Here is a 72,089-nt window from a genome sequence, read left to right as displayed (position 1 = left end):
AGCCAGTGATTATATTCTTCGGGGGAAAATCAACCTTTTTTTCACATTTTTAACATGGGAAAGTTGGTTCAAATAATAAAAATATGTATTTCTTTGCATTAATCTTAAGTGGCTCCATAATCCTAGCACTTACAGTATAATTGAACTCGCCCTCCTTATCTCAAAACCACCAGAGAGTTTGTTTTTGGAGATCAACTTAATCAAAATTAGCTGAGGATGTCAGTGAATTAAAACAGACTGAACTGTATGATGACGATGTAAACAGAGCACGACGACCCCCTGCATCTGCTGGAGTGGTTTGATGATAGTGGTGAGTGACATTTAGTTCTATGTACATCTCTGCTTAACTGTTTTAGTAGTTTTATTGCATGATAAATTTATCCTCATTGACGTGGGCTATTTTCATACAGTATGCATGCTGCAGCCTAAACAACATGATTTTGGTCTCTTACATTCGTACAAATGGCCACTTAAGGGTTGATGTATTTACTCTGTGTTCTTGATTGGACAAGTTTTGTCATATGCTCACAGACCACTTTATTAGAAACACCTGTACACCTATTAATTAATGCGATTATCGAATCAGCCAACCATGTGGAAGCAGTGTAATGCAATGCATAAAATCATGCAGATACGGGTCAGGAGCTTCAATTAATGTTCACATCAACCATCAGAATGGGGGGAAAAAAAATCATCTCAGTGATTCTGACCGTGGCATGATTTTTGGTGCCAGATGGGCTGGTTTGAGTACTTCTGTAACTGCTGATCTCCTGGGATTTTTATGCACAACAGTCTCTAGAATTTACTCAGAATGGTGCGAAAAACTAAAAAAAAAACTTCCATTGAGTTGCAGTTCTGCAGACGAAAACGCCTTGTTAATGAGAGAGGTCAGCAGAGCATGGACATATGAGTGCATTTTTATTTGATTATATCTGTTTATAGGTTGCAACTCTCTGGATCATGAGCAAAGTTAAAGGGGCATTGCTCATGAATATTAATTATTTTATGTTGACGTTGGTTAACCTGTGTAGTGCTCTAGATCACGTGACCTAAGTAATCTTCATGAGCTAGACCAGGGCCCCGGGGAGGCTAAACGTGGCCCTGGAGCTGTCGATTTAGTGTGTTAATTTTGTGCAGTTAATTACAGTATATGAAAAATAAAGCGTTAAAAAAAAAAATATGACCCCGACCCGTACATCAATTACGTAGTAAGGAATGTTCCTACCATCGGTGTAATTCAAGCTTGGTAACCTAGATTGATGTTTTTACGAACATGTGGCAGTAGGGGGCAGTCAGTGCAACACTAGCTGTACAGGCAACATGACTTGTTAAGCTACAGATGATGCGTTCTTGCGCTTCCAGACAGCTGAACGGAGCACAGAATTCAGGGATCTCGAGACGCGCTTTTTCAAACTTTGAAATTACCTTTAAATTGACACAACGTCCTAAATCACAGCACTTATGACTAAAAACCACTGAGGTGCAAAACAACCAAAATGAGACGCTCCAAAACGAGTATACAGACCAACAATTAAAAATAGTAGTAGGCCAATCAGAGAGATTTGTTCAATGATAAGGAAATAAAACTAAAAAATGTTGTAATGTAAAAATGCTTTACCTGTCTGCTGCCACAATATATGTATATGATGTAATTTAATTATATGCATTATACTACATAATATACTATATCTATAATTATTTGAAATTGTTGAATACTAAATTCTTTATTTGGGGGCCTTTCTCAGTTAATATTGATTTGCGATTAATTAATCGGAACATGTAATTAGTTTCAATCACTAATTTTAATGGATTGACAGCCCTTATATACTGTGTGTGTGTGTGTGTGTGAGACACAAAAGTCCTCTTACCTCTTACCAGAGTTTCCACATTGGAGAGAAAATACTGTTCAAAATGGCGGAGGCAATTGCGGTTTCTATAGTGAAAGACTATAGTGAACTTCCCTATTTATAGGGAAAGAATACCCCTGCTTGGACAGCTATTTTTCCACTTAGAAAATAGGATGAATTTCACCAAAATGACATTATCTTCAGAAAGCTGACTAACAGACTACAGCATCATCAACAGGTGATCGCACACGTTCCATCTCTCTCTCTCTCCCACACACACACACACACATCCTTTTTTCTCCAATAACTTGTTTGAAACAGCCCAAGCCATGATACTAGTTCTAAAGTGACATTTCTGAATTACTAACAGAGGCTTGGATGCATCATTTGGTTTGAACCAGCAACGGCAGATTCTGATCCATCACCTAAGAAAGTAGTTCCATGCACAAATGTGTTTTTTATTCTAACCTTTTCGTTTTGTTCTTCTGTTTCAAAAGTGGCTTTTTCTTTGCAATTCTTCCATAAGGCCTGCACCCCTGAGTCTTCTCTTTACTGTTGTACATGAAACTGGTGTTGAGCGGGTAGAATTCAATGAAGCTGTCAGCTGAGGACATGTGAGGCATCTATTTCTCAAACTAGAGACTCTGATGTACTTATCCTCTTGTTTAGTTGTACATCTGGCCTTCCACATCTCTTTCTGTCCTTGTTAGAGCCAGTTGTCCTTTGTCTTTGAAGACTGTAGTGTACACCTTTGTATGAAATCTTCAGTTTGTTGGCAATTTCAAGCATTGTATAGCCTTCATTCCTCAAAACAATGATTGACTGATGAGTTTCTAGAGAAAGCAGTTTCTTTTTTGCCATTTTTGACCTAATATTGACCTTAAAATATGCCAGTTTAATGCAAACAAGAAATACAAAAGACAATGTTAAGCTTCATTTAATGAACCAAATAGCTTTCAGCTGTGTTTGATATAATGGCAAGTGATTCATTTTCTAGTACCAAATTAGCAATTTAGCATGATTACTCAAGGATAAGGTGTTGGAGTGATGGCTGCTGGACATGGGGCCTGTCTAGATTTGATCAAAAATGTTTTTTTCAAATAGTGACGGTGCTGTTTTTTACATCAGTAATGTCCTGACTATACTTTGTGATCAGTTGAATGCCACTTTGGTGAATTAAAGAACCAATTTCCTTCCGAAACAGCAAAATCTGTACATTATTCCAAACTTTTGGCTGCCAGTGTATATATAAAAGAAAAAAAAAGCACCAAAAAAGAGATCATAATATCATCATCATATATCATGAAGATATACGATAGCCTTGTGTGAGGAACAGGCCACTAGTCACTGATTATGTTCCCTTTTATTATTTTGAAAAACAAATGTGTATGCACAAATTCAAACTTGATAAGATGTAAACAATGGCTCTCAAGCATTTTATAACCGAATACAGTATAACATGCCTGAATACGTGCATGAATGCGATTTGAGAGCTAAGACAGAGGGCAAGATTCTCAGTGGAAAACTTGAAATTTCAGCATATTTTTATGGTAATTTTTCTGTCCTTTTGAAGCTTGACAAAGAAAAAAAAAGTGCCATAAACAACTTCAGAATTTCTTCTTTTGCATCCCTCAGAAGAAAGTAATATGGTTTGGAATGGCACAAGGGTAAGTAAATAAAATTTTTGGTGAATTCCTCTGTATTTTCCACTCACCAAGTACAGCCAAAATGTTGTTCCTTGGCATACTGTCTTCTTATTCCATGGCCACTTTTCTTTAATTTATCTTTTTTTTTTTTTTTTTTTTTTCTTCATAAAAGTGTTCCCTGCTTGTCACTGTCTTCACTCGCCACCACAGGGGACTGTCAATGAACTCCAAAGCATGGAATGGTAAGGAGCAGATGGTGCGAGCAATCTGACAGCTGATCACAAAAACCGAAAAAATATGTGGCCGGTGTGGAGCAGACTGCAGTTTAAAAATAAAAACTGTAGAGGCTGCATGTACTGAGAAGACCACAGCCTTCACACTGTCTCATTAAGAGTTCAGACCAGCTATTTCTAAAAACACATTTCTCAAAATGTTCACACTTTTCTTCCTTATTGAATCTCCATTTCACAGCAAGACTATTTCTTTTGTGTAGTATAAATCTGTTGACAGAGGGTGGAATTTAATGAGAGAAAGTGTTTAACGCTTGAGAGCGTGCAGTACTGCAGGTGGAAGATAATTGTGAAGGAAGTTTTCATGTAAATGTGGTCATACTGAAGAGGGACAATGGTAAACATCTGGTCTAAACCTGATCTTCTTTCAGGTACACAAAATGCAGGAGTGGCAAAAACAAAGCTGGAGACGATTTCAACACAAACACCCACACACATCCACACTGCAGACAGATATTATTCTCCCACTCAGATGCATACATATATATATATTAAAGCTGTCGATTTAACCCGTTAATCCAGTGTGATTAATTATATAAAATGGAATTAATCATGCCCCCTGATTCTGTAATAAAAAAAAAAGTTCCTGCCCACAGAGAAATTCATACTTGATTCAAGCTTGATGTACCACCTTTATGTTTTTTGTGACAAGGGATGTTGAAAACCACGTTTACACGGGACACGGTCACCGCACATTCCCTATTCATTTTCAATGAGAGAGAGGTGGCAGGCGGCTAAACAGAGGTGGCAGGCGGCTAAACAGAGGCAGCAGTCGAAGCATACTGCTTTCCAAGCTCGTTCACGAGAATCATGCCGCTTTGTTGTGCATGAATGCTTGCGGCGCACACCGCACAAGATAAAAATATTTTAGTTCTCCACGGCTGCCGCTTGTCATTGACCAATCAGAGCTGAATTTATTCACAACCAATCAAATGACATTTAGCTTTTGTATAGTCAAAAACAATACTTAGAAGAATAAACTCTATGTTTCTGAATTTCCTGACCCGTATAACGATTCTTTGAGCATTTATAGAGGCATATATAGGAAAAGAGCCTCATGAGATGCGTCGGTGTACCAGGTGAAAATAGACTACAGAAACATGTATAGCTTATGTTTGGAAGATAGATGACTGTGCGATGTATACAAATGGGCCATGGACCGTCTATATTAATACAAAAAATGGCTTATTACAATATTTATATTTATAAAAGATTTTATGAAAAAAAGTGGCATTTTATTTATGTGCAATCACTTATATGAAAACTAATACAACATTTATTCATATTTACAGTCAGTAACTGAGCTGAAGCAGTAGGGGGCATTATTGCACTTCTACTGGCACGTTTCGCACTGCTTCTTGTATGAATGATAAATGCCTGTACACACGAGAGCCAGCAAGAACGCAAGCGAAGCCTGCTACCCACCTCGTCCCGTGTAAAACCGCCTTTATGTTTAATGATATGGACATACTGTAAATGGTATTTGACAACATGCTGACCTGTACAGCCACCTTTTGCATTGTCTAATCAATTCACAATAATGTAATGTCTTTGCATTTTTATACAAGTTATATTATATTAAAGATCCACTCAGTATTTTTTTCTTCATTAAAAAAGTTTTACTCCTAAAGAAATTAATAGTAATTTTGAAACACGTATATGAAATCATGTACACTCACATTGAAATGAAGACTAGTCATATCAGTAACCTTATAAAAGCTGTTTTATTTTACATGGAGAGGGTCCCCACATGGGGTGGCCATGTTAGAAACACATGACCAGCCGAATACTACTCGTTTAATCTCAGTATCCATCCTGTTATTGGACACTTTCACCAATGGATTAAATGAAACATGGCTGACTGTAAATAGTGAGTTTCTACTATCGGTAACTGAAAACTATTGTGTTAGAATGATGCAGCATCCAAGCCACTAGATGTCAGTGTAAGTCCGAGACAACAAACAAAAAATTACTGAGTGTACCTTTAAGTATAATATACATATAATTCTTTTGATTATTATATATTGAATTATCTTTATTTAAAGGCCATTTTAAGCGAATATTGATATGTCCTAATAATACTATTGTTCAAACTTAAGGTTATAGATTTAAACAAAAAACACACTGAAGTATTAAACTTCAGTGTGTAACTTGTCCCGCACAGTTTGTGCTACGGACACAAATTATAACTCAAATCACGCAGCTTGTTAAAGAGAGGTGTACTGTTATACTTTTCTAAACAATCTGACTGACTTACAATCAAACTTTTGTTTGGCAGATGATAACATCTAAATCCCATAGACAAGGCCTGCCCTGATGAATGAAAGTGTGAACTACACCAGTATGCAGAGTTTGGTCAATCATAACAGAGATCATTTACATGTAGAAGACTTACCGTAAAAGGTACTGTAGCAAAACAGCCTGTTTATTTCAAAGGGACAAAGACGGCTTTGAAAGTAATAAAACAGAACTCAGTGAAGGAGGAGGAGATAATACTTAGAGGCACTAGATACAAACACAATCACACAGACACATTCACACTGACCACAGATTAATTAAAAGGCTTGTGTCTCTGATACTATGTCATGCACTGCAAAAAACTGTACATACCAAGAGCTGACACAAACGGTAAGATAAAAAAGGCTATGTACACACTGCATCTAAATGCGGTTGTCACTTCACCTTTCAGTGCATAATCCTATTCTGAACAGACACAGTTTAGTAATTTAATGGAGTAACAACCGTGATAAACTCCCGAAAAATTCTGGTAAGGACAAATGCATTTTCATTAATTCCACAGATTGTACAGAACTGAACTGAACAGCTAGTTGTTAACGACTTGATTACTAGAAGGGATGTGCACAAGTAATCGATTAATCGAGTACTCATTTTGCACCAGCTCGACTATTAACAACACTACTCGAATATAGCAAATTAATTTTCCTTTGCAAAACTGACTGAATTATAATGCTGAATTATACTGTATTTTCCCTCTGAATTTCGTAAACAAGTCTTGCAGTTACATTTGAGGCCACTGGGGGCCGCTGTGGATATGTGTCGCCAAGGTTTTGGACGAGAAACGGCAGCATTTGCTTTCACGTAAAGCCAGGTTATGTTTAGAAGGTCACACCGTGGCAGCTTAAGTCTCACTAGAGTCTCAGTCGATGTTTCTAAAGTTAGGTTAAGATATAGTGTTAGAGTAAAGCCCAAAGTATACTCCGGTCAGACGCAAATGCTAGCCATCTGCATACAGGACGCGTGATGCAAATTTCGTTATCAGCAGGGTGCTCTAGCACTGAAAGGCCCGATTTTTCTAACTGAACGTACTATGAATGCGCAGAATTATTTGTACTAATTAGAGTGTCCAAAGGGTGGCAACACTCTCAGTTGAGACGTTGCTGTCATGAGAAGCGCTAGAAGATGATGTAATCGCTGGTTAACAATAGGAGATGAAGGTGAAAAAAAAAAAAAAAAAGTGGATGCACATATCAATAGCGTGTATGTGAGAAGGTCCGGAGACACCTGCATTTGAATTACTCGAGTTTGAATGAATATAAAGCGATCTTTATATGTCTAAACTCCTGAATAGAAATAGTCCAGTATCTCAGAGCAGATGTAACGCATGTGCCAACCGCCTGTGTATGTGCTCAGTCAAATTAAGTATACTTTGAAAGGCTGTGCACTGGACTGTACGCAGATGCCAAGAGTACCCTTTGGGCTTTAAGTTAGGGTTAGTTTTAGGGGTAGGAGTAGTGTTTCTGTGGGACTCCAAATAAACATAATAAACACAGCATGTGAACAATGCATGCGGCTCTTGCGAGACTTTCTGTAATCAAGCTAGAGTGCTTGACTACAGAACTTCTCAATAATGCCCATCCCTAATTAATAGCGTGTGTGAGATATGATAATAATAGGTGATAGTATGTCTCTGCAGAGTAATACTTCTATGGTCAAAAACAGCGAACACCAAACAGGTTAAACGGCTACTACTCATGTTTTTTGTTGACAAGTGCGAGACACTGAGGCGTCGCTATGGTTATCTCTTGACAATCATCTCAATTTCTAGAAATAAATTCTGTGTTACACACACACAGAGAAAAAACTTATTTAGGGAATCACTACCACTTTTAAATGTGGTTGTCACTCCCAATAATTTGCAGCGTGCACGTGGCAAATAAGACCTCAATTATGCACACACACACACACACACACACAGCAGTTCATGAAATTTCTCTGACTCACACAAATGCTCATGAGAAAGCCCATGCACAGATTTACTGAAATCTGGGTAGGGACTTATGCACACAGAACACTTAAAACATAAACAACTATGGGGGAAAAAAATTGTAATTGATAATGTACAAACAACCGGTCATTATTGCAAAAGAAACCTCAACACAGGGCTTTATTTTTTGATAATGACCAGATGACTGCCCATTATTCAGCTCATTACATGACTACTATGTGAAATATTCATTTAAGTTGAAATTATTTTACTATGTGAGAACAAAGAGGGTGCTACAAAAAAAAAAAAAAAAAAAAAAAATGAAACTGGCTAAACATAGTTATTACAACTTACATCATCCCAGAAAATTGGGTTCTGTTCATAGCCTCCGACAGAGAGTGCATCACCTTGGAGACGGAGGTAGACAGATGCATCGTGGTCCCTGACGTTGGGCATGTTCTAGAGAAAAAAAGACATTTTTAAACATGGTTGATTTTTTTATAACAACATCACTTCAAAGGTTCGCAAAAGAAAAGCTCATAAATGTCAATAAAAAAAAATTAAAAGGGTGGATAAAATCTTTTGTACCAACCATATAGCATTACTAAACAACACTATTAGATTTCACTGCATGCTGATATAATCACAGTGTAGAGTGATATGTCTACTGTGTATTTTAATGCTTGTTTGTGGGCTTAATATTTGTTTTTCTCTGGTCAACATGATTTCACAATCTCTCAGGAGCAAATCACTCTATCAATTTTACCACCACATTGTGTGGTTGACAAATATTTCATCATTTCAGTTTAAAAGATGACACAACATGCATCAAACTAAACACAGAGTTGCATAATACATGCTGTGGCTTTGAGCTAAGTGGTTAATCCACAGCCACTGTTATGTTTTGCCACAGCAGGAAGAACACTCTGCTTTTACAGAATGCAGTAGGACTCACCATCGGGCAAAAAGACAGATTAAACCGAGAGCAGAGACAAAAGTTAGAAGAGATGGACAGACACAACACAGTGAATCTGGCTTAAGACACAACCGACTGTTTACTGTACATTAATGGCCTGCCAAGATGCATTAGGCTGTCAGTCAACACATTATAGCTTTGTAAGATAGGGGGCCTCAGTGGTAAAAGACGCTGGCTACCACCCCTGGAGTTCGCTAGTTCGAATCCCAAGGCGTGCTGAGTGACTCCAGCCAGGTCTCCTAAGCAACCAAATTGGCCCGGTTGCTAGGGAGGGTAGAGTCACATGGGGTAACCTCCTCATGGTCGCTATAATGTGGTTCGTTCTCGGTGGGGCGCGTGGTGAGTTGAGCGGTGGATGACGTGAAGCCTCCACACACGCTATGCCTCTGTGGCAACACACTCAACAAGCCACATGATAAGATGGGCGGGTTGGTGGTCTCAGACGTGGAGGCAGCTGGGATTCGTCCACCGCCACCCAGATTGAGGCGAATCACTACGCCACCATGAGGACTTAGAGTGCATTGTGAATTTGGCATTCCAAAAAATAAATAAATAAATAAATAAATAAATAAATAAATATATATATATATATATATATATATATATATATATATATATATATAGCTTTGTAAGTTAACTTTGTAGTAGTAGTCCTCACAAGTGTTTAACATAAACAGTGACTATTCCTGTATATGTGGTTATTCATAATAAAAGCACATGCTCATTTTTTCCTGCTTTTCTCATTGCTTTCTCGTTTAAAGGAATAGTTTAAACCCAAATTTGAAAAATCTATCATCATTTACTCACCTGCATGTTGTTCCAAACCTGTATGACTTTATGTGGAACATAAAAAGAAAATTTGTAATGAATATTCCGGTCTGTCTTTTCAACACAATGGCAGATTATAGGTACTCATTTTATGAGAGAAGCGAGTTCACGGTGGCACGTATGTTCACGTGAGAATTTGCATTGTTTTAGCGCTAAAGATTGCAAGTTCTTGCGTGAACACGCATGCCACTGTAGACTAGCTTCTCTCATAGTGCTCATGGATGTGCAGCAGGCCTCAAGATATTCATTGAAAAATGACTTACATTATGGGTTTGTTTCTCAACAAAACCTATTGTATGTCTTCTGAAGACTTGGAATATGACGCACAAGCACAAATTTCTCAGCTCTTCTGGTCCACACAATGTAAGCAAAAGGGTGCCAAAATTTTTATTTGGGGGGGGGGGGGGGGGCAATATATTGCGGCCCCCTTCAGCTTATCGTGGCCCCCTTTCACATATCACTGCCCCATTTCGAGACTGACCCACCGGGAAAAGTGGTTCTCCCGATGGCCAGTCTGCCTCTGCACACACCTTTCATATCACTTCTGAAAATATGGATTAAAACACTAGAGTCGTAAATATTACTTTTATGCTGCCTTTATGTGCTTTTTGGAGCTTCAAAATGTTGGCACCCACTCACTTGCATTGTATGGACCTACAGAGCTGAAATATTCTTTTAAAAATCATAATTTGTGTTCTGCAGAACAAAGAAAGTCATACACATCTGGGATGGCATGAGGTGCGTAAACAATGTGAGCATTTTCATTTTTGGGTGAAATATTACTTTAAGAACAGAAGTTGTTAGGTTGTTTCACACAATACTAAAATGGACAGCATGCAAATTTTACTAGCTGAGCTTTAAAAACTAGAAGGTTACCTGAATTCCCTCGATTCTCTCTGTGACGACATAAGCATGGTGCATGGCTATCAAAGGAACATTCACACCTGCCATTTTACCCAGCTTAGTGGCCCAGACACCTGATAAAAGTTTTATATAAGAATTATGTTGCATCATGTGATAAACTAATTATCGATTGGCTAAACAGCAAATTATATCATGATCTTTTGCAATGTCTGATTACCTTATGTTGTAAAGTTTAAAGGTCAGTGAGGCAAGAATAATTAAATAATGGCTATTAATTGTAAGAGTGAATTATATAATTAAATAAGAGGTGATATGTGACATCAGTCAATAAACAAAGTTTGCTTTTACAAGAGTATATGGTTGAGCTATCTTGAAGATGGCATTTCACTTTCATTGACTGCCCTCTGCTGGTGGAGACATGGCAAGTTTGTGTTATTCTGACCTGCACAGTTGACCACACAAGGTGTTTGGATTATCCCATGAGGAGTTTCAACTGCTTTCACTCTCTTCACTCCCAAATCATCAGCCTTCACCTGGATACCAGTCACTGGACAGTTCTCGATCACCTATAATCAAAAAAGGTTATTCACTGATTTTACTAATGTGCTTCATACATTCAGTCACAGCTTAAACCATACCACTGACCAACTGTACAGTAATTCACTCAGAGATATAAGCCTCAAACCATCCTGTTCCATCTCATCTCGATTCTAAAAATACATATAAAAAAAAACACTGTGCCCATTTTAAAGAATGTCACAATCATTTTCCATATGATAGCAGTTGATAGTTTAAATTTGATATGAGAGTAAAAGAAATGACATTAATTTTAGTCTGTTCATCATAAAATGTGATTGTATGCCGTCAGAAGACTTGGAATATGATGTACAAGTCGCAATGACTAGTTTTAGGACACTTTTGGGTGCTTTAAGCTTTCAAGTGAATCAGTATCAACTACCATTGCATGGAATTCAGCAATCAAGACATTCTTTAAAATATCTCCTTTGTGTTCCACAGAAGAAAGTCATATGGGTTTAGAACTACATGAGGGTAAGTAAATAATGACAGAATTTCCATTTTGGGGTGAACTATGCCTTAATCATGGCTCACAGTGAATAGGTTATTTCTGCAGTGGTGTCAGTAACTAAAAACGTTTGCTTTTGCGTGATGCTGCACCTCAACCCTTGTTGCTGCAAAAGCTACTGTATGTTTAACGCTATCTGACAAATGGAGCATGGAATCAAAGCACCGAAAGGTAATTACACTCCATGTACAAGATAAAAAAGGCCTACTCATATTTTTCAGTACTTAATGGATAACTTTATTCTGATAGAGAGGCAATGAGAGTTAGTGTTAAGAGTTATAATTAATTAAAAGAATTAACAATTAAAATAAACTCCATGTTTCTAATCTTAAAAACAATTCTTTGGTCATGATGCAATTTTTTTTTGTCCAGATCTATTAAATGATTCAAAAATACTCAAAAATGCAATTCACACAAAACAGTTACTCGAATACACCTCTTCGATGACAAACATATTTTCAATTACTGATTTCTAAGTAATTTTGATATTTTTTCTGGGGCTTAAAATAAAAAAATGTCATGTGGTGTAACCGTACAGAGACAAATAAAAATGAAAAGCTGAAACTCTTGAAAAAAGAAATGTTGGCATTACTAGTGTAGAATAATCTATTATAAATACTTTTAAAAAAAAGCAGTGTAACAAATACATTTAAAATATGATTAATATTTGAAAACTTTTGTCCATCAAATCAAAGTCATAAAGTGTAACAAACATGTAGGTAGCCATTCCATTGTTTAAGTTGACAAAAAACAAAGAACCCTTTAGACCTTCAAGACTGAGTGTGAATCAAATATTTTGAAATTTTTATGAAAAGGCAAATTTTTTCAACATTTATTTATTGTGTAACCCTGAGAAAACTTCTTGATATTATTGACACAAAAATGTATGATATTTAAAAAAAATAAAAATTACCTTGAAAAAAGTTTTTTTTTTTTACTTTTTTTAAAACTAATGATTAAGTTGTTGTGACGAGGAGGAGTGCGTGGTCGGGCCGTAACGATGGACGCCCAGCGCTGAATCAGCCCAATCAGCCGGGAGAGGGATAAAGAGGAGCCGGGGACACCAATTCGAAAGAGAGAGGCACGCGCATTGCCACGCTGTGTGTGTTTTATGTTATGTTTAAGTTCCTTTGTGTCATTAAAAAGTTTATGTTGACTGCTCAACCGGTTCCCGCTTCCTCCTTGTCCATCCTATGAACACCTTACATTGGTGCCGAAACCTGGGAGGGAGGAGGGATGCGCTGTCGGAGAGCCCTCGCTGCTGATAGAGGGTTGCGACGTCGAGTAAGTACGTTCCGGTAGTACTGGAGCGGTTCGCCAGAAAGTGGAGCTCGCTGCCATCCGCCAGGGGGTGGAGGAGCCGCTGCCGGTCGCCGGGATGTGGAGCAGCCGTTGCCAGCTGCAGGGATGTGGAGGAGGCGTTTACGTCTGCCTGGAGGTGGAGGAGCCCACTGCCGTCCACCAGGAGGCGAGGTCCAGTGCCATTGCCTGGCGTTGCGGAGGACCGCTGCACAGCTGGCTGAGGACCAGTTGACGGCGTGTTCGGGGACCGGCAAGCCAAGTTTTTTTCTCTCTCTCTCTCTGTCTCTCCTGCTAGCTCTTTCCTTCTCCCCTCTCCCTCCCCTCATCCTATTTAGATTCCCAGGAGGCGGGGAAGAACGGCAGGCGGAAGGACGGCCGAAAGGGCAACACCTCCCCTCCAGGAGGGGGTAAGTCAGGCCAGAATCGGGCGTTGGGGATATGTGACGAGGAGGAGGGCATTGCCGGGCCGTAACGATGGACACCCGGAGCAGAATCAGCCGGGAGAGGGATAAAGAGGAGCCAGGGATGCCAGTTCGAAAGAGAGAGAGACGCACGTGGCCGCGCTGTCTGTGTGTTTTATGTTATGTTTAAGTTCCATTAAGTTCCAGTGTCATTAAAAAGTTTACATTGACTGCTCAGCCGGTTCCCGCCTACTCCTTGCCCATCCTATGAATACGTTACAGCTGTATACTTTAATTCTTTCCTTAATGGTTACACCGCAATACATTTTTGAAGTTATTAATTTATTCTTGTTTGTTTTTTTTTTTAGAAAATGCTATGAATGTTTTTCAAAAAAATTTTGACATCAAATTGGACACAAAGATTACATTTCTGAGAACTTGACATGTGTGTTTTAAACTAGATTTTTAAAAGATTTCTAATTTGTATCACCTAGTAGAACAACCTTATTTGTCAATGATCCTCTTCCTTTTTCCTCCAAACCTAAAAACGTCACTCAACATTTTTGTTTTTCAGCTTTGGGCACATTAGCACTGTCTACATACTGTTATTCTTTCTCCTGTGACTCATATTTACATTACAGAATAATTCAATAATCAAAAATAGTAAAGAAGCTCACGGATACGTACTGTGGCTCCCCGTGCAGTAGCTGCTCTTGAGAGGGTGGTGCAGGTGCCCGCTGGGTCCATGGTGCCATCTTTAGGAACGTAGAGTGTGCCATAAAGATCTTTCACATTCATCAGAGGATACAGCTCTTTGGTCTCAGCTGGCGACAGGACATATGACTCAATGCCGTAGGCTTTACCCAGCTGAAATGGAAAAACACTTTACATTTTATACATTACTACATAACCCTATGGAATACTTGATTCTGATTGGTCAATTGTAGCATTCCGAGGTTAAATATTTTTATATAATGGCCGTTAAACTGTAGAATTGACAGCTGTCCCAGGTAACAGATTTCCTACATAGCAGTGTTTGTTTTACATCTCTCATATCACTCTACTGTCTCTCTTGTCATGTGATCAAATATTTTTAACTCAAATCAACATTTCATATCTTATTTACAGTATGTATTTGTAGTAATCATGATGCAATAAGTATGATAATGTACGGTCATTATCGATGGAAAATAAACCCCTCCGCTTTGTGTCCAGATCCTGATCATCCTTTCTAGGTTTAGTTTGTGATAATGAACAATTGACTTGACATTATCCCTTACATATTTAACATTATAAAAAAAATGGGGCCTGGGTAGCTCAGTGGTGGCTACCATCCCTGGAGTTCGCTAGTTCGAATCCCAGGGCGTGCTGAGTGACTCCAGCCAGGTCTCCTAAGCAACCAAATTAGCCTGGTTGCTAGGGAGGGTAGAGTCACATGGGGTAACCTCCTCGTGGTGGCTATAACGTTGTTTGTTCTCGGTGGGGCGTGTGGTGAGTTGAGTGTGGTTGCCACGGTGGATGGCGTGAAGCCTCCACACGCGCTATGTCTCCGTGGCAACGCGCTCAACAAGCCACGTGATGAGATGCGCAGGTTGATGGTCTCAGACGCGGAGGCAACTGGGATTCGTCCTCCGCCACCCGGACTGAGGCGAATCACTATGCGACCACAAGGACTTAAAAAGCACATTGGGAATTGGGCATTCCAAATTGGGAGAAAAAGGGGAAAAAATCCTCACCCCCCCCCCCCCCAAAAAAATAAAAACATAAAAATCATTAACAATTATCACGAAGTTAATCTGACACATTTATATGTAAATGCCAAGCTCAGCATTCAGTAGTTTACAATGGACTTTCAAGACAAGAATTATTTGTTGATTTCTAAATAGGTCATATTATTATTATTTTAAATGCCAACATTGATTTTCTGCTCAAGACTAAAAAAAAAAAACCTTTTTAGTAAAAAAAAAAAAAAAAAAGTCTTTAATTTGTGTGGTTTAGCATATGTGACATACCGACATAAGCCTTTTATACTCGTCCAATCGCTGCTTGTTTGAAGCAATGAACAAGCCTCCATTTTGGATCCAGCCCGTCTCAAGGCCCGTCTCCTCCTCTAGTTCTGAGCTAATCACATTGCGCGTGTGAGCCAACAGCTCCACCTCAGTATCACTCGGCCTCAACTGCCACAAAAGTCCTGTGAAAGGGTAGAAGAATTAGTTGCTCATTCAAACTAACACACAAAATGCAGGCTGGGTCATGTACAAAAGTAGTACCAGCTAAGATGAGGTGCAGCTCATTTGTATTTGACAAGCTTTAAGGACTAAGCCCAAAGACTTTGATTTGGCTGTGACTCAATTCCTATACAATCTGCTCTAAAAGCCTATTCATTGAGAAAACTCTTGAACTGTGCAAATGGGATATAAATCCAGATTTGCTGCCTAGATTCAAGGTTTCCCTTGGACTTCACAGAATTTACAACAATCATCAATAATTAAACACAAAATATATTTTTTTTAAATGCAAGAAACTAAACTCAGCAAACTCTCTGATCACAAAGTGCACACTGAAAACCACTTCTATCTCTTTTATACCTGCTGTGTGCCAGGTGGTGCCAGCAGTCAGTCTGTCCCTCTCCAGCAGAACAACATTGGTCATGCCCATTTTACACAGATGGTAGAGGGTCTGGCACCCCAGGCTTCCTCCACCAATCACCACAACATCTGCAGACTTTGGTAGGGGTTTGGTGGGACCGCTGAGGCCACCCTCCTGTTTGAGGGTCTTCTCATAGGGAACGCTCTTCTCAGTGGTCTGCGTAGACTGGGAGCTATAACAGCGTGTGATGGCACGACAGAGGGGTGAGAGGGGATGCCGGCATGCCATAACCCTCCACACTGTAGCTCCTAAGAAGGCCATAGCCCCTAAACCATTATGAAACCATAAACACAAAACATTATTACATAATGATCATGGCTTGTAAAGAAGTGCCCCAGGGTTCAATGCTAGGCCCACTTTTGTTTTTTAAATAGCTTAGAAAAGAACAGCCCCAATCCCAACCACAGTTCTGGTTATTTTCCCTTAGTAACATTCTAGATGAGAACTCTTAAGAGGAACGGGACAACCAAGGAGACTTTCCCCCACTTGCATTCTCACTAAAGTAACCCCCGTAGTGACGTCATCAAGAATCAACCATTTTTCTTGTAACGCTGATTGCACACGCGATTCAATAGCAACAAAATAATCAACAACACCGTCAGAGGACGCTGGGATTAGAGCTGCACTTTTGTTAGGGCTGTTTAACACAAACTTTGGCTGCATCTGAAAATGTAGGCACTAGGCAGCTGCCTAATCAGTTAAAGGGATATTTTAATTTTTGGATGAACTTCGCTCATCATTTACTCACCATCGTGTCATCCCAGGTGTGTAATGTATGACTTTCTTTCTTCAGCAGAACACATTTGAAGAAAAAAAGAAAAATATCTCAGCTCAGTAGGTCCTTAAAAGGCAAGTGGATGGTGATTCGACTTTTGAAGCTTCAAAAATCACAGACAGTCAGCATTAAACATCATCCATATGGCTCCAGTGGTTAAATTAATATCTTCTAAAGCAATACAATTGCTTTTGGTCCAAAAAAGATCAATAATTAAGTACTTTTAATATTATTCTTTTTTTTTATTTATTTATTTATTTTTTTTATAAACCATCGCTTCCTGTCAGCAGCAGAATACGCATTCACGAGAGCGCGGAGTTCATGTGGTCTCTCGTGACTTATTTGCATTGGCACGTTACGGACGTAATCTCACTTTTTCTCTCTGTTGAGATGGTTGAGATGCATAAATGGTGCACACAAACGCACCATTGTCAGTAAACAAACAGATACAAATACAGAAATAAACCAAAACCAATGAAACTTCTGTACAGCGTTCCTCCTACTCAGTTGTAAACAGCGCTGCTCTTCTGGGTGTGTCACACGTGTGTCAGTTCTCGCATGAACATGCCAGTGCAATTAAGTCACATGTGCATACTGTTGCTGAGTCGATGGATGACGTTTATGCTAACTGTCTGCTCTTTTTGGAGCTTCAAAGTCTGATCCCCATCAACTTGCATTTTAAGGACCTACTGAGCGGAGATATTTTTCTATTTTTCTTCAAATGTGTTCTGCTGGGGGGAAAAAGAAGATCATACACACCTGGGATTTTCAATTTTGTGTGAACTAACCCTTTAATGGTTTAACCGACAGTGTTTTTGGATGAATGGAACTCTTAAGAAAACTGGTCTCTGAACAGTTTAAAAAGCATCCTGCCTCCTTATAGTCTCCAAAGGCAGCATTTTCCAGTTTTCGGACGCAGCCTGTGTCTTCAGGTTACAGTTTGGTGCGTGAGCGGACAACGTGTTGAAAATGCACAACAAACCTATTTATCAATGCAATCTTTTACAATAAAGGCTTTTATGACTCAACATTAATTACTGTACTGAAATACTCATTTACTTACAGACGTCTTTACAAACATGATAAACATATTATTTATAGCCGTAATCCCAAGAAAAATTCAATGTAGTAATCCAGTAATCACTTTATTTTCTGTACAGTCACACAGTACAGATGCAATGAAAACTTAAAGCGCATCTCCCGATGAAGTCCCACATACACACATATGTGAAACGGGTGATCTTCTTTGGATACTTTGTTGGTTTTATTTTATTTCTGTTAAGGGAATTATAAAATTAGCGCAATTCTCTGAGTAGCAGGCTAGCAGTTAGTTTGTTTACTAATGGTGGCTGTGGACTCCTCTCCTATCTCAATGCTTTGTGCGTCATAGGTTTTTGACCAATCACAGGCTGCAGCACCTCCCACAGACCCTCTACGCCCCAAAAGTATCTACCCCAGAGTGGGAGCCAAAAATGTCCTCTAAAACAGCTTAGAGGAACTATAATGCCTCAGGTGCGAAGATGACACAAAGGACTAGTCCCAGGGAAAAGTACCTAAAACTGGTTTTAGTACCTGCAGTGGGAAAGGGCCTAATGTTCCCACGTCTGCTTTACATTTTAAAAAGCATACAAGGGTAAGGGCTTTTGTGTTTTAAATACATTTTTGAGTGCAGAATAATCAAAACATACAGGCTTTTCTGACTCCACAAAATTACGAACACAAAAGATTTTTACTGAGTAGCTGACATAAACATGACAAGAACAGTAGTTCACCCAAAAATGAAAAATTCTCTCATAATTTACTCACCCTCATGTCATCCCAGATATGTATGACTTTCTTCTGCAGAACACAAAGATTTTTAGAAGAATATTTAAGCTCTGTAGGTCCATATAATGCAAGTAAATGGTGGCCAGAACTTTGAAGCACCAAAAATCACATAAAGGCATCATAAAAGCAATCCATACACTCCAGTGTTTTAACCCATGTAGTGGTGTAATCAAGCTTGAAATCTTGATTGCCAAGGAGACTGCTCATGTCAAGATTAATAGTGAAATATTTGTTATATTCTGCCTTGTTCTCTCCCAAAATCAGTTAGATCGATTCAGAAGCCATGGATTAAATCACTTGAGTCTAATGGATTACTCTGAAGCTCGAAAAAGCACATAAAAGCAGCTTTAAAGTTTTAGACAGCATTCACTTGCATTGTATGGACCAACAGAGCTGAGATATTCGTCTAAAAATCTTTGTGTTCAGCAGAAGAAAGAAAGTCATACACATCTGGGATGGCACGAGGGTGAGTAAACGTTGAGGAGTAAACGATGACAGAACTTTAATTTTTTGGTGAACTATTTCTTTAACATGTATTTTACCATTTTAATTACAATTTTAACAAGATTCTAGGTTAAAAAGAATATGAATGTATAAGGGAAAGTGTACTAAGTGAGGTGCTATAACTGGTCATGATTTTACGTTTTCTACCATTATCACCTTTTTGCATATTTGCCATTCTTTTCAATCATCCTGCTGCCTGACAAGCGAAACTGGTCATGTACATATATTCCATGAAATCTCAATTAATAAGAGGTCATAAAAAACTGCTTGAATAATAATAATCATGCAAGAATCATATATTTTTTTTTTATGGTTTTAGAAGTATAACATACGTCACACAGCTGTCACAGCTTGAAATGTCAACTTAACCCTTTATGGTCAACACCATAAAAATGTGGTTTTAATTTTTAAATACCTATTTGTTTTTTTTGTTTTTTTTGCTTTTTTTTTTTTTTTTAAGCCCCACATGGAGAATCTGTTGCAAAGTCTGACTGACTATGTATTGCTTAGTTTTTTGCTTTTTCACTTTTGCAAACCAAAAACGTATATACTCATCCAGTAGAAAACTACATGAAGAGCAGCAAACGTGGAAAAACAATCATCTACATTTCAAATACACATGCAGCTGGCAACATTTCAAACATGCATTAGATAACAGGTCTGAAACAAACGTAAATCAAACAGTCAGCGTGTTAAGCAGGTCAGTAGTACAAGTAGTAGTTGTTGTACTCTGTTAGTGCTACCCACAAACAATAAAAACACAAACACTTACTGAAAGCGTGGATGCCCTCTGTTTATGAAACGCTTATGTAAAAGTGCGACGACCCAACCGTTAGATACGATAAAAAAACAAAGTCGTACGTGGTCAAATATGGCTGTTTGTTCACTTTGCATGTGGGACGGACACAGCTGTGGTGAACTTCAGAACTGCAGATGCGTGAATGAAACTCAGAGAGCGCTGTTAAACCAAATGTCCTTCTAAGCCGTGGGTTGCTCCGTGTTTTTAACACTCATACTTTGGGGTTGTCAGGTTTGTTAACGTTGTAATTTGCATATTTACGAGGTTATTCATTTATTGGACAAGTTCAGAACGTGGGGGCGGAGGGCCGAATAACTCGCTGCTGCACAGTGCACAGAGTTGCCTGCTTGGTCTTGCCTGTCCGTGAGGTCTCAGTGTCATCTTTGCTTGTTATTTTTAACTTTCCATTAGACAACAAAACTAATCAATGCGCTGAGGCAGTTTATGATTGGTTATTTGTTGCTAAACAACTCGCCATAGCATGCTAAAAGTGGTCTCCTCGCCAACAAAGGCTGTTCAGAATAGCATACTAAAGGTCCCATACTACTATATACGGCAGAAAGAGTAAGAATAGCATGGTATGCCGAACTAGGTCAAAAGGTGAGGCTGTGTTTCAAAACCTAGTGAGCTGCCTACCTAGAGGGTACAAAAATGTTGTCTAGGTACTACAGGTAGATTAGTTCACTGGTCTGAGATCCAGAGCCAGAGACAGACCTCCTGAATAATGCATGATTGCTTAACTTCCCGATTAATAAATCCACTAGGGAAAGAAAAACTTTTCTGGACGTTGTGTGCTGCTTACTACACACTGCACCTTGAACGTCTGGTTGCCTGCTGCCAAATAGACCAGTTAACCCTATAGTGTAAACTCTCCACCCACTAAGAGCAGATCTGTACTGCTTTAGCTATCAAACTGAGGGTGGACCTAATGCTACATCTACGTTATGTTATGTTATGTTATGTTGAGAGAAGAAAGAAATATGTTTTATGCTTTAATTATTTAATTAAGGACATGTGGTGACCCAGCTGTTAGTCTTCTTTTTCCCTCAGAGTAGATCACAATTGGAGCAGAAAGGTTTAGACATCTGCTCTTATATGATAATATTCTGCACTGACAGACTTAAAGGCATAGTTCACCCAAAAATGAAAATTCTCTAATCATTTACTCACCCTCATGCCATCCCAGATGTGTATGACTTTCTTTCTTCTACAAAATGCAAATGAAGATTTGTAGAAGAATCTTTCTGCTCCATATGATGCAAGTGAATGGTGACCAAAACTTTGAAGCTCCTAAAAATACATAAAGGAAGCGTAAAAGTAATCCATACGACTCCAGAGGTTTAATCTGTCTTCAGACGTGATTTTTCAGTTTTGATTAAGAGCAGACCTAATTGTAACTCCTTTTTCACTGTAAATCTTGGCATCAGCTGTCTCCTTGGCGATCATGATTTCAAGCGCGATTACACTTCCTATAGCGCCATCTAGCTCTCTGCTCATGCGTCAAGCACTAGAAAGTGTAATCGAGCTTGAAATTATGATTGTGCCTAGAGACTGAATGGCAAGATTAATAGTGAAAAAGGAGTTACATTTTGGTTTGTTCTCACCCAAAACCGAATATATATTAAAAACTGTCAAATGTGGTATTATTCCATAACCTATGCTATGACAAAATATAAATTAATAAATGGGTATCAGCTTTTCTACTGGACTCATTGATACATTGAATTGGCAATTAACTTGTATTGTAAAAGAGCCCAACTCTCTGCAAATGACAAGCACTTACACATGCATTAAACAACATTCTAGGAATTTATTAATTTTACTTTTATAGATTTTTGTGCTGTAGAGATGTGAGCTTTGAATCAAGAAACTTTCATTAAAGACAGAATAACAGTCTCTACACAATACCAATAAACTTTTGCTGTTATTGGCTGACCCATTTTTACATAGCACAAAAATAACATCCTAGAGAACTTCAAAACGATCTGTTTCCGAGGCAGTCGCACACATGCACACAAAGTCGCTGACCTCATGAAACCTCTGAGGCAACCAATCAGAAAAGGATTTGAGAGCCAACACCCCCAGTTAGGGAAATGCAATAACACACTGGATAAAGCAAGGAAAACAGTCCATCAGCGACAACAAAATTGAAAAGCAAATCCAGCAGCACTTGTGGAGTGGAGAATAATTCAATCTTTATTTTGCCAACACATTTTGGCATCTAGGCCTTCATCAGGGCTAAAACAATACATGTGGATAAAAGTGTTTTTCAAATACAAACTAAGGCAGTGTTCAAATTAACAAACAACCAATCAATGGGCTAGAATGAATTCACATGGTATAGATTCCTTTTTTATTTCAGACACATATCAATAAAAACATATAAACAAAAACAACACGTAGACAACAACACAGAAATGTAATCATTACATTCATGATTCCAATTATATCACAGTGAAAAGAAAGCATGTGATTAACTTTCAACCAATGGTATCTTCTTGTCTTGTGAATTGTAAAAATGTTTCTCATCTAATAAAAATACATAAAAATATATTCAAACATTTTGAAAAATACATGAACAATTGTAATATGCATAAAAGAATTATAAACAAAGAGTTGATCAAATTTGGAATTTTAAATAATTGAAAGATTCATAAAAACTCTTTTAAAACCAACTCTTCATTCATCCCTTCTGGGAACAGACTCTTAGACTCTTTAAATAAAAAAAAAAAAAAAAAGCCTCTCTCTTTTTTCAGAGCTGATCAATGTTGCCTCCTCTTGCTGGATATTTTATATGTTCAATACCAAAGAACAAAAAGGAGGACATGGGATGGTTATGTTCTTTAAAGTGTCTTGCCATGGGACTGGCAAGGTCACTCCTTCAAATTGAACTCCTGTGTACAGTTATATATGGTCTTTTAGGCAACAAGACATTTTCCCAATGTAAATTTTTCACAAGGGCATTCAATTATGTGTATAACATTTTTTGTTTTACATGTGATAAAACTTTTTATATTAATATTATCTTTGTATACTGAATGATTAAAAAACGTAACATTTCTTGTATACTGGCAATTAATACAGTTGCCATTAAATTTTACTCTTCTTTTTTTCCAAGCACCTTGTTGGTTTTGTGAAGTTGCACCAGAATAACTCTACAACATCAGAGACAACACCCACAATATTTGATTGCATAATACTAGAGTTAATTTTTGTAAAATATTTAATACATTCAGATTATGGTATTTTCTAAATGGCTTTGTTTGGGGCATTGCGAATCATTTCTTGAAACACTGTGAATGCATGTGAATGCAAACAGTATGACGTCATCACAACACTATACTCTTGTGCAACAAGCCAACAGTTTGACATGAATCAGATACCATGCAGATAGAAGAGCAAAAACATAAGATTAGACATTTAAAAATGCTGTTTGCTTGCAATAATCAGCTATTGATCATTTTGTGTGTAACATGGGAATGTACTGCTGGAACTCATTTTGCTATCTTTAGTCAAAGCAGGGGTCAGTGGGGTCATGATCTGTAGACTTGTACAATAAGTTGTACTTGTACAAAAGTGGATGCCAACATGGGCGCAATCACCCATTTTCGAGGATATATGCGATACTTACATTGGCACCCCACTTTCGCCTTCTGGGGGAGGGGGGTGAGGAGGAGGTGGGGTATTCCCCCTTGAACATTTTCGACCCCCAAGTGTACCAACGGCACCCCCCTTCATGTGGCGCCCCTATGTGCTGCATACATTGCATATATGGTTTTTGCTCCTCTAGATGCCAATTTAGGAATGTTGCATGGTGGGCATGGGCCATAATTGAGTTACAGTAATGGGGTAGTTCTTAAGATATCTTAAAGGAATATTCCGGGTTCAATACAAGTTAAGCTGTATCGACAGCATTTGTGGTATAATGTTGATTATCACAAAAATTAATTTTGACTTGCCTATCCTTTTCTTTAAAAAAAAAAAAAAAGAAGCAAAAATCAAGGTTTCAGTGAGGCACTTACAATGAAAGTGAATGGGGACCATTTTTGGAAGGTTTAAAGGCTGAATTTTGAAGCTTATCATTTTATAAAAGCACTAAAATTAATTCTTCTGTAAAAACGAATGTATTATTTGAGCTGTAAAGTTGTTTAAATTATTGTTTTTACAGTCATTTTAACGTTTGTTGACTTTACATCGTCATGGCAACAAAGTTGTAAAATTGGCTATATCTTTACACAGAATAGGTTAACTAAGTGATTTTATCACACTAAAATCATGTTTACATGCATACTGTTCATGTGTTGTGGCTATACTTTTGAAAAAGTGAGTATTTTAACATTAAAAATTGTCCCCCTTTCACTTCCATTGTAACCAAGATTTTAGCTTTTTTTTAAAGAAAAGGAGGGACGAGTCAAACTTTTTTTTGTGGTAATCAACATTATGGCACAAATGCTGACGATTGAGCTTAACTTGTATTGAACCCGGAATATTCCTTTAAGATATAGGCTACTTGGGAGAGAAAATAGACAAATGTACCACTAAAGAGTAGCTCAATGTTTCTACAATTTCTATAAATATTTGAATTCCGACTGTGGCTTTTGGCTTCAGAAAGGAAGCAGTCACTCATCCATTTCTTTGTATGTTTTACAGATACGTGTTCTATCTTTCAGCTGTCATTGTGTCATACCATTCACATTTATACATGTTTTATGTTGCCTTTGCACACATTGTGGATTCTGTGTCTACAGTTTTATTTAATATTACTGTTATTGTTCTATTTTATTGTGTTCTGTATTGTTTAATGCTTAGAGAAGCTACATTTAATTCCTCATAAGTTTTATATGCTAGACTCATAGTTATCACTAGACTTGTGTCTCTCTGTCTCTCAATACATGAATACATGTTTTTACAAATTCATGATTCCAGATCACATATACAGAAATTAAAAATATGAACCTGCAATGAGAAAAATTTACTAAGGTCAAAAGTGTGACAAGTAACCCCAGTCTCCCCTACTGTATGTCTGACTCTTCAGAACTCACAGTTTTTCAAAATTCAGCAGTGTATTAAAACAATAAGAGATTTTAGCAAGGGTATGGGGCAGTGACCGGTATGTATATTACATACATTTTCCTCACTCTAGGCAACATAGTAACTTGGTGCATTAATACTAAAATTGGTCACACCTAAGTTTTCATGCCTGCGTTCTTATGTCATTAGAAATCAACAAATTTCTTAATATGTAGGGCAAGGTGCATTTTTCAACTGGCATGGCAGGCAGCGCTCTACCTTCTCTGCATCTCTTGAGCTGTAGAGGGAGCTAAGAAGAACCCAAGACTTTTTTTTTTTTTTTTTTATTTTTTTAAGAACTTTATTGAACAATAAAGAAATTATTTACAAACATAAATGGCCTGGTACAATCTTGAATATTTCTTATCCAGACAACAGCACCATAAAGCAATCGTGAGTAAAACAAAGGATGGGGGACAAAAGTACATAAAAAAAAAAAGAAAAGAGAAAATCTAGGAGTTCTCTGCAAGTTTAATTTCCTCTATTAAGTTACATAGTTTCAAGGCTTTCTTCTTCTCCATTAATTTCAGTGATAAGAAATAACGACACTTGTGAAATATGTAGAAATTTGGTTTAGTTTTCAGGAATCTATTCTTATATAAATATAATTTTCCAAGAATAATAATTAATAGTTAATTGCTAAGTCATGTGTTCCTTCTTTCATAAATATACCAAAGATCACATTTCCTTTTGTTAATTCAGAGAAATTGTCAAATTTAGGAAATAACCGATAATGTAAATCTTCCCAAAAGGCACTAGCAAATTTACATTCATAAAATAAATGTTTGTTGTTTCAATCTGTTCATCACAAAATGAGCAATTGTTATGATCTAGACCAAATCGACTTCTTAAAAATTCTCCGGAAGGATATACTCCATTAAGAATTTTAAAGTGGGCTTCCTTCGCGTTTGGTGCGATAGGAAAATTAAAATATTTTGTTCTTAATTTCTTAGCTTCATCATTGGAAAAATTTGGAAAAATTTAGTTTTTGTTTGAAGAAAATGGGTATAATTCCTTGACAAATGCTTTCTGGGTTGTGGTGTTGGGCAATTTTAGGTTAGTGAGTGCAAGTCCTTTCACAAAAAGCTTAGGAAGATTAGGGATTACATTACTTTGATATAAATTGAAAGACATCTGTGGGATTGCTTTGATAACATTATCATACTGTTTTCGGTCATTTAACTTAAATTTTGAACAAAAAATGTCATAAGGCATAATGGTTCCGGTATTTTCCAATAGGTGCATCACAGACCATATTCCTTTCTCCAACCAATTTTTGTAGAATAAAGATTTATTCCTAAATAACACATCTGCAATTCCACAATGGGATGTTATGGGGGCTAAAATTATACTTGTTGATCATCTTTCAATATAGTAATACCTGTTGATGAAACACAGATAACTTAACAGGGAGGTTTTTTAGGTCATTATCACATCAAAGAAGGAGGTTGATGCCTCCTAGTTTCATAAAAATTTTGCTTGGGATATGGAACCAAAAACTGTTTTCATTTTTCAAAAAGACTCCTCTGCGGAGAAGCACATCTAGGGGCCAAACAACTTCCTGCTGCCAGCCTCCTCGATTATCAACATCTGAAACTGGCCATCGTGCAACGGGTTGGCCGTAGTCCTGAAAAAACCGGCAGCGATTCAGGTCCCTGAAGTTCGGGAAACACGGCCGCCCATTCGCTTTTGGGGCTGCAGGGAAGCCGGGCACTTCCAGGATCGGTGCTTGGCGATGGAGGTGGCGACACTGGTCCAGATCCCTGATGCTCCATGGGTCGCCCCCGTTTGGGCAGGGACGTATCGTATACCGTTGAGTTTAAAAAGGGGATACATACCAAGCTTTGGTGGATTCAGGCTGTTTTCAAACCTCTATTCACCAATGCTTGGTGCAAGACGGGGCATTGAGCATGGATAAATGGGTGAGGCTGCGGTGTGTGCATGGGGATATTCACATGTATCCGGTGGTTACTACTGAGATACTATTCAGGGGAAAAAGGCATAGAGTAGAGGCCGCGGTTAATTCCCGCCTCATCCATCCAATGATTTTGGGAACAAATTGGCCTGATTTTAAGAATTTATTAAGGGAAATATGTGTGGATGAGTCCTGTAAAATGTTGTCTCATGTGTGACGTGCAATGCTATGGCTGGAGAGGCAGTGCCAGGGCCGTCTACATCTGCTCCGTGTTTAGATGACGCAAGAGAGGGAATTCCCAACCTCAGGGGCTTCCCTGAAGGGGATTTCCCTCTAGAGCAGTCACATGACGAGTCCCTCAAAAACGCATTTGACCAAGTGAGAGTCATCGACGGTCATCAGCTCCAGCCTGGCGTCGCACTCACGTACCCATATTTTTTGATTATTAAAGATCGGTTGTATCGAGTGACGCAGGACACACGTTGGGAAACCCTCTTCCAGGCTTTTTCCACACCGTTTGGCTTACACCAATTTGTGACCCTTCCGTTCGGTTTGTTCAGGGCCCCGGCCACGTTTCAGCATCTCATGGACAAAGTTCTCAGACCACATACAGCATATGCCACATCTGAGAGCTTTCCTGAGGTTGCTGCGATGGGCGGGGCTCAGAGCCAACCCAAAGAATTGTGCAATTGGGCGGGTGGAAGTTCAGTATCTGGGGTTCCACTTGCGCTGTCGCTGAGCGAGACTAAGTACAGCAACATGGAGGAGTGTCTAGTGATCAAGTGAGCCATTCTCACTCTCCGCTACTACCTACTGGGGTGGGCCTTCACATGTATGATTTCATATGGACATGCATCAGTCACTATATCAGTGTGTTACTGAACATTATTAAACTGCAAAAAAGTCATCAAGACAAAGAAAGCACGAACAAAGCCGGTGCGCTGTTTCTTCCAGATGCAGTTGAGATTTAATCTAAGCACAAACGCAACATTTCGAACAAAATTATTGGTTGTTTTAGTGGAGTACATGTGTTAGTTCAGCTTCAGATGTGTGTGCTTGTCATCTTGTTACCCTGCATGTTCAAATCAGACAGACACATTAAGGAAGAGCTGTGAAGATCTTATACTTGGGTATGCAATCACTTTTTCAAGTTTTCCAATCGGACGGTTATTTCCTTTTAAATACGCATGCAAGTTTAAACATTTGTACGGTGGGTGATTGACTAGTGAGAGGTGGTGCTTTTCTGCTGTCCGGGACACATCAGGATGGCGTTTTAAACCTGAAATGCGGGAGTCGGTGGCTCCATGCGAGGGTCGGACGTGTCAACAGCGAGCTCTGCGCACTTGCTAGTTTTTAATAATTTTTGTGTCATAAATCAGTGAGATTCGATACACCCTGTTCCATAACTGTTCTCTGAAGTCAATATGACAAAGAATTCAAAATCCTTGGGTTCTGGAGACATTAAAAGACACTTACGTGCTCACGCGAATACCCCTGACAGGGCAGCAGACCAGGGATTTGGTTCGGATGGTGCAGCGGAGAGATTCAGCATCAACTGTTGAGTATGTCAGCAATGCTGGTGAAGGTCGTTGCAGAGTTGGAGGATCTTGCTGTAATACAACAATCGATCACAGCCATGGAGATGAAATTCTCTGAGTTGGTTACAAGAATGGGGGACGTCGAGAAATGGATAGATTATTTGGAGTCATCGGAGAGGGAATTAGCTGCTAACCTGCTAGTGACCCAGGCAGATTTGCAGCACGTCTGGGAAAAGTTGGAAGACCTTGAGAATCATAATCGGCGAAACAACGTCCAAATTGTTGGAATTCCTGAGAATGAAGAAGGCCGAGATATGGTGAAATTCCTAGACGAGCTCTTCCTTAGTCTGCTCGACATAACAGGCCATAAGCTGGAAATCAAGCAAGCTCACAGGGTCCCGGCTCAGAGATCCGCTGAGGGAGACAGGCCCAGATCAATTCTGGCCAAATTTTTTAGATCATCCAATAAAGGTCTCGTGTTACACGAGGCGAGGAGCAAAGTAAGGCTTTCTTGGAAGAACCACAGCATTTTCTTGTTCCCAGTCTTTGCGAATTCGACAAGAGAAATGTTATCGATTCAAGGAATGCAAGAAACTCTAACATCGATGGAATATTGCTTTTGCACTGATGTTTCCGGTCAAACTGAGAAAAGATACTAAGGATGGCTGCAAAGTATTTACATGTCCCTAGCAAGCATTGGCCTTCATAAAGTCATTGGAATGACTAAGCCATGGTGTGATTCTCACATTGCTCCCGAGTGAACTTGACTCACTGAACATTCACTTCACTGTCCAAGGAAACTGGGCGCCTTTTTTGTTTCTTTTTGTGATGTTCCACCTAGCAGCTGGAGTTTGTTTTGTGGAATAATACTCCTTCAAGAAACTTTTGCATCGACAGAGGGTCGTTTTTACACTGAAGTTCCCGGCCAGCTTGAAAATAGATGCTAAGGATGGCCGCAAAGTATTTACTTGTCCGCAACAAGCATTGTCCTTTATAAAGTCAAGGGAATGAGTAAGTCATTGTGTGGCACTCGCTTTGCAGCCAAGTGGACATGACTCACTGAACATTCACTTGACTGTCCGAGGAAACTGGGCGCCTTCTTTGTTTCTTTTTGTGCTGATTCCGCCTAGTGGCTGGAGTTTGTTTTGTGGAATAACATTCCTTCAGGACAGTTGTGGATGAATCTGCTCGTTCTATGTGCTTATGCCTCCTATTGGATGGAGTTTGTTTCATGGAATACTTTTTTGCAGGAAGGATAAGGTCATCTGCTGCACTTCATTTGACTGCCCGAGGAAATGGAAAGTTTTTTTTTAGTGTGTGTGTGTGTGTTTTGGTTCCGCTAGAGGCTGGAGCTGGTTTTGTGGAGGAACACACCTTCGGGACAGTATGTGGATGAATCTACACATTCTTTGTGTTTATTCTGCCTATTGGCTGGAGTTTGTTTTATAGATTTTCTTCTGTTATGTAATTCTGTCCCACAAAATATGTATAGAAGCACCAGACTTGAGCAATCAGACGGCAAAGTTGTCGCGGGTGCTCTCGTAAGCATACATGAACATTAGAGGGATGGACACCGGTTGGCACTGTCGTGCGTGGGGTTAATGCGCACGTTTTTCTTTTTTCTGTTTGTTTGGTTCGGGGGAAGTTCGGGGTTTGATTGTTGCACTAACGTTGGAATGTGGTATTTATAATCTTGTTTTTGACACACAATCTATTCTAATATGTCAAAATGTCAAATGTTAATATGAGTGGATTGCCTCTCCAGATGGATGTGAATGGGTTGGGGCACCCCATAAAAAGGTTATTTCTTTTCTTAAACGTAAGAAATATGATATTGTGTTTCTTCAAGAAACACATCTTTCCCCGCAGGAAGCTGAAAAATTTGGGAAGATATGGAGTGGACATGTTTTCTTTAGTGCTGGCTCAAGTAAGAGCAGGGGAGTCATTATATTGATAAGTAAGCATCTACAATTCAAATGTCTCAAACAGATTAAAGATAAATTAGGAAGTCAATATTGTTTTAGCAGAAATTCAGGGGAAAAGGTTGATTTTGGCTAGTATTTACGCACCTAATGTTGATGATCAAGGCTTTTTTATAGATCTTGAAGGGATGTTGCAATCCCCTCATGATATAATATTAGGAGGGGACTTTAATCTTTTGATGGACTCAGTCCTTGATCACAGTGAAGCAAAAGTGTGTAAGCCCCCTAGAGCAACAGTGACGCTTCACAGGATGTGTAAAAATCTTGGTCTTACAGATATTTGGCGACTTTTGAACCCATCTGGTAGGGACTATACATTTTTTTATCAGTCCATAAGATTTGTTCTAGAATAGATTTTTTTTTTTATATCTCTTGTTGATCGCTCAATTGGAAATATCTTAGACTCAGATCATGCCCTGGTGAGTTTAGAGGTGTTGCCACATACGTAGAAAAAGAAATAATATAGTTGGTGCTTTAACGTATCCCTTTTGCAAAATCCTGAATTTCAACAAATGTTAAAGGCCTAAATCAATGTTTATATGGAAACCAGCTGGTCCTCAGTATCCTCTATGGGCGTGGCTGGGAGGCACTTAAGGCTGTTCTTAGGGGTCAGGTCATACAGTATGCTTCATTCATCAAAGAATCCAAAGCACGAGAACTCGTGGAGTTGGAAGGGAATATTAAAAGTGCTGAGGCAGAGCTGAAGTGCTGAATGTCATCTGATGGCCTCAGAGAATTGATCCAATACAGATATAACACTATTTTGTCACGGAAGGTGGAGTTTTGGCTATTCAGGGCAAGACAGTCATACTTTGAGTCAGGGGACAAAGTGAAAACTTCAGGCTAGATATATAAAGCAGAGAGAGTACTTTTCTACAATTCCCTCAGTGAAATCTGCTGGTGGTGAAATTTTTACCTCGGCCATTTATATTAATAATGCTTTTAAGGCATTCTATTTTGATCTCTATAGTTCCATGTCTTCGTCTACTGATGAAGATATTAGAAACTTTGTGGAACCATTAGAACTTCCTAACCTGACAACTGAGCAAAAAAATTCTCTTGATTCTGAGATAACATTGGAGGAGCTTGGCAAGGTAATTAAGGCCTTGCCTACAGGCAAGGCTCCGGGGCCAGATGGCTTTGCCGCTGAATTTTTTAGATCTTATGCTACAGAACTGGCTCCACTTTTGCTAGAATTTATACGGAATCAGTTAAGATTTTGGAAAAATACGGGTTCGAGAATACTTTTATTGAATGGATTAAGTTACTTTATAGACACCTGGTAGCGGCAGTACAAACAAATGGATTAATTTCAGATTATTTTACTCTGGATTGGGGCATCCGGTAGGGTTGCCCTCCTTCCCCATTATTGTTTTTTTCTTGCCCTGGAAACATTAGCAGTCACGATAAGAAAGGAAGATGATTTTCCAGGGGTTGTGGCGGGAGGTATGGCACATAAACGTTTGCTTTACACAGATTATATTTTATTATTCGTCTCCAACCCTACAAGATCTATGCCTTGCCTCCACAGAATTATTAATTCCTTTTCTATGTTCTTGGGTTACAGAGTTAATTGGTCTAAATCCGAAGCTTTGGCTCTGACAGTGTACTCCCCGGTAACGGCTTTTCAGCCGGGTGCCTTTCAGTGGCCCAAAAAGGGCATTAAGTATTTGGGTATTTTATTCCCAGCAAATTTGTGTGATTTAATCAGAATTAATTTGGACCCTTTAATAAAAAGTTTTTCGAGTGATGTGGACTGGTGGGCTTCACTACATTTATCTATGACTGGGAAGGTTAATGTTATAAAAATGAATTGTATTCCAAAATTCATCTACTTACTACAGTCCCTCTCCATTGAAGTTCACCTCTTTTATTTTAAACAATTTGATAGTATAGCTAAATCCTTTATTTGGAATGGTAAACGTCCTCGGATGCATTTTAACAAGTTACACAGGCCAATTGACAAAGGTGGGTTAGGTCTCCCCAAGATTTTGTTTTACTATTATGCTTTTGGTCTCAGACATTTGCCACATTGGTCGCTTCCGCCTGACAGAGCTCCTCCCTGGCTCTTTATTGAACAGCAGGTCCTTGCCCTATCTTGCCATTGTAAAGTCTTTCTACCAAGCTGCCCGGAGAAGTAAAGACACATCCCGTTATCTCGCACATGCATTTAGTGTGAGCACAAGTTTCCCACATGTTCAATTCGGACATTTACCTGAACACTGCCGCAAGTATTTGATTAAACTAGGGATGCAAGTGTGCGCCTCATTCCGTTTAAGATTCTGCATCATTTTATTGGACTCCCTCTAGATTGTATAGGCTTGGCATTAAAGACACACCTACTTGCTGGCGATGCCAGTTGGAGGATGCGGACATAGCCCACGTTTTTGGTTCTGTACTAAGATTCAAGAGTTTTTGTCGAGGGTTCAGAGTTATGTCTGTGAGGTCTTGAGCACTCAGATTTTATTCTGCCCCAGACTTTGTATTTTGGTGATGGGGCGGGTATTAACGTAGTGAATAAACACATAAAAAACTGTGTCCTTACCAGTGTGATGATTGGCAGGAAGGCAATTCTTGGGGGATGGAAGTCGGCTGGTGCACCCTCATTTCATGAGTGGTGCACCGAGTTGGGCTGAGTGGTGGCCTTTGAAAAGATGTCGCATAGACGGCTGGGCAGTTTGAGGGCTTATGACAAGAAGTTGGGCACGTATTTGGCCTTCCTAGAGGGTTGCCAGGGAGGAGCAGTGGAGAGGGAAAGTTTGGATTGAATATATATAATTGATTAATATGCGGAACCTTTTTATTTTTTGTTGGTTAATTTTTTGTGTCTTTTTATGTCATCAAGTATTTTCTTTGGACTGTCTGTTTATATTTGTGTCTGAGTTATTCGGTGTCTGACCACTGGGATGTGTGTTGGGTAGCGGGAGGGAGGGAGGCATATATTGATGAAAGTTGATTCTGTGTTTTCATGTGCTGTCTGTGTTGATTTGAGTTTGGAATCAATAAAACACATGCGTCTATGTGTTTTTATTTTAAGTTGAGTTTATGTCATTAAAGTTTACGTTGACTGTTCTGCCGGTTCCCGCCGCCTCCTTGCCAATCCCTTACCCATTACATTGGCGCCAAAACCCAGGAAGGAGGAGGGATGCACTGTCGTGGAGTCCTCACTGCTGCCGTCCGCCAGGGGAGAAGCCACAACCATCCGCCGGGGGAAGGAGAGTCGCTGCCGGCAACTGAAATTCAGAGGAACCGCTGCCGTCCACCGGGGGGGGAGCAGCTGTCATCCACCAGAGGACAGAAGGAGTAGCTGAGAACCAGGCGATGGCATGTCTGGGGACCGGCAAGCAAGTTTTTCTCTCTCCTTTCTCTCTCTCTCTGTATCTCTCCCACTCATAATTTCCCTCTTCCCTCTCCTTCCCCTCATCTCTCCCCAGGTTCCCAGGAGGCGGGATGGACCATCGGCTTGCGGAATAGCCGGAAGGGCAGCATCTCCCCTCCAGAGATGGGGGGGTGAGTAGGCCAGTCCGGATGGCGCCCTGGTCTGAATCGGACAGGGGAGGAGTGTGACAAGGAGGAGGGTGTGGCTGGGCACAGCTGGTGCTGATTCATCTAATCAGTGGGAGAGAGAGAGAGATAAAGGGGAGCCGGATACGCCAGTCTGAGAGAAAGAGACACACACATGGCCGCTGTGTGTGTACATTTATGTGATTTATGTTGTTTTAAGTTGAGTTTATGTTATTAAAGTTTACATTGATTGTTCTGCCGGTTCCTGCCTCCTCCTTTCCCATCCCTTACCTGTTACACATAGATTGTGAAAAGAGACGAGCATCGGACCTGTTTTGCTGCATGCGGTGGTGAATTACATCAGAATTCGACAGTCGGAGATCCTGAAAAGAGACAAGAACATCAGATCTGTTGTGCTTAACACTAAGGTAAACAACATCAGACTGAAAAAAAGAAGAGCGCATCGGAGCTAATGAACTATTTCAGACTTCAGCAGTCGGAGATCCTGAATAGAGATGCAGTGTTAAACTTTTACTATTGTTTTTTTTCTCACACCCTGTCTACACTGGACATGAGCAACACGTCACATTGAAAGCAGATTGTTCCCATTTTAATCAATGATACTGTCTACTCTAGATGCGACTGTCACGGCAAGCTGCGCTGCGCCACGTTTTGTCATTCTGCGTCTTGCTGTTCTGCGTTAAGCTGCGTCGCACCAACAGTTTACGGGAACAACGTTCAATTTCTGATGCGCCTGGCTCTGCAGCTCACAGCTGATTATCTGTGCACGTCATATTTTAAGAACATTCACTTCTACGTGTCCAGTGTAGACAGCCTCAAGTCGTTGTGGTGTGACACACCCGATGTAGACAGGGTGATAGGTTTAATTTTTGAAGAAAATTTATTTTAAATGTTATTTAAAAAATGCAATATTACTGAAAAGAGCATCGGACCTGAAGTGGTGTACACAGAAGTGAACAACATCAGACTTTAACAGTTGGAGATCCTGAAAAAAGAAGAGAGCATCAGAGCTGATGAACTATTTCAGACTTCGTGGGTGAATTAGACTTCAACTGTCAGAGATCCTGAAATGAGACAAGAACATTGAACCTGTTGTGCTGTACAGGAAGGTGAATGACATCAGACTTCGACCGCTGGAGATCTGGAAAAAAAAAAGATGAGAGCATATGAGCTGATGAACTATTTCAGACTTCAGCAGTCTGAGATCCTGAATAGAGACGCAGTGTTAAACTTTGTTGTGCTGACAGTTTGCGGGGACAACGTTCAGTTTCTGATGCGCCTGGTGCTGCAGCTCACAAATTCTCTGTGCACATCATATTTTTAAAACGTTAATTTCTATGTGTCCAATGTAGACAGCCTCAAGTCATTGTGGTGGGACTTAACCGATGTAGACCGGGCGATAGGTTTAACTTTTGAAGAAAATGTATTTTGAATTTTGTCAGTTTGTTTCATAGCATATTAATTTTTTTTTCAGTGTTACTGAAAAGAGACAGGAGCATCGGACCTGTTGTGTTGTATATGGAAGTGAACAACATCAGACTTTAACAGTTTGAGATCCTGAAAAAAGATGAGAGCTATGGAGCTAATGAACTATTTCAGACTTTAACAGTCGAATATCCTGAATAGAGATGCAGTGTTAAATTTTTCCATTGTTTTACCCATTGTTAAAAGTATATGTAACAAAATTTAGAGATTGCAAAAATTGCTGAGAGAATCTGAAGTGTTGTGCTGTATGCAGGGGGTTAACTACATCAGACATTGACAGTCTGAGATCCTGAAAAGATATGAGAGCATAAGACCTGTTGTGCTGCATTGAAATACATCACACTTCGACAGTCGGAGATCCTGAAAAGAGAAGAGTTCATCGGAGGTGTTGTGATGCATACAGAGGTGAACGACATCAGACTTCGACAGTTGTAGATCTGACATCAGACTTTCACAGTCGGAGATCCTGAAAAGAGACGCAGTGTTACATTTTTACCAATGTGTTGTTTTTCCCACACCCTATCTACACTGGACATGACCACACCTCATGTCCAAAGCAGATTGTTGCCTTTTTAATCAGTGATGCTGTCTACACTAGATGCAACTTTCACGTCAAGCTGCATTGCGCCACGTTGAGCTCTGTGTTGTGGCGTTCTGCATCATGCCATTCTGTATCAAGTTGCATTACGGCGACAGTTTATTGGCACCCCGGTCTATTTCTGATGCGCTTGGTGCTGCAGTTCACAGCTGATTTTCTGTGAACATCAGATTTTTAGGACGTTCACTTCTACATGTCCAACGTAATCAGCCTCAAGTCATTGTGGTGTAACACACCCGATGTAGACAGGGTGATAAGTTTAATATTTTTGACGAAAATGTCTCGTAAATTTTATCAATGTTTTTCATGTTGTATTCATAATTTGGACATTAAGTGCAAATAGCCCATCTTGTTGGCAAAGGCTATTTACAATAACTCCACCCACCTTTGCTGAGACCAAGCTGAAGACAGCCATGACAAATTTCTTGGGGATAAACTGCTGGTCAAATGAAGGCGGGCATATTTGAATTTTTCGCAATGGGGCAGAGACGTTGAACGGGTTAACGTGTTAGACGTTTGTGGGTTAAGAAAACGAAGAATAGAGTGATTGTTTGCACTCCAATGGTCTTGTAGAAACATATAGTTTTTCTCTTTCCTCTCTCTCTCTCTCTCTCTCTCTCTCTCTCTCTCCCTCCCCTTCTCCCTCTCTCCCTCCGCGTCTCCGCGCAGCAGTGCAGCACACAGTGACACATCAGACACACAGACAGGCAGACAGCCGCCCCTCCCAGCTCCTTTCCCAGTTGTGTTTTTCTTGACTTGTGTGGAGGTGAGTGGTGATGAACAAAAGACTAAGCTACCAGTGCCTTAACTTTACAGCTAATTAGCCAAAAGCCAAATATAGTTAACTTGTGTCTTGCTAACATGCATGACTCATGAGTTACTAGCTAATGTAATAAGTTAGCTAAAGTTTAGCTAAGGCAATATATCATGGCCATACAGGCTAATGTACTGTACTTAATGGAGACACTACAGGTGAATACAGTAAAAGCTGTGTCTAATAACGTCATCACAATCGCCACATTGATATGCAAATTAGGCGTTAACTAATTAAAATGCTCTAATTTGCATACATTTGACAAGGCACTGCAGGTGAATAGTATAAAAAAAATAACTAAAGTATATCATTAGGGAATGGAAGGAATGGAAGTTACAGATTTTATTTGTTCAAGACCTTTTTTTTGTAATAATTTCAGTTAAGTTGCTGTATTTTTGTATTTTGTCAATCATTTTTTGCAGTGTTTTTTCATTATTTTTGCAGTGTTTTTTCATTATTTTTACAGTGTTTTTTCCTGTAAAATTAACAAAATAGCAGCAACAGCCTTTTTCAGTTTAGTGTGAAGATTTTTGTTGATTTTGAAGTGTTATGTATTCCAATAACACCAAAAGAATTAAAATTATTTATTGCCTTGTGCAAAATTAACAAATTATTAGTGAAACGATGTCCCTCTCCTTGGTGCAGTCATTTATTCTAAATATATACTTGAAACTAGTAGCAAAGAAAACATGCACATTGTGGCATAGTTTCCTTTGCTGTTGCCTGCTCTTGTGATAAACCTAGTGAATACTAAAGAAGACCATGATATCAGTGTGATCTGATTATTTTGTAGAAATCTGTTGAGTATGAAACAATTGCGTGAGTGTGAGGGAATTAAAATAAATAGGTAAGGAAGTCAGAGTTGTGTTAATATATTTAACATTTTGTAAAAAAAAAAAAAGTTTTTTAAATAAATAATTATGAGAAGTGCCCTTTTTTTCAATTTGAGCCCCTGCCCCCAAAATGTCTGTGCACGTCCCTGGTGTGGATGCATAGTAATGCTGCCGATCCGGGTTCGAATCCTGCCTTGTCATACTCTTTCCCATGTCTTCACTCTTAATATTTCCTATATTACTACTTATGATAATAAATAAAAGTGATTCCTTGCAGTGATTTGGTCACAGCGAAGGTCGGGGAGTTAAGAGAAGGATTTGATATGGATAAAATTAACCATGGTTTTACAGTAGTAATATGTAGTAACCATGATTTTGGTGGAAACTAGATTTGATGCAATGAACCATGGTGTTACAACAGTAATATGTTGTTAATATAGTAACCATGTTTCATTTTGTGGTTATTATGATTTTACTACAAAATACTATGGTGATCCTATAGTTACTTTAGTAAAACTATGGTTAATTTTCGAAAGGTATGGTGAGGTTTAGGGGTAGGGGTTGGTATAGGGTGTCTGAGGGACTCTAAATAAACAAACAAAAAAAAAATGCTGAAGTGATGCCACCATACTGTATGTTCGCATTTAAACAGGGGTGTAATAGTATTTGCCACTATTTTGCATCTATGGCTATTTGCACTTAGTGCATTCAGAAAACAAAAAGCGCTTGCTTCTACGCGTTCCATGTAAACAGCCTTAAATCATTGTAATGCAACGCAACAAAGCATCTGGTGTAGAAAGGGTGAAAGGTTTCAGTTTATTCAATTGTTTTGCTGCATGTGGGGGGAAAGACCTTGGACTTGGAATGTCTGAGATTGTGAAAAGTAAATGATAGTGTTAATTTTTACACAGGGTCGGCACTATGGTCGGCACAATGCTATATCTATCACATTTTAATCTGCTTAACAAACACAATATGTGAATCGATGAATGTATACAATGAATAAATCAGTAAATGAACTAAAATCAGACTTGAAAACATAAAAATTAACGAAATAAAAATATTTGCTTTGAGCTGTGGCCGATCCTTGCATAGGCGATACAGGCAGTTGAATAGGGTGGCAGCGTTCTCTGGGGCGGCACGGGGTGGGGCGGTCCCTCTGTAGACATGAGCATATTTGGGGCAGTTGAGTTCACCATTAGACTCGCCCCTCTCATTTAATGATGTTCTCTTGATAACCTTTATCAAGCAGCTTGATGTGCTTTATTTCATCCCTTGCTCTCAATTTGGCTGCTTTCTGTTCATGACAGAAAGAAGACAAGCGGCCCACCCACAGAAAAATTGTCTTCACCGGCTGAAAGCCAAACATGGTAAAAGGGATGATAAAGGACCCACAGCAGCGCCATCTTTAATTTTGACGGGACTGACAACGACGGTGTATTTTGGCTTCGCTATACACAATGCATAATTGAACTTAATTTAAACCGACTGAATACTGTTCACAACATACTAGACTGTCATTTAATGGTTAAACTTCTGACGATGACTAAATCACGTGACACAACAGCATGGCGCCGATTTCCGTGAAGCGCTTCTACGGGTGCAGAGCCAACAAAAGTGCCTCTGGTAAGAAACCTCTAAGTTTTTTCATTGCAACCTGTTTGGGTGTAAAGAGTAGCATCTTTAGTTTCATTTAAAATGTGTTTGATGTATATATGTTAGTTATTTTGAATAACTTTTAACATTAACAAATCTGTGGGTCATTCAGCTTTATTTCAATATAAATTTTATTATATTTTATTTTGTTATCACTGTACAATAAGGTTCTATTCATTAACATCAGTAAATGCATTTCTATATTTACTGTGCATTTTCACATTGAGAATCATCCAAAAGCCTAAAAATGTTGCTTTCAGTGGCTTTATTTGGAGTTAGGATGAAAATAAGGTGCTTTCTGTGCACTCCTAAAATCCAAAAGTTCAGTTTCAGGCTGCAGATGATGATTGGACCACTCAACATGTTTGGCAGACATGGGACAATGGAAATCAATACTTAGATTCAGAATACATAATGTTACATTTTATTTTAATATGGTTAGCATTGATTGGATGATGCTGGTCATTACTTTGAATAATAATTATTTATTCAGCTTTACAGAAAATCAGCTGTAATGTCTGTAACATCTCAAAAACATGAATAACCAACACTCCTGGACACATTATAAACAATTTGATGAAAAACAAATCTGACTTTTATAGCTTGGTATTATTTAAAATTTCACAAATTAGTCCCACTGTCCACATATGTGGACATCAATTTTTAGGAAACGTTACGAAACATTAAAAAAAAAAAAGTGTTTCCAAGCAATTTCATGTAGACAAAATATATCCAGAAAACATGAGTTGTTTAAAATTACATGTGATGTATGAGCTTGAACAGCTCTATGCTATACATTGCATGCCATTGAAGAGACTGTTCTATCCCTCACAGCCTCGTTTTCATTCACGTCAAGTTTACATTCCGTAATGTAGCTACAGATCAAGTCGATCAAATCAGAAAGTTAAATGTGCCCTGTGCCTACAAAACATCCACTATGCTATATATTTTCAATTTTACTTAGTTTGTTGGACTATGCTTCTTCAGGATTTGAACTTGAGACTCTTCTCACTCATTAGTGACATACATATCAGAGTGCCAACAAGCAGTGATGTGATAATAACCATACTTTTTTTAAGCAAATATTTACACACACGTCGCAATGACTTGTAATGAAGCGTAATGATACTTTACTAAAAAAATTTAAAAGACAAAACTCACTTGTCTTTACAAATAACTGCAGTTAAATAATAATAATAATAATAATAATAATAATAATAATAATTTTAGTTTCCCATTTTCTTCAAAATCTTTCAGGTTTTCTCATAGTGGATCTCCATTCCAATCTACTTTGCAGACTAATGACAGTCAAAATCTTACCATCAGTTATCAACCGAAAGATATTTAAATTAGGGGTTCTACAGTTGTGGCCAAAAATATTGGCACCCTTGGTAAATATGAGCAAAGAAGGCTGTGGAAAAATATGTCTTTGTTGTTTATCCTTTTGATCTTTCATTCAAAATATTCACAAAAATCTAACCTTTAATTGAAGTAAACTAAATGAAAGAGGGGAAAATCTCATAATTAAATATTTTTCTCCAAAACACATTTGCCACAATTAATAGCACCCCTAGAAATTGTTATGAGTAAAATATATCTGAAATATATTACCATTCATATTTTACAATTTTTAGTGCACCTGGGTGACTAAGAACATGAAATTGTTAAGCCACGACTTCCTGTTTCACAGGGGTATAAATATGAGTTAACACAAAAGCCAAATTATCTTAGGGTGCTTCTCATTTCTGAAATTGTGCATCCTTGTTTCCTTTCCTCGCTTCCTAACTCCACCCTCTTAGGAAACGAGGAAAGGATGGAAGGAAAGGAAACGAGGACAGAGGAATCGGAGCAAGACGTGTTTGTAGAATTAAATGTCCTTGCGCAACTGCAGTACCTCTGCGTGCTTGCTGTTATGTTATTGAAAATGTATTTATTAATATATTAAATTGACTGGGGTTCGATAGAATCAAGTGAGTGTGAAACCAGACCTGTGCTGCGTGAAGCACCGGGAACAATCGCACTCAGAATCGGACCGCAGCAAACGTGCCAGTGTGAAAGCCCCCTAAAGTTCAGACAAACTTGCTGCAAATTTGCTCCAGACTTGCCGCAAATGTCCCACTCATTATTTTCACATGCAAATGATCTTGTGATTCACTGCAAATGTTTACCAGAAGTTTGCAGCTCTTCACTGGTAGTGGCGACAATGAAGAGTTTGCTGCAAGTTTGCCGAAACTCTCGATTTTTGAAAGGGCCATCACCTGTGCGATGGCCATTGTAAATAAATATATCTATTAAAGGTGTATGCTTAATATTTCAATATTGCAATTCATTTTGATAGTGTTACAATGGGCCGGCACAGTGGTTAGCACTGTCACCTAACAGCAAGAAGGTCCTGGTTCCTCCAGGTGCTCTGGTTTCCCCCATAAGGCCAAAAACATGCAGGTTAAGTGAATTGGAGACTCTAAATTGCCCTATAGGTGTGAGTGAGAGTCCCCCAGCCACTGGAGGTTGCATCAGGAAGGGCATCCAGTGTAAAACCTGTGCCAAGTCAAATATGCAGATCATGGAAGGTCCACTGTGGCAACCCCTAACAAGAGCAGCCAGAAGATGATTTTGACATTGCTAAAATTCATATTGAATTTTATCAGGGGGTTAAATGATCAATTTAGCTTATTCACAAAGCAAATTACACAAGAGGTGAGAGCGTATTTTGGAGCTTGGAGTGTTCATTTTGGAACCTGCTGCTTCCCCGTTTTGCTCTTCCCTCTTTTTTCAGTGTTTTTCATCTTTCCGTTTCTGATATCCTGATTTTGTCTGCTTTATCTTTGCGGTTCTGGTGGGCACCTTGTCTGTTTCAGGGCCCTTAAGATAATCCCAACCTTCAGCCAGAGAGAGAAACATAGCAACAACAAAACAAACAAACAAACAAACAAACAAAAAATAACCCCCTAACAATAATCCATATAGGTTAGAGAGAAACTAGGTGACAAATTGTTGCAGGTATATTGTGAGAAACAATGCAACATACAAACAATCCAACAATATTCAGTCATCTTAAATGTGAGAGAAAATGAACAGATTTAATTTCAGCTTCATCTTCAATGGTGACTGAAGGGACGATGGATAGCTAGTATCCTGATACTGTGTGTAATGTATCTGGAACAACTTCAACACACACACACACACACACACACACACACACACAAAATATTTTTTTGTTTTATTTTATAGATCGATGTTGCCCAACATCATCATCATCATCAGTGAGTAAAAATAAATCATAAATCAGAACAAATGCAGAATATTTAATTAATCACTGATATATCCTCTCTCATAACATGACCTGCTGCAGTAAAGGAATACAAGTTTGTGGTTGTTGTGCTTTTGTAGTTTAACCAATAGATGGTGATAGAGATGCACCAGTTGTGACTTGTTATTGTTCCAATAAGCCTCTGCTAGAAATGGAGTGAAATTGCCTTGCAGTGTGTCTAAGTAGATAATCAATGCTTTCCCTTTTTAAGTCACATTAAAAATGAAACCATGAATAAATATGTTTGTCTATTTTTTACCACATGATTTTGATTAAATGTATTTTTCATAATGAAATCTTTGAACCAGATACAGTATGCCAGAACAATTTACACATTTTTCCTATTGTGACTGGGATCCAGCTTTGTCAATTTTCATAAACTTTTAATTGATTAAACAGCATTTAACAAAACTGACATACACATTCTTGTCATGTCAAACAAATTGGTCTTGCTGTTCATTATGGAGCGACACAGAAAAGGAATATGACAGGGAAGTGAAATAAATAAGAAAATAATATAAGAACAGAGAATTTCAACAGCAAAAATGCACCATAAATGCCAAAACAACACACCACACATTCACTCACATGCACATACATGCACAAACAATTCAAATACACACATCTGACCTATGTTTGTTCGATTGTCTGAGCATGTTGGTCATAATTCATAAAACAAGAAGAGAACGGCACACTGTTATAGATGCTCCCATGTAATTTAACAGAAAAAACAACATTTCAACAACATCTCTTTTTCATTGTGGTCAAATTTAAAAGAATGATCAAGCTTTCCCTTGAACCACTAGTTGTAAAGGTTCCCAGTTTTGGTCCCAGGTCTCCCTTGTCTCTTCCACATTCTTAAGATCTCCATATTGAGTGACATTAGCCCTTATAATGAGCTGCTCACTCAGTCTGATCTATCCACTCCTAGAAAATGGACACTGACGGGGCTTTTGGGTTGTACTTCACAACTCGTCCTTGTAGGTGGCGCTCTGCAGACCAGCTGGTGGCTGGGAGCCCTTGAGAGTTTTATGTGACCCCCTCCAATCTGTGCGCACATTGTCATCATCCCACAGCGTAGAGGTCTCAGTGTCGCTCACCCACTCAGAGTCCCCGGCGTAGTGACAGGGCTGAACCAGAAGGGGGTTTGTGGAATATGCCATCAGATTCCGGTTGGGGAAGTGGGATTTGTAGTCCTCACTGTTGAGAGAGGAGAAAACACAGCAAAATGAAATTCATACATATATATATATATATATATATATATATACATGAGTATTTTTCTTTTATATATATTTATATATACTGTACAGCTCTTGAAAAAATTAAGAGACCACTGCAACATTTTCACTTTCTCTGGATTTACTATTTATAGGTATGTGTTTGAGTAAAATGAAAATGTTTGTTTTATTCTATAAAGTACTGACAACATTTCTCCCAAATTCAAATAAATATATTGTCATTTTGAGCATTTTATTTGCAGAAAAAGACAACTGGTCAAAATAACAATAAAGATGCTGTGTTTTCAGACCTCAAATAATGCAAAGAAAACAAGTTCATATTCATTTTAAACAACACAATACTAATGTTTTAACTTAGGAAGAGTTCGGAAATCAGTATTTGGTGGAATAACCCTGATTTTCAATCACAGCTTTCATGCATCTTCGCATGCTCTCCACCAGTCTTTCAAATTGCCGTTGGGCGAATTTATGCCACTCCTGGTGCAAAAATTCAAGCAGCTCAGCTTTGTTTGATGGCTTGTGGCCATCCATCTTCCTCTTGATCACATTCCAGAGGTTTTCAATGAGGTTCAGGTCTGGAGATTGGGCTGGCCATGACAGGGTCTTGATCCGGTGGTCCTCCATGCACACCTTGATTGACCTGGCTGTGTGGCATGGAGCATTGTCCTGCTGGAAAAACCAATCCTCAGAGCTAGGGAACATTGTCAGAGCAGAAGGAAGCAAGTTTTCTTCCAGGATAACCTTGTATGTGTCTTGATTCATGCATCCTTCATAGAGATGAATCTGTTCGATTCCATTCTTGCTGAAGCACACCCAGATTACTATAAATAGTAAATCCAGAGAAACTGATAATTTTGCAGTGGTATCTTAATTTTTTTCCAGAGCTGTACACACGTACACACACACACACACACACACACACACACACACACACATATACACTGATCAGCCACAACATTAAAACCACCACCTGCCTAATATTGTGTAGGTCCCCCTCGTGCCACCAAAACAGCACCAACCCGCATCTCAGAATAGCATTCTGAGATGCTATTTTTTCACCACAATTGTACAGAGTGGTTATCTGAGTTACCGTAGACTTTGTCAGTTCGAACCAGTCTGGCCATTCTCTGTTGACCTCTCTCATCAACAAGGCATTTCAGTCCAGAGAACTGCCCCTCACTGGATGTTTTTTGTTTCTGGCACCATTCTGAGTACATTCTAGAGACTGTTGTGTGTGTGAAAATCCTAGGAGATCAGCAATTACAGATATACTCAAACCAGCCCGTTGGGCACCAACAATCATCCATGCGATTATCTAATCAGCAAAGTAGCAGTGCAGTGCATAAAATCATGCAGATACGGGTCAGGAGCTTCAGTTTATATTCACATCAACAATCAGAATAGGGGAAAATGTGATTTGGACTGTAGCATGATTGTTGGTGCCAGTTTGAGTATTTCTGTAACTGCTGATCTCCTGAGATTTTCACAAAAAACAGTATCTAGAATTTACTCCGAATGATGCCAAAAACAAAAAACATCCAGTGAGCGGCAGTTCTTAAGGACAACAAAGTCAAGGTATTGGAGTGGCCATCACAAAGCCCTGACCTCAATCCAAATTTGTGGGCAGAACTGAAAAAGCATGTGCGAGCAAGGAGGCCTACAAACCTGACACAGTTACACCAGTTCTGTCTGGAGGAATGGGACAAAATTCCAGCAACTTATTGTGAGAAGCTTGTGGAAGGCTACCCAAAACGTTTGACCCAAGCAATGATACCAAATACTAACAAAGTGTATGTAAACTTCTGACCCACTGGGAATGTGATGAAAGAAATAAAAGCTGAAATAAATCATTCTCTCTACTATTATTCTGACATTTCACATTCTTAAAATAAAGTAGATCCTAACTGACCAAAGACAAGGAATGTTTTCTACGATTAAATGTCAGGAATTGTGAAAACCTGAGTTTAAATGTATTTGGCTAAGGTGTATGTAAACTTCTGACTATACACGGTAGTGTATATACAACTGTATATACACTACCGGTCAAAAGTTTTGAAACACTTGACTGAAATGTTTCTCATGATCTTAAAAATCTTTTGATCTGAAGGCGTATGCTTAAATGTTTGAAATTAGTTTTGTAGACAAAAATATAATTGTGCCACCATATTAATTTATTTCATTATAAAACTAAAATGTAATTTAAAAAAAAAAAAGTTTTTGAAATTGATGACTTGGACCAAATAATAAAGAAAAGCAGCCAATAAGTGCCCAACATAGATGGGAACTCCTTCAATACTGTTTAAAAAGCATCCCAGGGTGATACCTCAAGAAGTTGGTTGAGAAAATGTCAAGAGTACATGTCTGCAAATTCTAGGCAAAGGGTGACAACTTTGAAGATGCTAAAATATAACACAGTTTTGATTTATTTTGGATTTTGTTTAGTCACAACATAATTCCCATAGTTCCATTTATGTTATTCCATAGTTTTGATGACTTTACTATTATTCTAAAATGTGAAAAAAAAAATTATAATAAAGAATGAGTTTTATATATATATATATATATATATATATATATATATATATATATATATATAAGCAATATCACATGAGCAAGAGTGCGATATGGCCCTACATCAGCACTGCATAGGTAATAACAGCAGTGCTGATTTAGGGCCATATAGCATGATTGCAAGTGCGATATTGCTTATATACAACAGTTCAATGAACAAGTAAAAAATTAGGAAAAACTGAGGTCATAAAACTGCAATATTTGTATGGTCATAAAAACGCATTTGTGCATGAAACTACTTTCTTATGTGACGGATCAGAATCTGCCATTGCTGTTTCAAACCAAATGATGTGTCCAAGCCTTCGTTAGTAATTCAAAAATGTCACTTCAGAAACAGTATCATGGCTTGTGCTGTTTCTACCAAGTTATTGGATAAACAAGGATGGATGGATGTGTGTGTGTGTGTGTGTATGTGTGAGTGAGTGAGTGAGAGAGAGAGTGAGAGAGAGCGAGAGTGAGAGAGAGATGGAGTGTGTGCTATCACCTGTTGCCACTCCCAAGCAGAGATGCTGTCAGCTTTCTGAAGATCAGCTTTCTCAGTGGAAAAATAGCCGTCCAAGCGGGGGTATTTCTCCGTATTTCGCGGTAGCTGGTGCGCAAGAGTCATTCACTATAGGAACCACCATTTTAAACAGTACGTCATCTTCAATAAACTCCAGTAAGAGGTAAGCGCCTTGAGTTTGTGTATTTAATCAGTCTGTTGTGTCTCTCAGCTGTGATGAGCCGTAATGCTGAAGTTGTTCGTTTAAAGCTGTTTAAAGCTATTTCCTAGATTTAGTAGTGTAGTACTAATATGAGCGATCACATAGTGCTGTTGTATGTAAAAACTGAGTGATGCTGGCTTACTTCACGTCACCTAACTGCCTCATATGACACACAAAAATTATCTTTTGCCACCACCTGCTGGCAAACATATGTAATGTCAAAAAATTACATGTAAAGAGACACATATACAGTAGCTCTTAACACATCTGAACTGCTCTTACACTTTAGTTTAGAACGGCACGAACACAAGCGGAGTGATACACACAGTGAAGCGTCTGAGTGCCGATGGTGTCAGACCATCAGTACTCATGGAACGTCTCTCGTCCAATCAGATTCGAGGACCGGAACTAACTGTTGTAAAATTCATTTTTCAAATGTACTTGTTTATTGAACTGTTGTATATAAGCAATATCACACTCACAATTGTGCTATATGGCCCTAAATCAGCACTGCTCTCTATATATTTTACCATATCTTTGGTACACATCTAGTAAAAGTTTTCATACTGTATTTTCAGACTTTAACAAAATTTTTTCCTCTACCAAAATTTGTCACTACTGAAACATAGAAATACACTATAATACAAATAATTATATTTATCTATTACAACAATTTTTCCATCCTCTCCTCTAAAGGTTACTTTTATGAATATTTCAAGAAAACTGAAACCAATTAAAATGATTTTTTTTTTATCAAAATCTAAATGCAAATTTTCTCTGTAAATTTATAAATGTAATTATACTGATCTCACTCAGTATATAATTATATATAATTATACTGATCCTTTGCTAACTAATGTATCCTCAAAATGTCTGTAAAAAAACAAATAGATCCAACATCTTATAAATACGACCAGGAAGTGAGACTGCAACCCTCTCCATTATGGTGAGTAGTAGATCCCATAATGTTTTAAGCAAATGTGCTTCGAAGTCAGAAAATCAGTTTGTAACTTTAAGAATTGTCACTGCAGAACAAATATTCTTAAAATTAAATAAATGTTTTTGGGTTTTAATGTGAAATATTATGTTTTTATGTACATTCAGTACAGTTATTTCCTTAAAATGAATGGTTGAATGACACATTTTGTCACTATTACAATCATCACGTAACTACCGAAACTATCATACGTTTCAGTAGTCACTGTTTTGGTGGTGTCCATTTTGGGTAATTTTGAACATTAACTTAAATGATTGCTGTTCGGGCTCAGGCCCCTCCTTCAAAAATTTGTAATAGTAATAGCACACCTCTCCTGAGCTGCATGATTGGAGGTATCATTCAGGCTCATAACACAAACAGTACAGGCAAACCCTAACCATTTGAGCAATAGTAGTAGTGCTTGCAACCTACAGTAAAGAGGTCACCACTTATCTATTTAATGGCTCTTTTGGATCCTAAATCCGATAGCGAATCACTTTAGGGCTTGTGCTGCTCGAACTCCGCTCAATAAATGAATAAAATATCAATTACTTTCATTGAAGGGCTGTAGAGGTACTTTATGCAATCAAACACACTGAGGATAAAATGTGTGTACTTGGCCAGCTGGCAGAGAGCCCTTGGCTTTGTCAGACCTGGAAGGAGAGCAAAGCAACAAATAGCAGCTAAAATAGCTACTAATTTTGCAGGAATGCAGAACGGGCCAAGCAGTGCAAAGCAGTTTAAAGGGTTCACCGTGAGCTGGGTAGTAGCAGCACGCTGGGTTCTTCTAAGAGTGCCATGGATCAAGTGGAAAGAGTGAATAACATAGAAAGAATGCTGCTCTGATCTCTCTCTGTGGAGATGCGGTGCTTCAGGCTGGACGTGCCAAGCAAAATGAATAAAAACCAGTGATGGAGAGGAAATTGATGGGGGTGGGGGGTTGATGGCATTTAGCCAGTCTAAAAACACTCGCTTTGAGAAATCAAAAGCCATTGCCACCTCAGAATTTTAGTTTCAGACTTTCTTGGCTTGGATCTCTGCAGTCTGTTCAAGAATCAACTGACTTACAAAACATTATTTTAGGTAAACTATTACTTTGTGGCAAGTCACTAAATCTAAAACACATTTTGTGACATTTCAAATACGTTTGGTCACAGCCTCAAAAGACATAAGTGTCATACTCACTTGGGGTGCTTGTCATACATGATGGGAAAAAACTCATCCACTGGAAGCATCTTGGATAGCGGTTCAGCATTAAGCAACTTCTGAGCTCCCTGGAGACTGATGGCGTAAGACAGAGTCCAGTACGAGTAATCAGCATGCACTAGATTCCTCACATTTTCCACTGCAACCTCCTCTCCAGGGTTCACCTGCTTCCTACCAAGGTATCTGCAAAATAAAATCCCACAAGTGTGAATGTGCCTAAAAGGGGTGTTATAAGTCTGTGATGAGTTTGACAGTTAGATACATCATCACAGACAGTACAAGAAGAGGAGATGGACCACAAGTAGAGAAATGAATGGTAGAAATTGCAATGCTCAATATGGTGGTTATAGACCTTATTCACAGTAGCGCCATCTTTAATTTTTGATGGGAACGACAACGATGCTGTGAGGTATAGGCTTAAGAGTGCCAATCAGTTTATTAGTAAAGGCAGCCCCTCGTCTTATTCAAGGGGTCAGCATCTGGCTGGTTAGCATGGTCTCATTAGCCCCGACTTGTAGATGCCGTAAGTAAACAACTTCGCTGCAAAAAAGCATCTCTCTTCATTTGCTAGTTATTTAAAAGTAGCCATGTATTCTAATTAAATAACCTTTTTAGATGTTTTACCAGTGACTGAGTTTTTCTGGAGGGCTTTTAAAAATGTGAAATTTAATTTTTCTTGTTTCGAATGACATACTTTTGAGGAGTCATGCGCTAGCCGAACAACTGCCGTTGAGATGAATGAAAATACTACTGGCAGGGATTTGAGTTCATCAAGTCATTAACTTCCTTCCGCTGGCAGATGCAACACAAGCTCCAACTCTTTCCGACTGGCCAGCGATTGTGTAAATTAATCTTATGAGTGAAAATCAAAGAACAAATCGGGAAACAATCTGAGAAATATAGTTTTTGTTTTTTTTAATACAACCTGATTTCAAATAAAGCAGCAAAATGTATTATGTGATTTTTCTCAGATTTTGGTGATTTGAAATACGTTATTGAAATATGAACTATAAAAGCCAACACAGGTATCAGTATTTCCCAATTCAAGTAGATAAGACCTGTACTTGCATGCCAACAGTGTAGATAGAAAATAAATGCCAAAAACATTTTGAATGTTTGCCTAGATATGAAAGGCTGAAGCTGTAAATTTAGTTCAGCAAAAATAAAAATAAAAATTTAATTTTCTGAGCAGTTCTCCAGCTCAGGTCTATAAACCATCTTTGGTAAAGTTATTGACATAATATTGTGGGTAACATTTACCTGCACCGCTAGGTATAAGCGCAACATAAATACAAATTTTACTGAGTGCATCTTAAAGTCCTTTAAGTTTAAAGTAAAGTTCTTCTTTATTTTTCGCTCTGAGCTAGAAGGGTCAAAACAGCTATGAAACGGTATACTGTTTACAAACTTTTGGACACTGCCCATGCCGTGCATTTAAATATGAGACGCACACTGTCCAGTTAACAGAGTAAATGTAAACATTACTTAATGTGACATTAAAATGTGTTAGCAATTACTACATGCCTCATTCTATGAATATAATCCACATCAGTAAAACAAGTGGTTTTAATCTCTTGGTGGTGATTTAAAGTAATACAGTAGATAATTTGTAATTTTTCATGTTTAAATTCTGCATTCATGGTGCTAATGTATTAACGCTATCCGTGGCCATAATATGCACCGGTTACAATTTGTTGTTGCATTTTATAGACTTAATTTTAAAAAAAAGTCACGTGACACAGCCTTCGAAAATGTCTCTACGTGAACGATCTTACAGATGTAAGTAATTCTGCACCAGCTCAGCAACTCTGCACTCTAGTTTTTTCATGTTGACTGATCTCCACCAAAGTCCCTTTCAAGGCAAGTCAGTCCAGTCTACAGCCATCTTTGGAACACTACCAGGCAGCTATTTTTTTAATTGATACAAGTGGCATAAAAGTACAGCTCCCATCTACTCGGGAAAGACCGAAATCTCCAAAAATTAAAAAAAAATTTTATATTTTCACAAAATTTACATTTTCAGGCCATTAGCAGAAGACCCAAATGCAGAGCTGAATGAAGGACTGTTTAATGAACGTCAAAAAACACAGGAAAAATCAACAACAAAAATCAAGGGGCAAACAATCCAATGAGGTAACCAAGACAGAGGTTTGGGTGAACTCAGAGCCGGGAGAACAGGCAGGAGGTTGAATTTCGGGCAGAGAGGGTTCCAGGAAGGCACAGGAATGGGAAGTAAATGAACTGGACAGAGAGTTGGCATAAACAAGACTAAAACTAGACACGACTTGACAAGATAAAAAGGCTAGAGTTGACAAGGCAACAGCACAAGACAATCTGGCAGAGAATGTCAGACTGAGGAAGAATAAATAGGGGAGAGCCCTCAACATGGGGGGGGGCTGGGGTAAGAGACATGAGATGAAAGGGGAGAACTGAAGACAGGCTTGATGCAAGAGACATGAAACATGAACACGAGGACCTTGACAATAGAGTATAGCCCAATGAACCGTGGTGCCAATTTGCATGCTGGCTCCCTAAGAGGCAGGTCCCTGTTGGAGAGCAACACCCTTTGCCCACAAATGTACCTGGGTGCCTCAGTCCGACAACGAACAGCCACTTTCTTGTTGCGCCCCTCGGTCCAGAGAAGCACCTCCCTGGCCCTCCTCCAGGTGCGAGCTGTTTATTCCAAGAGCAGGAGTTGTGGGAGGCCAGGCATCAAAGCATCCACTCGAGATCCTGGTTAGCCCACTCGGACTGTCCATTGGTCTGTGGATGGAACTCTGATGACAGGCTGGCAGTAGCACCAATCTGTCAGCAGAATTCCCTCCAAAAATTTGACGAACTGGGGACCCCTATCAGAGACCACGTCTGTCAGAAGACCATGGATCCAAAAGACATGGGCTACGATCACCAGTGCCATCTCCTTAGCAGAGGGGAGTTTGAGGAGGATGAAATGGGCTGCTTTAGAAAAGCGATCCACCACAGTGAGAATTACAGTATTGCCACAGGACAGGGGAAGCCCGGTGACGAAGTCTATCTGACCAGGGGTAAGAAGGGATAGGGAGGGGTTGGAGCAGCCCAACGGCGGTGAATTGCTGGACTTGTTTTGAGCACAGACTGAGCAGGCTGCCACAAACCAACAGACATCCCCCACCATGGCTGGCCACCAAAACTGCTGACGGATGGCAGCCAGTGTCCTCCTAACTCCTGGGTGGCAGATGAACCTGAAAGAGTGGCCCCATCGGAGGACAGCAGATTGAGCTGACTCAGGAACAAATAACAGACCCCCCAGGCAACCTCTGGGCACCTTGACATGGGCAAGAGCCCCCCTCACTCGCCGCTCAATGCCACAGGCAACGGCCCCCACCACACATCCTGAAGGCTGAATAGTATCAGGGGCAGAGCCGTCATCCATAACAATGAACTGGCAAGAGAGGGCATCTGGCTTGACATTTTTAGAGCCCGGATGGTAGGAAAGAACGAAGTTGAAGCACCCAAAAAAAGAGAGCCCAGCGAGTCTGCCGAGAATTCAGTCGCTTGGCTGACCGAATGTACTCAAGGTTCTTATGGTTGGTCCAAACCAAAAACGGAACCGTCAAACCCTCCAACCAATGGCGCCACCCTCCCAAGGTCATGCGAACAGCCAACAACACCCTGTTGCCGATGTAGTAGTTCCACTCTGTGGGGTACAGGCGGTGGGTGAAGGCGGCACAAGGTTGCACCTTATTGTCCAGCGGGGATCGCTGGGAAATGGCCGCTCTGACCCCTACCTCTAACACGTCCACCTCCACAATGAACTGCCTCCCAGGATCCGGCATCACCAAGATGGGAGCCGAACAAAACCAGGACTTAATGTGGTCAAAGGCAAGCTGAGCCAAAATAGACCACTGGAAGGAAGCCCTTATGGAGGTGAGTACCGTCAGAGGTGCAGCAACCTGACTAAAATTACTAATAAATCTTCTATAAAAATTAGCAAAGCCCAGAAATCTTTGGAGGGCCTTGCGTGCCAGGAGCTGGCCAGTCAGAAACGGCCATCACCTTAGCAGGATACATATGAATCCCCTCTGTCGAAATGATGGCCCCCAGGAACAGAACCAACTAGACATGGAAAGAACACTTCCCTGCCTTGACATATAGCTGATTCTCCAGCAACCACTGTAACACCCACCGGACATGCTGGGTGTGCACCTGGAGGGAATGAGAAAAAATAAGAATGTCGTCCAAGTACACAAAGACAAAGTTGTTGATCATGTCTCTCAGCACATCATTGACAAGTGCCTGGAAGACGGCCAGAGCATTAGTCAGCCCAAAGGGCATGACCAAGTACTCAAAGTGGCCTATGGGGGTGTTAAAAGCTGTCTTCCACTCATCGCCCTCCCTAATCCTAACTAAATAGTAGGCGTTGCGGAGGTCCAAATTTGTGAAGTACCTTGCTGCCTGCAGGACTTCGAAGGCTGATGATATAAGAGGTAGGGGGTACCTGTTCTTGACAGTTATGTCATTCAGCCCCAATAATCAAATGCAGGGATGCAAGTAGCCGTCCTTCTTCACAGAGAAGAACTATGCACCTGCCGGAGAAGAAGAGGGGTGGATGAGACCGGCAGCTAGAGAATCAGCCAAATACCTCTCCATGGCCAGGCATTTAGGACTGGAAATAGCAAACAAATCTCCCCGGGGTGGGGTAGTGCCTGGGAAGAGATCAACTAGGCAATCATAAGGTCGGTGGGGAGGGAGAAATGCGGCCCTAGCTCGACTGAAGACCGCCCGCAGATCGTGGTACTCCGGTAGAATATCCAGACAGATCCACTGCCGCCTCCTGAAAAACAGAAACACAAGAGACAGGAGACGGTGCCGAGCCTAGACAATGAGCATGACAAAAATTACTCCAAGGCAAAACAGAATTCTCTGCCCAGTTAAGGTGAGGTTTATGAAGGGACAGCCAGGGGTTACAAAGTATGATGGGCACATAAGGAGATAAAAAAAATAAAAAACTCATATCGGCCATTGAGGGCACAGACAGTCAGCAGTGAAAAGAGCTCCTAAGCAACCAAATTGGCCCGTTTGCTAGGGAGGGTAAAGTCACATTTGGTAACCTCCTTGTGGTCGCTATAATGTGGTTCTCGCTCTTGGTGGGGCGCGTGGTGAGTTGTGTGTGGATGCCGCAGAGAATTGAGTGAAGCCTCCACAAGCGCTATGTCTCCGCGGTAACGCGCTCAACAAGCCATGTGATAAGATGTGTGGATGGACGGTCTCAGACGCGGAGAAACTGAGATTCGTCCTCCACCACCCGGATTGAGGTGAGTCACTACACCACCACGAGGACTTCGAGCGCATTGGGAATTCCAAATTGTGGAGAAAAAAAAGTCCCCACCTAGTGGCCAGCCCATCATCGATAAAGTTACCCTCTGCTCCGGAGTCAGTCGGCACAGAACAGTTGTTGGAGGCTTTGCCCACCCGCAGAGTAGCTGGCAGGAGCGTGTGTGAAGAGGGGGAGGGTGAAAGAGAAGTAGCGCTAGCCAATATCCTTCTGACTTCTGGCAAGCGGTGGCTTTTGCTGGACAAGTGGAAGCAAAATGTCCCTTGCTGCCACAATACAAACACAAGCCCAGAGAGATGCGCCGCTGCCTCTCATCTGCGGCGAGGTGTATCCTGCTCACCTGCATGGATAGCGATTCACCGGGATGAGATGAGGTAACAGAGCATGTAATCTCACTCTGTTGCCAGATGGGGACCCCTCGTGTCCGATGACGAAGATCCATTCGGTTGTCCAAGATAATGGCAAGGGGCACCAGGTCGTTGAACAGTGAGGGAGGATCCTGGGCATAGATCTCATCTTTGAAAACCTCCGTCAGCCCATCCAAATCTCTCCATCATTGCCACCATGTTCCATCCACTGGTAGCCGTGAGAGTACGGAACTCAACAGCATAATCCGCCAAAAACCCAGCTGAAGGGCCGCCAGCTGTCGAGACGCCTCCTGTCCGAACACTGACCTGTCAAATATTTTCATCATCTCCTTAAAGAGCTTAAAATCAGTGCAGAATGGTGCATCTGCCACCCAAACGGCTGTGCCCCAGTCCCAGGCTCGACCAGTGAGAAGGGAGGCCACGAACGCCACCATGGCTCTCTCTGAGGCGTACGTGATGGGCTGGAGGGAGAACACAACTTCACATTGAGTCAAAAAGGAATGACAGTTAGAAGGCTCACCAGCATAGCAGGATGGATTGTTCAATCTGAGGTCGGGAGAGGCCGTGCAGGGGTGATCGCGGCGGCAGCAGCTGCGGGAACCCTTTGATGATCGAGGCGGAGCTGATGAAGCTGCCCTGTGAGCTCGAATACCTGGGATGCCACGGCATCAACAGCGGCTCGAGCCGCAGCGAGCTCCTCTTGATGACAGCCGAGCTATGCCCCCTGATGCTCAATAGCTGACCGGATGGGAGTTTATTGCTCCGCTCGGTCCATAATGGCCAGATTTTAATGTCAGGGGAAATAACAGAAGACCCAAATGCAGAGCTGAATGAAGGGCTGTTTAATGTAAGTCAAAAAACACAGGAAAAATATCAACAAAAAAATCCCGGGGCAAACAGTCCAATGAGGTAACCAAGACAGAGGAACAGGCAGGAGGATGAATTCTGGGCAGTGAGGGTTCCAGGAAGGCACAGGAATGGGGAGTATATGAACTGGACAGAGAGATGGCATAAACAAGACTAAAACTCAACATGACTTGACAAGATAAAGAGGCTAGAGTTGACAAGGCAACAGCACAAGACAATCTGGCAGAGAGTGTCAGACAGAGGAAGAATAAGGGAGGAAATCAGAGGGAGAGGAGAAACATGTGTGTGTGATCGCGATGATTACGGAGTGTAATCAGCTGGGGGATAGCGATCACCACGAGGTAACAGAAAACAAAAACACAAAAGGGAAATGAGCACAAGGACAGAGGGAAGAGGCACATAAAAATGGGAATCAAACCAGAGTCCAAACAAAATCAAGTAAAATTTTAAATCAGCAGTAAAATCTGACAACAATGGTATCATAAATTGGACTTCTTTAACTCAGAACACACTAAAAAATGCTATTTTTTAGGCTGGTCCAGCTAATGCACATTTACATTCTTGACTCGAGTTGACTCGACTGACAGGCAATGTCTGTATCTAAAAGGTGATTGGCTCTTTTAAGGTGGAACCTTTTCTACATCCACCATATTATGTGTTCCGATTTCTCCCATTCATTTTAATACAAGTGTTCCGTCTCGGGCTAAATAGTCTCTGTCTCAACTGAGTGAAGAAATTAACTAGAAAAAAAACATTTTGGTATCAGAGAAGGTGGAGCTCCAGGTCACACCCACCGATGATGTTGACCAATGGCAGTAAGAAGGTGTTTAACAGCTGGTACAAAGTTTTCCTGAAAGTTCGTGCTTGCAAGCTGCTTCAAACCATCGCAATTAACAAAAAACAACAACACTTTGGCCAGACTCGAAATTAGATTTCAGGTTCGAAATCCTCACACCCATTCATTCTTTGACATCGCTATAAGTACACTATATTGCCAAAAGTATTCGCTCATCTGCCTTTAGACGCATATGAACTTAAGTGACATCCCATTCTTAATCCATAGGAATTAATATGACGTCGGCCCACCCTTTGCAGCTATAACAGCTTCAACTCTTCTGGGAAGGCTTTCCACAAGGTTTAGGAGTGTGTTTATGGGAATTTTTGACCATTCTTCCAGAAGCGCATTTGTGAGGTCAGACACTGATGTTGGACGAGAAGGCCTGGCTCGCAGTCTTCGCTCTAATTCATCCCAAAGGTGCTCTATCGGGTTGAGGTCAGGACTCTGTGCAGGCCAGTCAAGTTCTTCCACACCAAACTCGCTCATCCATGTCTTTATGGACCTTGCTTTGTGCACTGGTGTGCAGTCATGTTGGAACAGGAAGGGGCCATCCCCAAACTGTTCCCACAAAGTTGGGAGCATGGAATTGTCCAAAATCTCTTGGTATGCTGAAGCATTCAGAGTTCCTTTCACTGGAACTAAGGGGCCAAGCCCAGCTCCTGAAAAACAACCCCACACCATAATCCCCCCTCCACCAAACTTCACAGTTGGCACAATGCAGTCAGACAAGTACCGTTCTCCTGGCAACCACCAAACCCAGACTCGTCCATCAGATTGCCAGATGGAGAAGCGTGATTCGTCACTCCAGAGAACGTGTCTCCACTGCTCTGGTGGTGTGTTTTACACCACTGCATCCGACGCTTTGCATTGCACTTGGTGATGTATGGCTTGGATGCAGCTGCTCGGCCATGGAAACCCATTCCATGAAGCTCTCTACATACTGTTCTTGAGCTAATCTGAAGGCCACATGAACTTTGGAGGTCTGTAGCGATTGACTCTGCAGAAAGTTGGCGACCTCTGCGCACTATGCGCCTCAGCATCCGCTGACCCCGCTCTGTCATTTTACGTGGCCTACCACTTCGTGGCTGAGTTGCTGTCATTCCCAATCGCTTCCACTTTGTTATAATACCACTGACAGTTGACTGTGGAATACTTAGTAGCGAGGAAATTTCACGACTGGACTTGTTGCACAGGTGGCATCCTATCACAGTACCACGCTGGAATTCACTGAGCTCCTGAGAGCGGCCAATTCTTTCACAAATGTTTGTAGAAGCAGTCTGCATGCCTAGGTGCTTCATTTTATACACCTGTGGCCATGGAAGTGATTGGAACACCTGAATTCAATTATTTGGATGGGTGAGCGAATACTTTTGGCAATATAGTGTATATTGGGGCCTTAAGGAGGACAAAGCCACACTTCAGATTAGGGATGCACTGATCCGATACCTGGATTGGTATCGGCTCCGATACTGAAGCTTTTAGACGGATCGGGTATCGGTCTGATGAGCCCGATCCAAATCCGATACTGTGTGTTAGTCATGTTCGTTACTGTCAAGCTCCAAAAATGACATAAAAGAACCATAAAAACACCATTAAAGCAGTTCATATGACTTGTGCATTTTATTCAAAACCACTTGAAGACGTGCGATAGCTCTGTGAATCACAAAAGGCTGTGTTTAATAAGTAAATATATAGTATGCGCAGCGCCGGCGCATTAGTGAATGGTGCTGCTCTGTTGACACAAACTCACGCACAGGCTGGTGATGCACTCGCGGCTATTTTTTGCCTTCACAGCGGTGCGCAATATTTGAGCGCTACTCAAGAACAGCATCTCAGATGTAGATGCTCAATAGTTCGGTTCACTTATAATATGCATTTATAACGGCACCGGAGGTGCATTTTGCCAGAATTTGAATAAGAAGCTAAATAAACTACTGTGAACTTGCCTACAAACAGACACATACAGGACTTCCTGGAGAGTTTAGAATGTCAAAATAAAAGCGTGAGGGTTTAAAAAGTGCACGATTTAAATATATTACTGTTGTATTTAAAATTAAAAGTCAATAATAATATTAATAACAGTTTATTATTATTATTGTCATCATTAGTATTTGTTTACAATTTATAACAATATTTAAGTTGAATGTGTTCCAAAAAATAACTGTGTGAATGAAAAGTGGACTGATGTCTTAAAACTGAATTGAACAAAAAAGAGATCTGAATCCTTTAACATCCAGATGCAAGTTGAAACATAAAAAAAAAAAAAAAAAAAAAAAAAAAGGCAAAAATAAAACACTGGTTTCTTTTCTACTGAAGACTGGAATTACTGTTAATTTTGTTGCTACATTATCCAGTATACTAGTTAATAATAAAGTGTTTCTTAATAAGCTATACATTTATATTGAAATAATGTGTAGTTAGAGGTTTGTGTTTCTTTACATATTAAAGAGTACTCCCAATTAGTTCCACACAATAATGTAAAGATATTCTAAACTGATTATGCAAACAACAAAAAACACTGGTATCGGTTTGGGACCAGTATCGTCCAATACTGAGATTTCCGATATCGGAAGAGAAAAAGTGGTATCGGTGCATCCCTACTTCAGATTGTGGTCTCTTCTTGTTACCATGACAACAGTGTGATAGACAGGCGTGACTCACATGATGTCCCAGTCCAGCTCTACCTGCTCCACTTCCTCCATTACTCGCATTAGCCGTCGCTTGAAGTTGGCTTGAAAACGTACATCATCCTCAAAAATCAGCGCCTTGTCAAGCTGCATGTCTACCATCTATGAGTGACAGACAACATACAGTATTACTTTGACATACTAAAAAAAAAAAAAAGAGCTAAATTAGTTTTAAAAAAATTTGCATTTAAGAAAGCATAAATATAAATTTTTCATAACACAGTCACAGTTTTTATGGTTTCATACACTTGTGACTGTCTTGAAGGCTTGATCTGCATATAGTTGGCAAAAAAGTATTTGTATGAAGAATGCTGCATCTGAATATTCAAATTTCCCTACTACATGGATGTCAGAATCCTCAGTATTCATAAAAGAGTAAGCTATAAATACCCTGATGACCTACTGTTTCCAGCGAGATTCTGAAGTGCGGATCCACTGGACACTATTATAATACCTCGGGAGCTGAGGAGACGTCATATTCAAAAGGCTAAATTAAAAAACATCGGAGAACTGCAAATCAGGTGGCACTTTAAAGGAATAGTTCACCCAAAAATGAAAATTCTCTCATCGTTTACTCACCCTAATGCCATCACAAATGTGTATGACTTTCTTTCTTCAGCAGAACAAAAACAAAGATGTTTAGAAGAATTTCTCAGCTCTTTTGGCCCACACAATGCAAGTGAATGGGAGCCAAAACTTTTAAACTCCAAAAATCACATAAGTCAGCAAAAAAGTAATTCATACAACTCCAGTGGTTAAATCAATGTCTTCAGAAGCTATATGATAAGGTGTGGGTGGGAAACAGATCAATATTTAAGTCCTTTTTTTTACAATAAATTATCCTCCCAGCTCAGTCAAACTCCACTTAAACTTTCACTTTCACATTCTTCTTCCTGTGTTTTTGTTATTAACATTCTTCATGCATATCACCCCCTACTGGACAGGGAGAAGAACTTCTAGCAAAGAAGGACTTAAATATTGATCTGTTTCTCACCCACACCTATCATATCACTTCTAAAGATATGGATTAAAACACTGCAGTCATATGGATTGCTTTTATGCTGCATTTATGTGCTTTTTGGAGCTGCAAAATTTTGGCACCCATTCACTTGCATTGCAGGGGTACGTACAGAGCTGAAATATTCTTCTAAAATCATAGTTTGTGTTCTGAATAAAAAAGAAAGTCATACACATCTGGGATGGTATGAGGGTGAGTACATGATGAGAGAATTTTCATTTTTGGGTGAACTATCCCTTTAAGTGCTATATATACCAACAAAGTTGCTCCTTGTGCTTAAATTGTGCTTGTTTAACAAAACCAGAGTAGATTGTTTTCACAGTTGATGTTATTACATCATATACAGTATTCGGGTCACGGGACAATGCCCACATTCCCGGATAAAGTACGTCCGGAATGTATTCATACTACTCACCTGCACACCTAAAGAACATACTTACATACTCTGACAGTATGCAATTTCATATGCCATTACATGACATAAAAAAAACACAAAAAAAAACAAGTGGCATCTGCAAACAAATACCAGACATTTTCTGTAAACTAACTTCACTTTCTGAGTCATTTTTGCAATTACTTTTTCACTAAAGGTGATTTTTAGGGGATGTATGAAGTCAGTTCAGTGATGACAACTCTCGGAAAGATTTAGCATGTTAATGTGGGTATGACTTATTGATAGGATATTGATCTTGGGGGACTAGATCTGCTACTCTGCTGCTGCACAATTAGACAAAATTCAAGACATGCTGCATCGAGTATGTATGACATACTGCTGCACAAATATACATTCCAAACAATTCCCATGCAGTAGCTCTAAACTGTGCAGCTGGGGTGGAGGTGGGTTTCAGAGAAAAACTCACAGCGCGCTGCAGTGAAACCTGCTTATCTGCAAACTGAGCCATTTAAACATTAGAAAAAGAGAGAATCGCAAGTTGATTGGCTACCCGATTACATGTCAAAGGATCAATCAGCTTACACCATGCGAGCCGATTGCCTTAACATATCACATGTGAGCGAGCCAATTGGCTAAAACATAAGCTCAAAGAATCAGATTGTGCCACATAGAGATTCATGGCTAAACTTTGGTCATTTTCCCTCAAATTCATACAGGCTGTCCAAGCAGAGTAACCACAGGTAGTTAATTTAATTTACTATGTTCCACTAACGTTTAACCAGAAAGTGTAAAAATACTTTCTGTCCTTATTTTGAACAATAGATCTATGATTTTATCATTAAAAATCTACCAAACTTCTTATTGCGAGCGAAATGGTTAGCTTAAGTGTGCTATTTTTTATATATTTTAAAACATAATTTAAGTGTCCAAATAAATTTTGGGGGCCACTGTAAGCTTGTTGTGTGTGTTTATTCAGCCACTGACCTCTTTCCAGATATAGTAGTGGCTCAGGAAGCAGCCCACCTCTCCCTTGGTCAGAGTGCGGCCAGAGAAGGGGTCGTAGTAACCAGGTAAGAGATCAACGCCTAGAATTTTTATATCGCTGCTGTTCAGAGCTCTACATAGACATGCAATTGAAAACACAAATTCTTGCTGTTATCATGATCATTTTCTACAAATACAATCTCAATAAATACTCAAATGAATATATAATACAAAGTATCTATGAACTTACGCCCCATCTACAGCGTCCACTACTTTAGCATCAATCTCTAGCTCATACAGCGACCACAACATCCTATCCCTTCGGGATGGACGTCTGCGAAGGTTTATCAAGTAAATCTGAGAAGCACACAAACACAAAAACACATTTTAGTGTACCAAACATTGGGATTACTGTAGCTCAAACAAGGTGTACTCTGTCTTGATAGTCGAATAATACTCAATGCACTCATCTTTACCTCATCAAATTTCATGAGGTCTGACTTTTTGGGTGGAACATGAACATGGCGAGAGACGTACATGGGCGGCCCATTGACTGCAGGAGAGATTATATCAATTGAATAAATCCTTCACAATGATTCCATCTGACCAAGGAGCTAATCACTATTTAACACAATCTTGAAATACAGTGGGGTCCAAAAGTCTCGGACATTAAAATTTGGGATTTTTTCTATTAAACCTGGAAATGACAATTTTAAAACAAAGAAATGTTATTTTGTACATATATACATATATATATATATATATATATATATATATATATATATATATATATATATTTTTTTTTTTTTTTTCTTTTTTTTTAATTAAACCTTTTACTAAAATTGTTTAATTTGTACTAAAAATGTGTATTAAATTAGAAAAAATGCAAAAACTGTTTAATTAATGGTCTCAGATTTTGGATCTCACTATATCTGTTAAGCATTACAAAGCAAGACACTGGATCTCTCCAGATTATATAACCATTTTCAGATAATGCCAGTACAAACAAATTTGATTCATTTGATTCATTCACTGTCAGTGTTACTCACTCAAAGATTCCAGGTACAGGTGGACAAAATGTATTTGATCGTCCTCCATGGTCTGATGAGGCTTTGCAGGTATGTTCAGATACCCATAACGCTTTTTGTTGCACAGGTACATCTGAACCTCTGTTTAACCAAATGAATAATTTAAGATGAATAAATACAAATCTATCTTTTTTCACATGTTCAGTTCTTTCTAATGCTCTCTGACTATCAATCCTCAAACATTTTACAGTTAGTTGGACATTGAATGGAATTTTTTCTTCCGACCAAAATAAATCCAAATGTTATATCCATTTTCTTACATAAGATAACTTTGACTCCAAAGACACTTTGGAGTCATCCAGAAGAGAGTGCCATACCGGATATTCTGCAAGAGAAGGCAAAAACAATGATGTCGTCAAAGGGCCAAGAGTAGTCTTTGTGAGGAGGGTGGAAGGCCACTTTCTTGGTGCCCTCTTTGCGGAGATCCAGCAGAACAGTGGAGTGAACCATCGGCACAGGGTAGCAGCCCAGTTTCTGGCGTTGTTTTGTTGGAAAATATTCAGCAGTACGACGGTAGTAACCCTGAAATAGACAGAAAACAACACAACAACTTAACATGTAGTTTTATTAACAAGGTTCGGGAGGAGCAAATTCATTTAATCCGACCAATCACACAGCCAGAGTAAGAGTATATAAACAGCTGCTTACCTCTAACTAGCACTGAGACTTTCTGGCATCCCACCACCTCCCCATCTCCTATCTATTCCATCAATACTAATCCAGTCCGGGGGGGGGAGTATTCGAGCTTGGATCAAGTCTCGAGACTCAAGCCCTTCACCCCGGACAGCGAGCCACACTTGTTTACACTACCCTCAGGGTTGGGAAGGTTACTTTTGAAATGTATTCCACTACAGATTACAGAATACATGCTGTAAAATGTAATTTGTAACGTATTCCGTTAGATTACTCAAGGTCAGTAATGTATTCTAAATACTTTGGATTACTTCTTCAGCACTAGTAGATTTTTTCACTTGCTTTGACTATAAAAACTCTGCCAGTACAGTAAGACAAAACACACGTTAAAAATACATTCTCTGAAAAACCTAAATATCTTATGCAGTGTTGTTTCTAAAACAAGATAAATCAAACTGATCTTGTTTTAAGGATTTTTAGATATTTTTACAGGAAAACAATACAAAAATTATTATCAAGAATTAAATTTTTGCCCTAATATCAAAGGTCTTACTAGAAAAAAAGAAATTATGATCTAACGTGAATTTTCTTGATAAAAAATTATGATCGTGCCTAGTAACGTGCATGTAAAATGGCTAGAAATAGCATTTACAAGGTTTATTTCTATTTCTTCTGCTCCAAACTTACTTCTCTGTCTGCTCGTATGAATGTAACACATCATAAGAAAGTGTTTCACCGCTGTTCAAATGCACTTTGGATCGCATCATTTGTATGTATAAATGTTTTCCATCTGAAAGGACTAAATATTAAATGAATCAAATGACAATAAAATGCAAAGTAATCTCTTCAGTAATCAAAATACTTTTTGAATGTAATTGTATTCTAATTACCAATGATTTAAATTGTAACTGTAGTAGAATACAGTTACTTATATTTTGTATTTTAAATACGTAATCCCGTTACATGTATTCCGTTACTCCCCAACCCTGACTATTCTTAATACAAGATTAAATTAACAGCGAACTACTGAAATAAAGGACCAGTATTTGTGCAAACATCACCTTCCTACTGTGGGTCTTAACAACATGAAAAACTCAATTTAAATAAAAAATGCATTTTGAAATAATAATGAACAGACCTATAAATGAACAATTATCACCAAAAGTGATGTTATATTTCTTAGGAGATACTGACTAGCACTAGTGATAGCAGTCCCATTCACACAAAGACAGTGGCCCCAAAAAGTGTTTAGACACTTAAAGGAATATTCCGGGTTTAGAACATGTTAAGCTCAATCGACAGCATTTGTGGCATAATGTTGATTTACCACAAAAATTAATATAGACTCCTCCCTCCTTTTCTTTAAAAAAATGCACAGATCTGGGTTACAGTGATACAGTGAAGCACTTACAATGGAAGTCAATGGGGCCAGTCCATAAATGTTAAAATACTCACTATTTCAAAAGTATAGCTACAAGACATAAACCATTTGCATGTTAACATGATTTTAGTGTGATAAAATCGCTTACTAACTTTTTCTGTGTAACGTTATATCCAATTTTACAACTTTGTTGCCATGACGACGTAATGCTGGAGGCCTAAACCCTGTAAAAACGACAATATGAACAACTTTACAGCTCAAATAATACATGAGTTTTAACAGAAGAATTAATCCAAGTGCTTTTATAAAATTATAAGCTTCATATTTCTGCCTTTAAACCCTCCAGAAATTGGCCCCATTCACTTCCATTGTAAGTGCCTCATTGTAACCTTGGTTTTTTTTTTTTTTTTAAAGAAAAGGAGAGACGAAACTGTAACAGGGTTCAGTGGAAAGGAGGAGGTGGGAACAGGACGAAGCATCAAAGTAATGTTTTTAATAAACTTAAACACAAAGACACACAAACGTAAATGCATTCAGGGCAGCTGCCTGTAGCTCTCTCTCTCTCCCGAACTGCCACATCTCGTTGCACTTATTATTCTCCTCGGATGATTAGCCCGCCATCCTCCTTGTTAATTTTTGTGGTAATCAAGATTATGCCACAAATGCTGTCCATTTAGCCTAATTTGTACATCCACTAATAGTCACATTGACACCAATTGGCTAAACGTAACTGCAAAAATGGCTCAGATGACTCAAATTAGTTCTGAGAAATGTGCTAGCATCCTTTGTTAGCAGATACCACGTTTTCAAATTTTATTAACAAATGCAATTAAATTCATACATTTAAGTGTGTTTTCAAATACTTTTTGGGGCCACTGTTTGTCAAATCTAACAAACTAGGGTGATTTTAAGGTGACACGTAAAATTATGTATGAAGATTTTTTAAAGGAACGTTGCTAATATTACACAGCAACACTGGAACTAGTTTTGGTTATTTTATCAGCGTTATGTTTGTTGTATGGCAGGATGAAATGTTAGCAATCACATATTGTATTTCATAAGATCTTCCAGTACACACGTTCACACAGTGATGTACATTTTTAAGCTCGAAATTGGTTTTACCTGTGGGGTGATGCCACACCAGTAGTTGGAGTATGCTGATTGTGAGTCCAGCATGGGGGCGATAACAGACTTATTCTCCGCCATGAGGAGGTGCAGTGTGTCAGGGTTGGTCAAGATGTTATCTGTGTCTGAATACTGTAGATGATTAAATAAATACCATGAAGAAAACACAATCTAATAAACAGCAAAAAAAAAAAAAAAAAGAAAAAAATGATATAAGCAAAAATAACTGTGAAATCTATTGGCAAACTTCATTTTTCAGACCCCAAAAAGAATGAGCCCTTGTGTACCTTTATGAATCTTGACCTTGTAGTAACATTTTGAATATTCCTATGAGACTTTTGTGTGTGTGAGCCAAAATTGGGGTATATATGATCTAACTAGTCATACCAGAATGTAGTCAGCCCAGCGTCTCTTGGCGAAGTTCAGCGCTGCCTGTTTGAGCTTCATAATATGTTCATAGCGGCCGTTTGTCCAGTGCTTGGGCCCCAGCTCACCTGTATAGGCCCTGCAGATAAAACAATCAATAAAACTAGGCTTCACTGGTTGTATCTAAACTTGAGCAGGTGGGCTAAAGCCTGTATATTTTACCCAGTCGAAAATCTTGAAGGGATAGTTGACCCAAAAATGTAAATTCTTTCTTCATTTATTCACTCTCATGCCATCCCAGATGTATATGACTTTATTCAGCAGAACATTAATGAAGATTTTTAGAAGAATATCTCAGCTCTATAGGTCCTTACAATGCAAGTGAATAGTGATCAGACCTTTGTAGCTTCAAAAAGTACATAAAGGAAATATAAAAGTAATCCATATGACTCCAGTGTTTAAATCCATATCTTCAGAAGTGATATAATAGGTGTGGGTGAGAAACAGAACAATATTTAATCCTTTTTACCCTAAATCTCCACTTTCACTTTCAGATGTGAAAGTGAAACTAAACAGGCACCATATGTGACTTTCAGATGTAAACGTGAAAGTGGCGATTTAGAGTAAAAAAGGACATACATTTTGTTGTATGTCTTTTCTCACCCACACCTATTATATCGCTTCTGAAGATATGGATTTAACAACTGGAGTTTTATGGATTACATCTATGTTTTCTTTTTGTGATTTTTGGAGCTACAAATATTTGATCACCATTCACTTGCATTATGAGGACTGACAAAGCTGAAATATTCTTCTAAAAATCTTCATTTGTGTTCTGCTGAAAAAAGAATGTCATACACATCTGGGATGGCATGAGGGTGAGTAAATGATGAGACAATTTTCATTTTTTCAAGTCCAATCACTTAGAAAAGTAATATAGTACACCTCAATAAGAGACACAATTTAAGCATTTTTACATATTGTATTGTGTGTAAAGGTAATCTCACTTGGGTTTATCCATTGGTCTCCACTCTACAAAGTGATATTGGGTTTGCATGATGGTGAGCCATTCTCGCAGGATTGCTGTTGTGTTGTCAATGTTGTGGTCTGTCGCTGCCCTACAAAAATAAAAAAATAATGAGCAGCAAGAGAGAAACTGATTAGGGCTATCTGAGTAATTACACTATGACAGTGTGAACACATACAAACTGTCTAACCAAAGACTGCAAGTGAATTAAGGGCAACAGTAACAAATATATGAACTACAGTGTAATACGTTTTGGGCATGCTTTACATGGCAATGTTCATGCATTGAATATTTACATGCATATATGCCACTGATTAATACAAATGAACAACATGTACTTGAGTATTTTGTTGGTGCTCGTCCTAGAATTCTTTAGGCCAATTTCTGCTAAAGTACACACACTTTTAGACACAAAATAAAAATAAAGCCTTGTAAATAGTAAAATCCTGCAATACATAGTCGGCTCAATCCTTTTACATATTTTAAAGAGTATGCACTAGGAATCAAATAATCAAATGTGTGTGCATAATGTGCATCAAAAAAAGAACATAAATCTGGGAAGTTATTAATTAGGGGGAAGGAGATTTGCTTTTAGGAGAAAGTCTGAAGAAGACAAGAAGTCATGGGGAGGAGGTGATGGAATGCAAATAAGATTGACCTTTTGACTTCTACAAACAAGACCTTATTTACGCTAGCGCTATCTTTGATTTTTAATGGGTATGACAACGAGGCTGTAAAGGATAGACTAACCATCTCTTCAATGGCACGAATGGTAAAAAGCTCATAGATCACATCTGATTTTCCACAACTCATGTAGTCTGGAGTTCTTTGTATACTGAATGTTCTTGGACAGATATTTTATCAATGTTTTGTCCACGGAACAATCCAAAAACACTTTAAACTGCAGTACAGCCCATTGAAGAGATGGTTAGGCTATCCCTCACAGCCTCGTTGTCATTCCCATTAAAAATTCCCAAAAGATGGCGCTAGCGTGAATAAGCTCTATAAGAAAGAAAATCAACAAGCTTAAACTTCAGGAAGGAACTAAGTCACCTACCAGATAGAGATACGCTCTTTGGGATAGTTTAGTCTCTCCAGAGCTCCGAGGTAGTAAGGTAAAGAATGAGCGGCGTTACGTGCGATTATTGCTATTACGACCGTGGGCGGCTGCATCTGTGTCTCTTCGGTATAATTTTCCTCTGTAAAGAAACATTGTGCTACCGCAAGAATGGTCAAAATAGTTGTAATCCAAGACAACATGGTTGGATTGGATTTCGATTGTCAGCGGCGTCGTCTCGCATACAGACCCCATCCGCGTCAGCAGTTGAGGGAAAGAGGGATCTTCCCTAAATTTCACATTCCCCCTAAAGTCTCCGTTCTCTCTCTCCCCCCACACTCCCCCTAAAGTCTCCGTCCCCCCCAGAGGAGCCAACGTGTGCTGTTCGCTGAGTTTAAGCAACTCCCGTATAGGAGGATACGTTCATTGCGAAATGTTACATTTTTAGAATGTCTGTGAGGACAAATGATCCAAAGGACCACGTCGACATTCATTCCGCGAGCTGTTACATTTTAGAATGTTAAATGTTGCAACGACATTTTCTAACTCAGTTTCATCAGTTAAAAAATGTCAAAGGCGACTGTTGTCGCTTTTCGCTGTTTCCGTCGTAACCATAAGAAGCGTACATTTGTTATGGTTACCGACTAAATCGCTGACTGACTAAAATACGAGCACTTTTGGCTGATATTTTCAAAGTTTAGTCCCAGCTAATAATACGCTTCCAAGTGCAGTAAGCTTCTTAATACTTTCATTTATGGCGTTGTGTCTGAAATAAACGTGTAAAATAAAAAGCGTCCATGAATAATACTTGCGTTTTCATAAAGCGACATATTCAATTAGATAAGCTAGCGTTTGTTAACAACCAAGTCATTGAGAAAGTATATTATTATACACTTAAACAATGAGGAATACATTAAGGAGAAAATGCTTTTATTTCCCAAAACAACCATGTAAATTTAGTTTTGCTTCTTTCAAAGAACAACCACAAGAGGGATGCGTTGAGCTTGTTTCCCAACCAACGGCGATCATTTTACTTTGCTCCATTGACATTACTCGGACTATTTCCTCTTAATTACGTATAATAATAATCAATGAACCGAAGCTATAAATTGACAGTAATGTTTATACACTGAAAAAAAGGGGTAACTTGCTATTGTTTCCTCAAAAATCTATTTATACTTGTTTTAACCCATAAAAATGACTTTTGTTTGGTGTAACCTTATTTTTCTGGTTAATTTATTCAGCTCTAATAATTTTTTGTACTTGAATAAAACCAGTAAATTTAGATGTAACCACATGAAGCACATTTTTAGGTTACCTGACCATTTGTTTTTATAGTGTAGATGCCAGATATTTTTTCATATTCCATTTTGCACTTTTCCATCTGGCCCTATTTTCCAATCTTGTACTTTTTACTGGTTGTTCACTTACAAAAGAAAGTAAAATTGATGAGTGGCCATACAGACCATTGAGTTCTTCCCTTTATGAACACTCAGACACTCATCACAGTCGCAGAAAGATAGGCGAGAGGAAGTTGTATAAGAGGAAGACTTTAAAATATCAAGAAAAAGTTCTAACCTATGTTTCCCTGAAGTGTCTTATGTTTCCCATGGCTGTAAAATAAGGGCCGTTGCACTTTAGTTTAAAGGGATAGTTCACCCAAAAATGAAAATTCTCTCATCATTTACTCACCCTTATGCCATCTCAGATATCTGTGACTTTCTTTTGTTAAACACAAATTAAGATTTTAGAAGAATATCTCATCTCTGTTGGTCCATTCATTGCAAGTAAATGGTTGCCAAAACTTTGAAGCTCCAAAAAGCAAAGAGATGAAGGCACTGAGAGAGCTGACATTCAGCTAAACTGAATTTAGAGGCTTTCAAGTGGCCCCTCTGTCATTGACTAGTGGCACTGTCTGTAACAATTAAATTAGCACTCTGGTCTGGTCCGGAGACTTGGGTCAAAGGGAGTGTCGTTTCATAGTTCCCTTATGCCTACCCCTCCAACCCCTGGCCCTTGGAGGGCACTTTCCCAGCACCTGCAGCACTGCCAAGCCTGAGAGAGTTCACCAACATCCCAAATAACTTTTCACTGCTGGGTCAAAGGTCTGTAGAGCAGGGCAACACGGTGTGGCGGGGGTCGAGGGCACACAAGAGAACTAGCTGGGCCCAAACATTTATTCAGAGAAGGTTGGGGCCATTGTCCCTCCTGGACAACTTTGATTAAGCCACTTTATCCTATGCCTAGTGGGGGGTCTGCCATGAGCCTATGGATATATAGAAGACATGTGGCATACAAAGTGAAAGGGGGGCTGGAAAGGCCATTGGTCCAAGCACCTCCGCAGACGCTTTCTCCCTGTCTTCCCCTTTTCTTTACTGGGTCAGTCAGAATCCCTGAAAGGGCAGCTGCAACACTCTGGGAAAGACTCGATCTTCGTTCAGCGTGGCAATAATCAATAATCGTGTTCCCATACAGGCGTCTCACGGCTCATCAGCTCAATAACTGTCACTCACAGTCCCACGGTCAGCTCAATCGCAAAAACTTACTCAGCAGGCATGGCATGACAGCTCAACGCTGAATGAATGATGTTTAATGTGTCACTTTGTTTGAATCTTTACTGATCCTTTTTTGGAAGGTTTATTTCACGAAAAGATGTCGTCTGTTTGTGAAATGAAATAATAATGTACTGCTTACTACCTACTGTGTAGAATATTTAAGCCATTACTGCATACAAGGCTTGCCATGATGCCAAGATTGCAGTCATCAAGACCAATACCAGTGAAATTTTAAGACTCTCAATACCACTTTCGATATCACAGCAAAAGCTAAAAACACCATTAAATGCATTCCTTTATTTAAAAAGTACATTATTTATAGAAATATTAATTAAATTAAAACAGTGAAAAAAAATGGTGAGTGTCCGCACACTGACTTATAGCTCCAAAAATACTTTATTGGCTTACACTTGCTTGCAACATTTCGACCATTAGGTCTTATTTAAATTAAAGCAGTTGCATGTAGCCTTTTATTTTTCTCTGTTAAGTAAACCATTTTTTTAAAAGTAATTTTTCAAATGGCCTGGGTAGCTCAGCGAGTATTGAAGCTGACTACCACCCCTGGAGTTGTGAGTTTGAATCCAGGGTGTGCTGAGTGACTCCAGCCAGGTCTCCTAAGCAACCAAATTTGCCCGGTCGCTAGGGAGGGTAGAGTCACATGGAGTAACCTCCTTGTGGTCACGATTACAAGTTCTCGCTCTCAATGGGGCGTGTGGTAAGTTGGGTGTGGATCACGGAGAGTAGCATGAGCCTCCACGTGCTGTGAGTCTCTGCGGTGTCATGCACAGCGAGCCACGTGATAAGATGCGCAGATTGACTGTCTCAGAAGCGGAGGCAACTGAGACTTGTCCTCTGCCACCTGGACTGAGGTTAGTAACCGTGCCACCACGAGGACCTAGTAAGCAGTGGGAATTGGGCATTCCAAATTTGGGAGAAAAGGGGATAA

General features: G+C 39.4%; 2 protein-coding genes across 2 annotated transcripts in view; both read right to left on the bottom strand.

The window, feature by feature from the left end:
- sardh (sarcosine dehydrogenase) overlaps positions 1-20,206 on the bottom strand; it is a 108,674-nt gene extending 88,468 nt beyond the window's left edge. Inside the window, exons 1-7 of the mRNA XM_051684515.1 lie at positions 19,991-20,206; positions 16,052-16,378; positions 15,476-15,654; positions 14,151-14,330; positions 11,119-11,242; positions 10,689-10,789; positions 8,363-8,467 (exon numbers count right to left, since the gene is read on the bottom strand). Of these exons, the coding sequence (XP_051540475.1) occupies positions 8,363-8,467; positions 10,689-10,789; positions 11,119-11,242; positions 14,151-14,330; positions 15,476-15,654; positions 16,052-16,373 (1,011 nt within the window). The 5' untranslated portion in view covers positions 16,374-16,378; positions 19,991-20,206. The remainder of the gene's footprint in view (positions 1-8,362; positions 8,468-10,688; positions 10,790-11,118; positions 11,243-14,150; positions 14,331-15,475; positions 15,655-16,051; positions 16,379-19,990) is intronic.
- Positions 20,207-42,638: 22,432 nt separating this feature from the next.
- Positions 42,639-68,914, bottom strand: LOC127432972 (probable inactive glycosyltransferase 25 family member 3). Its single transcript, XM_051684526.1, has 12 exons — positions 68,589-68,914; positions 67,512-67,622; positions 66,526-66,643; positions 66,136-66,270; positions 63,317-63,521; positions 62,961-63,080; positions 62,388-62,464; positions 62,162-62,268; positions 61,912-62,044; positions 59,490-59,617; positions 49,421-49,624; positions 42,639-43,943 (listed from the first exon to the last, which is right to left on the bottom strand). Exons 1-12 carry the CDS (start codon positions 68,789-68,791, stop codon positions 43,709-43,711), a joined length of 1,776 nt encoding a protein of 591 aa, XP_051540486.1. The 5' UTR covers positions 68,792-68,914; the 3' UTR covers positions 42,639-43,708.
- Between the last annotated feature and the right edge of the window lie 3,175 nt (positions 68,915-72,089).

This window comes from Myxocyprinus asiaticus, chromosome 42 (assembly GCF_019703515.2).
Source record: "Myxocyprinus asiaticus isolate MX2 ecotype Aquarium Trade chromosome 42, UBuf_Myxa_2, whole genome shotgun sequence".
NCBI classification, from domain to species: domain Eukaryota; kingdom Metazoa; phylum Chordata; class Actinopteri; order Cypriniformes; family Catostomidae; genus Myxocyprinus; species Myxocyprinus asiaticus.
This window is presented reverse-complemented; position numbering and strand designations above follow the sequence as displayed.

Excerpts from the sequence above, each read along its gene's own strand:
- LOC127432972 (XM_051684526.1), bottom strand. The coding sequence starts at position 68,791 with ATGTTGTCTTGGATTACAACTATTTTGACCATTCTTGCGGTAGCACAA. Across the intron at positions 66,271-66,525 it reads GCTGGGCTGACTACATTCTG|TATTCAGACACAGATAACAT; the intron begins GTATGACTAGTT and ends AATCATCTACAG. Across the intron at positions 49,625-59,489 it reads GAGCTGGACTGGGACATCAT|ATACCTTGGTAGGAAGCAGG; the intron begins GTGAGTCACGCC and ends TTTATTTTGCAG.